General features: G+C 39.8%; 1 protein-coding gene across 2 annotated transcripts; it reads left to right on the forward strand.

Moving 5' to 3' along the window:
- Positions 1-27,913: 27,913 nt before the first annotated feature.
- SPOPL (speckle type BTB/POZ protein like) lies at positions 27,914-57,942 on the forward strand. 2 transcript variants are annotated; one of them, XM_065413614.1, is made up of 10 exons: positions 27,914-27,991; positions 28,181-28,302; positions 28,572-28,723; positions 36,604-36,731; positions 48,004-48,181; positions 48,283-48,338; positions 51,366-51,488; positions 55,599-55,741; positions 55,843-55,896; positions 57,338-57,942. In XM_065413614.1, the coding sequence occupies exons 1-10, from the start codon at positions 27,914-27,916 to the stop codon at positions 57,480-57,482; spliced, it is 1,179 nt and encodes a 392-aa protein (XP_065269686.1). In that variant the 3' UTR covers positions 57,483-57,942. The 2 variants fall into 2 exon arrangements, with proteins under 2 accessions (XP_065269686.1, XP_065269687.1); XM_065413615.1 differs by lacking the exon at positions 55,843-55,896.
- Positions 57,943-72,089: the final 14,147 nt, after the last annotated feature.

Below are 72,089 nucleotides of genomic sequence, written 5' to 3' on the forward strand. Positions count from 1 at the left end.
GCATTGGCCACTGTTGGAATACAGGATACTGGGCTAGATGGACCTTTGGTCTGACCCAGTATGGCTGTTCGTGTTCTAATAACCTATGATAAATGTTGAAAGGAAAAGGTAAAAAAGGGAGGAGACAGACTGAATTAGTACAAGTGAAAAGGCCTACTGATATAATTCAAGGACTGTGTTAAGATAATGGCTGGTAAACAAGAAAAGTGGGGACTGGAAATCCATGAACCAAAATTGGTATGTTGGAAATTAGGCCTTATTGGTGGCTGAAATAATTAAGGATGTTCCACCCATCACTCCCTTTTGAGATCCTTAAGGGGGGAATTTTTTGGGCACAGATGTGAATTCTGGATGACTGAAAAACAAGAGAAAGGGAAGGTGCAAGCTTCACCATTGTGGCTGCCACCCCATCCTCCTGGGCCGCCTTTGTTCTAATTCGTTCTAATTCTGAAAGATGTACTGACCAATCTGGGTCAGAGAGAGGGACCTCAATGACTTCTCCTCTGGCTCTGGCTAAATCCCAGGATGTGATACTTTGTCACAAACCTCCCTGCCCAGTGTGTGTTATTTTCCTTCCCCACCATATTTCTTTTTTCCTAGCCTTTTTTTGCCTTCTTTTTAATAAGAATCTGGCTCAAGTGGCCAAGACTATATTTTACAACACTGCAGTAAGCCTGTGACCAAAGAGACAGCTAAAAGCAATGCCCTAAACAGCCAGATACTGGTGCGAGTTTGCCTGCCTTGGGAGTGGCTGATATGTGCTGTGCTTGTGTTTTTTCAATCAACAAGGTTGCAAGTGAGAGTCAACACTAGGAGACAGAAGCTGCATTTTCTAGCTCTGCTGTTTTTTTCTTTCCCCTGTTGTGTGTTTGTCTTGTTTTGCCTTCTAGGAAACAGAATCAGACTTGAACAGCAGCAGCAAAAACGTCAGCTTCAGCCCATCTCAGCTAACTTCTTTTTGGGGAAAAGAAAAGGACAGTTATTACCATCTTTAGTACCATCTAAGAGACTGTCAGACCACAGGATTTTCTTTCTAAAAACTCTCTCCAGCTAAAGAGAAAATGAAAACCTTATTTAATATTTTTCATTTCAAATGCTTTAACTGTTTTCCTTTTTCTGTATCTTTAATAAAAGTTTAAAAAAAAATTAATGGTGTGGTTTCCATGGTTCTAAGTAGACTGATGTCTCTATATACCAAACCCTGAACCCTGGTTAAAACTGTACAGTTTCAGGGTCATGCTAACACTTTTGGCTCTTTAGGCCCATACTCTATCAGAATTAATATAACAGACCTCATCTATGTCAATTCCAGGAAGTGCTGTTGGTGATTTTTATTGTGTTGATTCTCATGGTTTTTATTTTCTTGGTGTTGATTCAGCCCTATTAGTTGTGCATAAGCCTGGAGATCATTTGTTTTATCTTGCCTATCTCTGTGGGTATGGGACATCACACTGATGTCATCTGCAAAGACGAGGTCTTCTGGCTTCTCTGTGATGAAGGTCTTGACTTAGATGACATAAGACATCTTTGTCTGTCTCTGGTGGTTACCTCTAATGGCTTAGTCAATTTGCTGTTATGTATTACTTGACGGGTCATATTTTTCATAGAAACTCTGAATGATCAGAGTCAGTCATTTCTGGAGGAATTCCATAGTGGCATAGTAACTTCCATAAGACATGTCAATCCACTGTGTCAAACAAAGGCTTTTTGGAAATCTATTAAATTCATAGAGTGTGACTGATATTTGATATGTAGGGTTACTATTTGAGCTATGCATGATTTCTCCTGTTCAGCCCTGCCTGTTGTTGTCATACCCTTGAATCTACAGCTTTCTTCGTTCTGTCTAGAATGATGCATGTAAATATTTTAATTGGGATGGGCAGCAGTTGAATGCCTCTCCAGTTTTTGCACTGACTGAGGTCCTTTTCTTTGGCAGCTTCACTGTATGACCATTGTCCCGCTTGTTTGCTATTTTTCTTCCCCAGATCTTTATAAGAGGCCTATCAAAGTGTCTTCTTTGAGTCCTCCTTAAGCACTGCTGCAATTAAAACAATCCCACCCAATGAATGATTCTGTGGCAAGTTCTTTTTGTCGGAACCTTTCACTGCTACTCCAGGAGAATCCTCTGCATGTTGGTGTGACTGGAACCTCTCTCGCCTCCTTTCCCCCGTCCTACGCCACATATCCCATTGCTAGGTTGTTTGGGTTTCCCAGAATACTTTTTCACAACAATCCATGTAAGGCACCTTACTTCCTGTGCAGTGGCTGTCCCCTTCAGCAGAGGCAGGGACACCACACTGCCGCAACTATTTGTGTACACATTGGGGCAGACATCACTGCTTTAATTTGCATTGATGCATGTTTGGAAGGTAATGTTTGCACCATAAAGGCTAGAAATTTTTTTAAATGAAAGCCTGGATTCGGTAGAAATTGTTCTTCATCCTGAGAAGATGACTACTCACTGTAGCTTAGTAGATTTTTCTAGTACTGTGTGTGCGTGCATGTGTGTATAAGCAGAGTGTGTAGCTGTGCCTATATAATGCAGTTTTAGGGACAAGGTGGGTTAGGTAACATCTTTTTTTGGACTCACTTTTGTTGGTGAGAGAGACCAGCTTTTCAAGCTCTTCAGGCTCTGTGTAAGCTTGAAAGCTTGTCTCTGTCGCCAACAGAAGCTGGTCCAATAAAAGATATTACCTCACCCACCTTGTGTCTCGAATATCCAGGGACTGACACGGCTACAATAACAGTGCAAACAACAATGGAAGGTATTATTTCTAGGGGTCATTTTCATTTGTTTGTAACATTCACAATTTTTTTAGCTGCAGTTTTGCAGGTTTATGCTCAGTTTGGGAGCAAACTTATTAAAATTTTTAACTTGGTTTGCCTATTTTTGAGAACATTTGACAGGGCAAAGGACCCTAGTTTCAGTGACCTAGTGAAAATTTTAATTTGTCAAAGAAAGAGGTCTTTTAAAAATGTACAAGATATAATGTATGTAAATTGTTATGTGATCTCTTAACTGACTGCCAGTGTTCTTTGGATTTGTGTGGGCATGTGTCGCTTAGGAAACTTAGTAGGGAGTGTAATGCATTTCTCTTTGCTGATTCAGAAACTCATTGCTACTACAGGATCTAGAAAGACTGAATCTACGAGCTTAGTGAATCAAGTTACTTATCTACATCACTAGTACAGGCTTATTTCTCTCAAAAAGTGACTTACCTCTTAGGATACGTCTATACTTACCTCCGGGTCCGGCGGTAAGCAATCGATCTTCTGGGATCGATTTATCACGTCTTGTCTAGACGCAATAAATCGATCCCGGATCGATCCCGGAAGTGCTCGCCGTCGACGCCGGTACTCCTGCTCCACGAGAGGAGTACGCGGAGTCGACGGGGGAGCCTGCATGCCGCGTCTGGACCGCGGTAAGTTCGAACTAAGGTACTTTGACTTCAGCTACGTTATTCACGTAGCTGAAGTTGCGTATCTTAGTTCGAAGTGGGGGGTTAGTGTGGACCAGGCCTTATACTTTCCTGTCAAAATGAACAGCTACCATTCTGCATTTCTGTAAAAATACTTTGTTGCAGGAGTGACTAAAGTAACATACGTGGTTTGATAATTTGACCTTTATTTTAATTTATCAATATTTCTTCCCTTCCTGTGCTGTTTTTCCAGAGGGTGAGGCAAGGCTGTGTTGATTTCAAGTGTACTCTACACAGACTGAATTCCGGTTACCTCAACAGAAGTATTGCCTCAGATACATTGAGGGTAATCCGTGTGTTCTTCCCTGTTTTTGGTGGTGGACTTCTAATGGGATTGAAGTGGGGAGTGGATAGTTCTAGGGAATGTAAATTGTGAGCTCATGAAGGGTTAGAACATGTTAAATTTTTAAAAAGCATCCTTTTTAACTGACATTGACAATGAGCTAAATATGTTTTGTTAAAACCAAGCCAAGAGTTTTGGGTTTCTGCTCTTTGTCTAGACTAGAGCACTCGATTAATTGTGCTTCAGTTGTTAGCATCATATATACTGAAGTATCAACAACTGAGTGTTTCCACCATCAATTGGTGTAACACTTGCCCTTGCGTCCATCCTTGGGTTGCCCTACACCAATGTGAGGTGTGGGTTGTCATCTGGTATACAACTTAACCCAACGTTTTTACAGAGGTAAACTCTCAGCTCAATTGACTATGCAACATGCTGACACAACTGGGGCTCTGTCAATTCTGACAGATCAGATTGCTACCTCAGTTGGCAAATTCTACACTGCAAAAAAATCCACTGCAACAGCGAGTCTCCAAGCCTGGGTCAACTGATTCAGGCTCACGCTATGGGGTGAAAAATAGCAGTGTAGGTGTTCGTGCTGGTGCTGGAGCCTGAGATCCACCCTCCTCTCGGGATTTCACAGCCCAGGCTCCAGCCTGAGCAGGAATGTCTACACTACTATTTGTAGCTCTGTAGCACAAGCCTGCATCAGTTGACCCAGGCTCTGAGACTCATTGCCACATTTGTTTTTTCCAGTGTAGATGTACCCATTGTTTACAGGCTAAGAATCCTCTCTCTGAACTACTGCCACCATATCCCCTTCCCTCTCTGCTTTTCTGCAGAGGATCTCTGGCTGAGACTGCACTGTTTACCTCTTGGTTATGCCCTCTCACGTATGTCTTCTTTCCAGAGTTAGGGTTTCAGCTGGTGAACCACCGTTAGCTGAAGATTTAGTTGGGGCATGGGAGGAGGGGAATCATGGCTAGGGAACATTTCTGGGATAATGAGGGGGGACTGAAGAGCCAGGCAAGGCAGAGAAATTGTCACTCTGTACATGGACAGCTGTCAGACCAGACAGATTGCTCATTTGACGTTGACAGTACACCAGTTGTTCCTTTTGTATTGCGATAAAGCCGAGGACCCCGTTGTGCTAGGCACTGTGCAAACATATAATAAAAAGACTGTTTCAGTCCCGAAAAGTTTAAAGGCTGTGTTCCAGTGTGGTTGCGGCTTAATGATTTAGTTTCTTAACTTTGAATGGACTAGTCATTGAACTGAAATAGTTGAGTAAACTGAAATGAAGAAAATATTCTCTGTACCTGCAGAAAAGGCTAATGGAATCTAAAACAGATTTAGCACTTCAACAAACTCTGGTTCCAGACTTAGACCTGGTCCCCACTAAGCCCCCACTAAGCCCCCACTTCGGACTAAGGTACGCAAATTCAGCTACGTTAATAACATAGCTGAATTCGAAGTACCTTAGTCCGAACTTACCGCGGGTCCAGACGCGGCAGGCAGGCTCCCCTGTCGATGCCGCGTACTCCTCTCGGCGAGCTGGAGTACCGGCATCGACGGCGAGCACTTCCGGGATCGATTTATCGCGTCTAAACCAGACACGATAAATCAATCCCAGAACATCGATTGCCTGCCGCCGGACCCTTAGTAGGGAGTGTAATGCATTTCTCTTTGCTGATTCAGAAACTCATTGCTACTACAGGATCTAGAAAGACTGAATCTACGTGTAGACGTACCCTTAGCCACTGCCTGCCAGCAGCTCAGTGGTTTGACTTCCTTTAAAACTTGACATCAAATATGTATTACTTAATTTTTTGGATTAGTTGATTTCAAATTTAATTTTCAATAAGTTTTTTTTAAAAAAAAAACAGTCTGTATTTAATTTAAACTTAAACTGATTTAAATTTTTTTTAAAAATCTGATTTTTATTTCTTTTTAAAAAAACCTCAATTTTTATCCACCCTGTTCAAAAGTTATATTTAAGTTTACATTCCATTTTTGTATTGCTTTAAAGATTTTTATAAGGGCACACTGGGTTTTTTTTTTTTTTTTTAAACAAATAAATTGTTGTGAAAAAATCTGGAGTTGGCTTGTTTGACGATTAATTGTAACCTAAAGCGATCATTTATTATTTTTCACTGTAGAAAAGCATGTATCTCTACAAAATAAAATTGCAAATTTACTATGACAATGATTTGGTTGAATCTGTCTGTGCAATTTAAGGACTCTGTGTTAGATTATGAACTCTGCATGTATCTTGACCAAGTTGCAAACTCCACTTTGAAGGTGCATACAGCCTGTTGTCTTTACAGTTGTCCTTTTACCTCCATGTTGGACTGAAATTCCAACCGGGGTACTGGCAAAGGTGTAACAGTAGAGGATTGTTAAACTTTGATGGTGTCCTGTTCAAAAAGGAAGCACTCTAGAAAAAAGGCTGACCCCCTCCCTTCACAGAGGAACTGTTATCTGGGGAGAGGTCACCTAGCAATGAAATGACCTGGGGGTTACCTGTTCTGGCTGACCAGGGAGTCACCTGCCAGAAGAGACTGACTAGAAGGTTATAAAGAGGCTACTCTGTTTATTTTCTCTTTGGCCATTTTTTTTCACCGTCTTAAGATGAGGAAACTACAGGAGCCGAGTGAGTCGACGGTGAAGGGAAGACACACTTTGTCTATTTGAGCACATATGGTCCCCCAAGCACTTCTAAGGGAAGGATGAGCTAGAGAGGGGAAATGTATGTAAAGTTTGGGGTTTTTTTCTTGTATAGATCTCTGTGATTCTCCTAGAATCATAGAATATCAGGGTTGGAAGGGACATCAGGAGGTCATCTAGTCCAACCCCCTGCTCAAAGCAGGACCAATTCCCAACTAAATCATCTCAGCCAGGGCTTTGTCAAGCCTGACCTTAAAAACCTCTAAGGAAGGAAGGTCATTATTAAAGGTCAATGGTGTATTTGAGTCCTGTGCAAACTCTGTGTGTGTTGTGTTTGTAACCTACCATGTTCCTTTTGAAGAGATAAATCAGAACACTCACATTTGGATGGAATTCTAAGAAAAGGAATATTTAAGTTATGAGGGGAGTCTGAGGAGTCCATACTGGTTCCATGGGCTAGGTGTGTGGGCCATGTGGTAACAGTTCTCAGGCGGGAGTATTAGATGAAGGGTCTCACTCTGACAGTGCATCTAGGACTCTAGAACTGAGACAGTGCCTGAGCCTGGACTCTGTGCAGACTTTGAAGTCTTAAAACACCCATGAAAGCAGAGGCTGGAATTCCTTTCGTCTGGTGGGCTGCCAGCAAGAGAAGCCCAACTAGGGCTGTGACGAATTTGGCATATAATAGTTATAACTGAAGTAGAATGGACAGAATTCAGTTTATAGAACTTGTATATCCTTCATCTTCCTGCAGAATATCTCAGAGCTGGTTCTCCTGTCTGTCTGAATGCATACATTTAACAAAACTTTTTTTCACTGATTTTTTTAAAAGAAAGTAGTAATAGTGGCAAGGGGCTGTATTTATAGTAATCAAACATATGTATGATTCATAGCTGGGAGAGACTGCAAATGCTATGGAGGTTAGAATTTAAAAACACTTTGAATAATACATTGGAGAAATGGCTGAAATTAAAAAAAAAATCAATAAAGACATTTGAAGAATCAGTCAAAGCATTGGACACTCTAAATGGCTACTAATTTCATGGACAATTACACTGCATTCTTACTAAAGACACCCCTTGCTCCTGGGGGCTGTAACTAATTGAGATGAGTTCTCTCTGCAAGAACTGCATGCATATAAGAGGTGGGAGGAAAACTACATTAGTAACACTACAGAAGAGTGTGAGTAAAGTTGATGAGTTAGCAGTATAGCTTTACAAAGAGCCAAATGTTATGTCAGGTTATGTTAATAGGATTATCATGTGACTTAAGCAAGATAACTTGTATTCTTGCTCAGTATTGGCTTGTCCTCAGTTTGGGTACTACATTACATTTTGGGCTTTGTTTTTAAAAAAATCTTTTTATTAAAGCAAAGTTGCAATAAAATGTTAACATACATCATATACAATCCTTATTTATTCAGCATTAGGATAATATTCAAAGAACCTGTCTAAAGATTAATAATAAATTGAAGCATATCATAGCAAAAATTGCAGCAAGAAACAGCCTCCCAAAATAATGAGGCACTCACTGCAGTTAACTGAATTTTGTGAGGGAACAGTTATTTCAAATAGCTGCATCATCAAATATACTTTCATCAGATACCCGATAACTGTAGTTTGGATTTATCTATAAGCATTTAGAATAATACGCTGTAATTCAGCAGTTTTTAAACTGTGGTCTGCAGAGAGCAGGATGGTCACATGATGTTGGCTCTCCTCTTGGTTTCCAACTACTAAATTACATTAAACACTTCCCTATATTTTTTTATTAAAGCAATTTGGTGTAGTTGCCACAGGGATAGTACATGATCCACAGTGGGCGGGGAGGTGTTCCGTGAGACATTCTAGGAGTGATTCATGCTGTGTGTCTTTGTCCATGCTATTGACATTCTTCTTTGTAGGGAAAGCTTGCAGATTCATTATGATGGATCTTACCCCAGCATGCAAAACCTTGGAGGCAGAACCAGACCTATCAATCAAGGCAGTAGTCACTCCTGTGAAGACCCGACCAGATCATTCTGCCTCCAACGGTTTCAGGGAGGCTTTACAAGACCTCCTGCTCAGAGCAATTAGAAAATAGGACAAAACAACCAAAAAGGGTTCCTCTTTATTTTTAGTGTTTGACTTATTTGATTATAAGCATCACTGGACTGTTGTTTAGCCTCAGTGGCTCTATAGCAAGCTTGCTGGAAACACCTCTTCTGATACTGAGGTAGCTGGCTGTAGCAGATTCTAGTGCGGTCTATCTGTGAGGGCTTCTTTGGTAAGGACATCTCTCAGACAACCAGAGAAATAAAGAAGCTGGCAGAACAGAGCACAAAAACGTCTGGGCTAACTGGATCCAACTTGCTGTGGATCAGCTACGCTACTCCTGCTGTGCTAACCAGAGCCTCAAACCATCCATTGACCATACCACCACTGCTTTCTCACTCTCCTCCAAACAGCCAGCCTTGGAGGGATGAGACGGAGAGCAGCCCACACGTGGAAGAACAAGTAGGGAGTAAGGGCCCTCATTTTTCATGCCACTCTTATGTAACTCTGCCTTGCTCATTGAGAGATACACCTCTACCCTGATATAACACTGGCCTTGGGAGCCAAAAAATCTTACCGCGTTATATCGAACTTGCTTTGATCCGCTGGAGCGTGCAGGCTCCCCCCCCCCTCCCTGGAGTGCTGCTTTACCACGTTATATCAGAATTTGTGTTATATCGGGTCGCGTTATATCGGGGTAGAGGTGTAATATGAAACAAAAGGGCTGTTTCGTGTTCCTGCCCTTCCCTTGAGCAGGAGGTTAGGGAACATATGTAAAATTCAAGGCCACTTAGGGAGTCTTCTGAAGAGTGAACCTTTCACGTGTCACACATACTTCTACAGCACAGCGACAGATGCGGTTTCCCCTTTCAATTCCTTTATCTCAGGGCATAGAGGCCATTCTCCCTCTATACTACAAAGAAGGGGTGAAAACCCTATAAAGAAAAGATACACTTAGGCCACATCTACACTATCCGCCGGATCGGCGGGTAGTAATCAATCCCCAAATCGACGCTCGTACTCCACCTCGGCAGGAGGAGTAAGCGGAGTCGACGGGGGAGCCACGGCGGTCGACTTGCCACCGTGAGGACGGCCAGGTAAGTCGAACTAAGATACTTTGACTTCAGCTACGCGAATAGCATAGCTGAAGTTGCGTATCTTAGATCGATTTCCCCCCTTTCTCCCCCCCCCCCCAGTGTAGACCAGCCCTCAGTGTTGGAATCCTGAGAGGTTAATTTCTCTCTCCGTGCGCCCCCCCTCCCCCAAATAAATCTGAGAACTTGGGAAAGAAAATCAAAGGCATCAAGGAAGGACACTACAGATTCTGACCGCAGGGGCCACTCCTCCACAGAGGAAGATTTCTAAGGCTTAATCTCCCCCCCTTCCCCGGTAAAACAAAAGTAACATAATATAAATCCTTCCAGTGTACAGGCTCTAAGAGGGACAAGAAAGGGCCCAGGAAGCACAAAGAATGTTTTTCATATTCATCTTCCTGGGACCAAAGACAGTTCTTTTGGACTTGGAGCCAGAGCTCATGGACGAGGAGGAACCTTAGAAACTATTTTTATTTTATTTTATTTTTTATTTTATTTTTTTAGGCAGGTTGTTTTGAAACCATTCTCAGGACTACTTTGCAGACTCTGTATTCCTCCAGAGGAGCCCTTGAAAAGGAGTTAGTCCACCCACAAGTAAACTTGTCCTGATTGATACTCCCAAAAGTCTCATTTAAAATAATAACAATAAAGAAAAAGAAAATGAAGCTACATCAGCAGCCTTTAGTAGACATGCTGCCTGTATGTCTGGTGCTAGCGCCATGCGCGCATGGTCAGACTCCTTAGTGCCCACTTAGTGCCATTCAAAATCAAAAAAGATCCTCTGGACTAGCAGACATTTTTTTAAAGCAAGATTTTCATAACTGGCTGTTGTGGGAGATGCTCCAACCCCAACAAGCCTGAGATTTACAGTATGAGTAGTGTGTAATACTTAATTCTGTGCGACAACACCAACTCCACCTGCCTAAGGCCATGGAAAGCCAATCCATAGGCAATCAGATACTAGGTACCTCTAAATATCCTGTCAGGTAGGCTCTCTTGTGAGTCTGTCGATAGCACTGTCATAAAAACCACTTTTAAATTAAGCAAATAAAAAAAATCAAAGGATACCTTGGAGTACAAAAGGAAATATAGACCCTACTATAGGTCTTGGCACACATACCAAATAAACCACTTGGCATAAGGAAGAAAGGAGATGTTTTCGGAAAGCCCTCTATATCAGGCAAGCATGACTACAGGATGACTCTCTGATGTGGTGCTCCCCAAATAGGGGTCAAGTAGCAGGGAATCTCAAAGTGTCAGATCAGTACTACATTGGAAAAATGGATCTTAGCAGAAATATCCAGACTCACTTGCACATACACTTAAATTCAAAGCCAACATCAAGACTGGCATCCCCTTTTTTTGCTAACCAATTGAAAAAAACAGAGTATGAAGACTGAAATATATCATCTTCCAAGTGGGGAAACTTATTTTCCAGCAAACAAGAAGGCTTAGTACTCTAGTCCATCTGCTTCCAAGTACCTAAGTGTTCCAAAAACAGAGGAGTGCTCAACCTGAAGTTTTTGGAAAGATTAGTCCAGAAGCCACAAATCAGGATGGAGAATCTAAATTCTACCATTGTAGGAATTTTAAAAGGGGTATATTTTTTTCTTTTTTTGTCAGGTGTTCTTCAGATCCATTATATGAACCCCAATAGGTGGTATCTCAGCTACAAATAAAATGGACAATGTACAGTATGCTACTTTACTTTTTAACCTACCTGCTTCTCTAAGGGTTCTTTCTATGAGCAGAGAAGGGGTCACGTATACCCATTGTAAAATGTCTTGCTTATTGGAGCAGTCTTCCTCGAAAAGGTCTACAAAGCAGCAGTCACATAACCCAGATGCTATTCTGCAATAATTCGGATTTGTCAATACAACCAAGAGCCAAATGATTCTATGCAATCTGTTATTTATGGGAGTTGTCATAGAAAAACTTCTGTAGGGATTGATATCTGTCGGAGGACAGGATTCAGAAACTAGTGGCCACAAGGCAGAATGATGTTCCTTCTCCAGCCATGTTGATCGGGGCTCTGATGTCTTAGATCAGAACAATGCTGAGTGAGGTTTCACATGGGTCCTCTCCGAAGTTTCCTAATTTCTTGAGCCTATAGGACTCCTGTCAGGATGATTTTGATCCCTTACCAAAGGCTATGTTAGAACTGGAAGGGGTTGGTGGGGAGAATCCATGCAGGGTTCAAGAGAGGGAAGCTCATTCAAGGAACAGCTTCATCCAGGATTAACGGAAGAACAGACCTCAACAACGTATTACTTGGATCAAGCTGAGAACAATCAGTTATAACCTAAGAGCCATAACACTAGTCCTGATCAGCCAAGATGGCAGTGTTTCTTCAACAAAAGGAGGTACCAGATCCTCAACCTGGCTCTGGGTATCTTAATCTTTTCTTTTCCCGAGTGACCACAATAGTTCCCAGCCTAGGAAAATTCTACTTGCTTGGATAATTCACCACTCCACCCCACCCGACGTGGCAAACAGTGGGCAAATAAATTTGTGCACGTAAACTGGTGTATTTTCATGACAGTTTTGCAAAGTTGATTTAACCTATAGTTGAATCTGTGTCCAGTTCATAATTAACTTCTCTGCCGAGACAGCCAACAAAAGTACCTCTCAGTGCCAAATGTGGTGATTGACACTTATACACTAGAAAGCTGAGACGAAACCCCACAGGTTATATCCTGGTTCCAGAAATCATGTTTTTATACAAAGCAGCAGAGCATGGTAGAACACCATTCACTGCCAGCACCACCAAAGGATAATGTCAAAACAAGTTACACTGCTTACCTACGGCAGTTTTAGCTCAAATAAGGTTAGTTTCTTGGCCAAACAGGTATAAAGCACATTTCATCTTCAAAGCACTTAAGCCTCAACACCAAAACCTGTGAGTTATGATCCCTCTTCCAGATAGGGAAAATGAGACAGAGGTATGGTTCCCAAGACCACAGAACAAGTCTGTGTTAGAGACTAGATTGGCATTCAGCGGTTTGTCCTATACTTGGGTCAGAGATAAGACATAATTTGTTGTTGTGTTGTGCTGTTAAACATCTGCTGCACTTCAACTCTGTGATCTTGCAGATGTCATAATGTAGTCCTTCCCCCTTCTACTCATGTTTGCATATAAATTTGTAAACATTTCAGATACGGGAGCTACATAAATATGATTTTATTACATTTTGTACAGATTATTGCAGGAGTAGTCACTAACAAGATAACTCTGTGAACTTTATGATCTATTAATATAATGAGGCTGTGGAATGTTCCCTACCTCTCTCTCGCCTCCTACTGCACCAGAGAAGAAAGGAGCGGAGGCAAAGCTGCACATTATTGATAAACCACAGAGTTTTCAGTTTGCAGTGTGATAGAGTAACTAATATCTGTTTGGTTAATAGTGTTTGGTTCTACACTGAAACATGTCAATATGGCCACTTGCAAAATACCACCCCTAGTGAATGGGATTAATTTTGCTTTTGTAAGATATGCTTGTAAATTATGCTTTACGCTGTTTCATTGTCTCTTCCCTTGAACAACTGCTATACATCTGAACTACATATATTTTATAATATTTTAAAAAAGGAAATGAGTCCTGTTAGAACAAGGTCAAACCCTCTTTCTAAATATGGAATACGAAAACAATTCTAATCTGTTTATTAATGTTCCAGGACTGCCTGTGTGTCACTCTGAAGCCTAGAATGTCTGAGTCAGTGTGAAGTGATGGAAACAGCTACAAACATGGTTTCTTTTTGTTCAGAATATCACCAGGTTCAATTATCACTGGGATTTGTGGTCAGTTATTGTCCAATTTTAAGTTCTCAGCCATTTTGACTTTATGAATTACACCCCTGCAATAGTAAGACATGTATCTATTTCATTGAGATATCAGAGGTAACTTAATCAGTCACCATCCTTACTGTACAGCTAATTTGCCTACAACAGTTTCATTGATTGTATGAGGGAGACTAGACAGATGGTGAATTACTTGGCCCAACTGCTGCCATTCTTCAAAACCACCCACACAACATAGGCAGCACACATAGGAAACCCAATTACATGTAGCCCCTCACCGCAGCGCACACACCCCTCCTTTGCCACAGAAATTCTCTTAAACTCCCAGCACAACACGCACACATGCTCACTCTCACACATGCTTACTGTCAAACCATGCACATGAGCATCAGAGCCGCAGGTCATCACTAATACATGTGAAGAAAACAAAGATACCAAAAGATCTTTCTACAAAGGGATCACATTGGTACTGCTGAATCACAAATAGCTGTAAAAGATAGAAAAGTCCTAAGGGCACTTCTGACCGAAGGATCAACAGGATGCTTAGTCAAGGTGTTTAGTTCAAGAACTAGGCCCTCAGAGGGAGTTCTTCGCAACCCCACATGAATGAAAAGGTAGGCAGCTATAAGAAATCTTATGTCTAGGTAAGAGGACAATCCTGCGCCTACTTGTTGTCTAGTGAGCTGGAAATGTCCATTGCTTGAATTTTAGAGTGTTGGGTTTGGGGCCAATATTGAGACTTTACTGTAAGAACTTTTATCTCCCCACCCCTCTGGGTGGGGGGAAAAAAGCTGCCTTACCTTCACCAAATCTATCCATGCTAGGGACTAAAGGTTTGTCTACACTACAGTGGCATAGCTACAGTGCTGTTGAGGGAAGGGGCTTTTCTGTTGATGTAGCTAATCTACCTCTCTGAGAGTCAGTAATTAGGCTGACGGAAGAATTCTTCCATCAACCAAGCTGCATCTACAGTGGGGGATCGGTTGACCTAACTATGGCACACAGGGCATGAAATTTTTCACAGCCATGAGCGCTGGAGCTAGGTTGATCTAATTTTTAGGTGTAGACCAGGCCTTTAGGCACTATACACCAGGCCTCTGGAGATGCCCAGTTTGTGGGATATTTTCTCAAGGTGTTACCTGCACAAAATTCTCTGTTGCTCGCACACTCTAGGGGCACCCACCTTTACCCTTGCATGGGCTCAAGGCGTAACCCTGTTAATTTATGTACCCATACTTACCCAATTTCTAGGGCTCAGGGCGTACTCTTTGTGGGTTTGCAGGACCTTTTACCAGTGAAAGAGCCTTACACAGTAATATCCCTATCCTCTATTTATTAACAATTACAAAGCAAAATACACAAGCTAAGCATACAATGCTATGCTCACCAATCCTGATCATGCAGGCGGACTTTCCTGTTAGCCAGGCAAGGTCAGTCTCGTCTGGATGCTGGATTCATGGTCGTGCAGAGGATTCTTAGCAGCTCTGATCTTAGGCTGTGTCTTAGAGGTGAGTTCTTCTTCTTCCAGGTCTTTCCTTCTTCTTATTCTTCTGTTCCTTCTGCTGGTCTCCTTCTTGGACCCCAGTTTATATAGTGAAACTTGAGTCCTGCTTAGCTATACCTTAACCAGTCATTTAACTAAAATATTAGTAAACAATTCTCTAACCAATTCTAACATATTGTAAAACAATTCTTTAACCAATCATACCCCACCGCATTAATTAATTTTGCTAGGTATAAATTCATTAAACAGAAACCATACAGATAATAGAGAAATGGAGACCGTAAAGACAAAACAGTAAAGAAGCAGGGATTTCACAACCACAACTTGTTAAGTGATTGCTTGCCAGACAGAATGCCATCAAACAAAGTTTTCTTTAACCATCTTAAGATCTGTTTCTTTATCTGGTGATGGTGGGTACTATTAGGACAGGATCGCCTTCTTAACAGCCTGATATTACATTGTTTTTATATAATTTAGATGGAATGTGAGGATGTGACTTTCTGCCTCTTGGCTAATGGCTGCTGCTCTCCTAATATGGCTGCAGACAAAGGCCTTAGGCCTTACAATATGGCTACAGGAAAAGGCCTTATCCTTACAAAGGCTGACAGTGCAATATAAACACATCTGAATAACTAAGATTGTTAGTTGTGATCTTTGGTTCAAAAGTTGCGGCCACAGTTTGTTACAGTTGTGACTCAAGGCATGCAGCCTGCTTTCCAAAACAGAGCAGCGGGACAGGAGAGACGCTATGTAACCTGCTTGGCTCCCAAAGACAAGCATGACAGGAGGTGTAGCTGGGCCATATTTGAGTAGCATTGTGTCCCTGTGCAACAGGCTGCAATGACAGAGGAGTGGCCAGGCCAAATTTGAATGAGCAGTGTTGCTACTTGGCACATAGGGTCTCAAAGCCACTCAAATTTGCAGCAGCTATAAAGAGTTGCGGTGTGTTAAAAGTTTTCTGCAACAAACTTAGGGCCCACGATTTTCTTACAGCCTTATGAATAACTATTTTAATTGATGCCTCTTAAATATTTTGTAGCTAGTTTAATTATTCTGGGCTTGGTTGTATAATTTAGACCTTGGGAGCAGATATTTCCTGGTGAGGCATAACTGAGTGGTGGGTGCCTTCTGAAATGGATACAAAAACTAGAACCTCCTTGGGCAACATAAGGCCACCAGGCTCACTTCTGACTCTCTCCCTCTCTATTTCGTAGCTTAAAACAAAACAAAACACCCTGTTATCGAGAACATTATGAACAGGAGAAGACAGTCATGCTTTTGGCAATGGGAAACAGCGCATGATAGTAACTACAGCCTATTAATCTCTTCTTCTGATATAAGTTTGCAGTACCTTTGCTGGATCCTGGATGCAAATAGGTCCATTATTGGGGACAGGGTGAGTGATCCAGGGTTTAGCTCTCCACTTGACATCCCAAACTTGACGGGTGGTGCTGGCAGTGAATGCTGTTCCATCATGATCTGCTACTTTGTGTTTGTATAAACCTGATTTCTGGAACCAGGATGTTACCTCTGAGGGGTTTCTCTCAATTTCCTAGGGTATAAGGGAAAGTCACATTTGGCACTGAGAGGTACTCTTGTTGGCTGTCTCGGCAGAGAAGCTAATTATAGAACTGGCATAGATTCAACTATAGGTTAAATCAGCCTTGCAAAATTGTTGTGAAAATGTACCAGCCTAAGTGCACAAATTTATTTGCTCACTGTTTGCCGTATTGTTTGATATTGAGGGGAGGAAAAATACATTAACCAAGTTAGTAGAATTTTCCTAGGCTGGCACAAACTATTGGCCAATGAGGTTAGATGGTACCATTTCATGTGAACTCTCAGAGTTGCGAAACATTGGTAGGACAGCATGATGAAGATTATGCTAGCACTGCCTGTTGTATCTTTTCTGTGGCAAAATAGGACTACTGTCTCCAGAGAGGACAATCCAGTGCGGTTCCCAAACCTACAAATTAAGGTTACTCTTTTTGTAAGTTTGCTAAAGAAATAGTTTCTGCATCCATGTAACAATTGTAAAAAAACTTTCAGCTTGTTCAGACTTGGTTTTTTTTATACACAAAATGTCATTGTTTGAAAAGAGATTTTGTTCATTTAATGTAGTTTCACATGCTAACAATTTGTGTAAGGAGGAGAGTAATGTGGAGAAACTAAGCAGGGGAAGGAACATTTTGGTTGTATACCAGGAAAAATCCTAATGGCAATAAACTATTAGAATGGGATACTCTTCCAAGAGGAATAGAGGTCACTTGGGTCACAAAAAAACAAGACTGGGTAATGCAAAAGAAATATACTGTAAGAAACAATCTTGCTTTTGATCCCCACGGAAATGGACTAATGTCTCCTGGGGAAAATGGGCTAGATGACCTAATCAGTATTTTCAGCAGTTTCCTATAATATTATGCAGGATAGATTCATTTAAATCAAAACAATTTAAATCACTGATTTTTAATTATGATTTAAGTCCGCAAGCAGGAATTTAAGTTGATTTAAGAAACTGATTTTAACTGTTTTGCATTTGTATTTTGTAGTTTTATTTAAGCTGATTTGGTTGGTTTCATTTGGTTGGTAACCATTAAAATACATTAATTTGCAACTACATATAGCCTTTTACACTAAATTTGAAGCTCCTTTTGGTTAACCAGAAAGGTACATTATATCTCTACACATTTATTTAAACAATTATGTGCTTTAATTACATTTATTTAAATTATTTTCTTTATTATGTTAGAAAATGGTGAATGATTAATTTTATTTACTAGATTAATTTCTTGTGATTCAAAATGCACAAAAACAGTATTTTAGTTTTATTAAATACTACTCTTCAATGTGATGGATACATAGAAGAAAAGTTTATCAGAACATGTTCTGCATTTAAAACTAAGTAACTTATTAAACAAATGAAATACCTAATTAGCATATTGAATTAGTTGTTTCTGATCATCATTCCTTGAGGATTTTAGAACTGGTAGACCTCATCCTCTCACAGTTCACACCTAGTTTTATTTATAGTTTGGAAGAGGAAAACAAACTTTTCTGCTTTTTCAACTCCAGTTGGTTTCTTAATTGTGAATGAACTAGCCATTGAACTGAACTAGTTGAATAAACTGAACTGAAGATGATGATGATGATGATGATTATTATTATTATTATTATTATTATTATTCTCTCTGCACTTGCAGAAGACACTACTGCAGTCAGAAGCTGGTTTAGCACTTCAGCAAACTCTGGTTCCCAGTGCATAGCCACTGACTTCCACCTGTTCAATGACTTTCTTTAAAAATTGGCAGCGAACATGTACTGCTTCATATTTTTTTGTATTTCATTTAAATGATTATAATAAGCTTAGACCTTAACATAGGCTGTCAATTTCAAATTTAATTTTAAATTGATGTATTTTTCTATATTGAATTTAAATGAAACTGATTTTTAATCAAATTTTTATCCATTGTGTTATGAAATAATCGATGCAAGGATAATTCTGAGTTTTGCTAATAGGAATATATGTGAACCAAGAAAGGATACTACTATACTTTTTGCAGCGACTGAGGGAAATTCACTAAGTACAGCATCTAGTTTTGAGCACCTCAAAAATTAGAGAAAAGTCAGAGGAGAGCACAAATGATGATTGGAAAATAAGAACTGATAAGATGGGTTAAGATAACTAGGATATTGGGTTTCCAGTCTTTACATGAAATACATACATGGTTGGAGGAAAGTGGTAATGTTTCCCTGTCCTCTGGCAATCCCTCAGTATAGCTATAGTATAATTTTTATCTGGCTCCTCCCCACCTTTCATTGTCATTGACTTCAGTGGATAGATGACCTCATTCTCCAATGCATATTATGGAGCATAAAACTGAGTTATTGTGAGTTTAAACCCTCCCAAAATGTAAGTTCATGTTTGTTTTACTAGTAGCATCAAAGAGAGACATGGAGAAGATGACATTTTATAAAATGGGAAACTTATGATCAGCCAGTTGTAATGAACTACATCTCTATTAACAGTTCTGTTGTTTATAATCTAACTTCATATTAAGGCTAGAAATATACTGGATTAGAAATGGAATATTAGAGTTATTACTGTAAACTCACATGCTTAAAGCTTCTTGTATTAATGGGTATAATACACATCCAGTGTCACTAAAATAATGACTGTTAACTGTTGGTTGGAAAGGGAGGGTAAATGTAATTGTGGGGTGGTTTTAAAACTCCTATATGTATTTCTGATTCCAGTGGGAAGAATCTTTAGATGAATATGCCCCACTCAGTTTCTGGTAACCCTTTTGATTAACTAAATGTCCAGAAATGGCAGTTTTCCAAAGATACAAAAACTTGACGTGAACTTTCTTGCTTTCCCCTACTTGTACTACCCTTGGTGTAGTCGGACTTGAAAAAATGCTATTTCTGGGACAAGAGGCAGCTAGGATAGGTGACTTAGATGAAGAGTCATATTGCCTGTAAGACCAACAAATTGAAAATCAGGCTGTTGTACATTTTTGCTGGATAACCTGGGTCTTGACTAAAGCAGTTTTACAGTTAAAGTGCATAGAAATTTAACAAAACTCATGCTCTGCTGCTTTGATTTTAGAGCAGAAGTGAAAGTGAACCATCTTGTCAATTTCTTGCTGCTTCAGTGGGTGCTCTGATCAGGATCTGGGTCATTGGACACATCTGGGTGTTCAGTGTGGTATGGAGTATGTAGCTCTAAATCTGCCAAAAAAGAAACTACAGTGATGGAAAGGAGGCAAAGGTAGGTAAGAGAGAGAGAGTGGGACTCGAGTGATGTAGAAACAGAGACTAGAAAATTGTCCTTGTCAGCATCTGTTTTAAAGCACTTGAGAGAATCTCCTTTTAAGAAGTTGACACTCTTGCTCCTCATACAAGTTATCCAACAAGTCCTCCAAAAAATAAAGCAAGTCTTTATATTTTGTGACAGACCCAGACCAGTGGGGTACAGGAGTCTGGTAGAGGGCAAATATACTGGTCACTGGATGAGTAGTTTTCTGTTCCCTGAGTGACCAGAGCAGGGGCTGCACTAGAGTAATCAGGAACCTGCTAGAACCAGTTAAGGCAGGCAGGCTAATTAGGACACCTGGAGCCAATTAAGAAGAAGCTGCTAGAATCAATTAAGGCAGGCTAATCATGGCACCTGGGTTTTAAAAAGGAGCTCACTTCAGTTTGTGGTGCGAGTGTGAGGAGCTGGGAGCAAGAGGCGCAAGGAGCTGAGAGTGAGAGGGTGTGCTGCTGGAGGACTGAGGAGCACAAGCGTTATCAGACACCAGGAGGAAGGTCCTGTGGTGAGAATAAGGAAGGTGTTTGGAGGAGGCCATGGGGAAGTAGCCCAGGGAGTTGTAGCTGTCATGCAGCAGTTACAGGAGGCACTACAGACAGCTGCAGTCCACAGGGCCCTGGGCTGGAACCCGGAGTAGAGGGCGGGCCCGGGTTCCCCCCAAACCTCCCAATTGACCTGGACTGTGGGTTTTTCCAGAGGGGAAGGTCTCTGGGCTGTTCCCCAACCCACATGGTGAATCTCTGAGGCAGGAAAATCTGCCAATAAGCGCAGGACCCACCAAGATAGAGGAGGAACTTTGTCACAATTTCTAATATTTCTAAGGTATAAACATCTAATTTAAAGATATACTTGGCCACAGAATATTTCTAACTGCATGTAAAAGTAACATATCTAACAAAAAATGTTTAGTAGTTGAAGTACAGTAATTGAATTAGCGTATATTAGGTGCTTAGATACCAGTGCCAGAGTAGTTGGTGTGATAAGAATTAGTAAATATTAGGTAAATACTATTTTGTATGCGCTTTTTAGAATCACCTGTTACTTTCAACATCCTCTTCTAAGGAACAAATGAACAGATTGGCAAATTGCATAGCCATTACTTTGCAAATACATATTGAGTAAATGCTGTGCATCTTCCAGCAGGAAATTAGTCTAGCATAGTTTGGTATACAGGGAATGCAGTTTGACATTTGGAACAAAAGTGTACTTAATCTTTGTAATTAGACGTAATGATTATATTATTTGTATCATGAGGTGTAGTTATTTACAGACAGACAGAAGTCCGGATAAGGGTAACAGATTGGTCCTTTAAATTAGCTTTTTGACTGTCTTGTCCTCAAATTAAGATTTTCTTTCCAATAAAATTTTATTAATTATTTTAAAGAACAAAATGGTCAGTTTACGAGACTAATATTTCGACAGAACAACTTTGTAAATAAGACTTCTCATGACTGAGGATTTTTTTTTTTTAAGTATCTGTAGGATTTGGGAAGGAAGAAGATTGCCCTGGTAAAGTGACGCTAAACCTATCTTAACCAGACATAGGTATATTGCCCTAGTGTAAGAGACCTAAATCTATTGACAGCTGGTACACTGCTCCTGCATGCATGCTGCTGTGCTTAAGGGAAAGAGGACATTTAAGACAGAGAGAGATCACTTGATCATTGCCTGTTGGTACACTCCCTCTGGGGCACCTGGCATTGGCCACTGTCGGTAGACAGGATAGTGGGCTAGATGGACCTTTGGTCTGACCCAGTACGGGTCTTATGTTCTTATGACAGTTTTGCATGCCCCATATTCTGGGTTTGCTATGCGCTGGTTTGATACTGTGATACATCCTTCATCCTGAGTTGGGTTTTTGCACTGTGCTTTAACCTAGGATTGGGAGCCAATGAGATTTTAAATGATCAGGTATTTGAAAACTTAATCTTTCCTTCTCCCACATTGTAAATGACAAAGTATTATATTGATTCCAATCACAGGAAACCTTAATAAATTAAAATCCAACGGAACTGCTTTGGTTATGGGGGTTGGAATGGTATCACTGGAGCTAGACCATGTTAATTTGAATCAGCTTGCAAACTCACTTTATTGTTTGGGAGGGGATTGTATTGACTTCCAAATTAACAAATCAAATGTTCATCCATGTAAACATGCACACTGGAGTCTTTATCTGCTTTATATCTGCTTTCTAAATTTAGATATTTAATAAATGAAAGCAGGAATTACTGGAGTTGATTCATATACACTAGCTGACCTTTGAGAAGTAGTCTGCATTTTTAAAATTTCCGTCAAAGACAAAATTTGAGTAGCTCTAAACTACAAAAGATTACCTTGCTTGTCAACTTCTTTAGGATGATAGTTGAAGCATGTTCAGTGCATCTAAATGCAGAAAAATATTATGACAACTGAAACAGATTGTAAAATACACAGTTAGATCTGTTGCCAATACTTTCTTTTTATTAGTCTTTTCCTTAATATTTTCTTAGTAACATTACTACTAGTTGCAGTAAGATCTAAAGACTCTTATCTTGGAGGATCAGTTGACTAAAAACAATATTGCATATTACAGTATTATTTTAGGTAATTTCTCTCACCAAGTTACTGCTGCTGTTGTATTTCGGTAGGCTTCCAGGCTAAAGTAAAGAAGAATCACTCTGGTTATTCGTTGATGGTTGTCTATGTATTCAAATCAGCGTGGATAAAAATCAGTTTTTTAAATAAAAAAATTATTTGTTTGCTTAAGTTGAATATTTTTGATTTAAACTAAAACCAGATTCATTTAAAAAAAAAAAACTACTTAAAATTAAATTTGAAAAAGCTGACCTATGTTAAGGCCGTAATGTATTATCTATTAGACATTTAAATTAAATTAAAAAAAATATTAAGCAGTACATGTTTACTGCCAAGTTTCAAAGAAAGTCAAACCACTGAACTGGTGGAAGTCTGGAGCTTAAGCACCTGAAAGTGGAGTTCTTTGAACTGCTAAACCAGATTTTGATTGCATTAGCTCCTTCTGCAGGTACAGAAGAGAATATTTTCTTCATTTCTGTTATTTTATTACTTCATTTCATTCAAAATTAAGAAACCAATTAGTAGCTGAAAAAGCAGGAAAGTTTGTTTTCGTCTTCCAATCTGAAAAAAACTAGGTGCAAGAGGATGAGATGTACTTGTTCCAAAATCTTGAGGGAATAATGATCAGAAACAATCAGTTCAATTAACTAATTATAAACTTCCTTTGTTTAATAAATTATTTCATTTTAAATGCAAAACATGTTTTGATAAACTTTTCTTCTTCCGTATCTAGCACATTTATTTAATAAAAAGAATTGTGCATTTTTAATTGTATTTGAATTTCCATCCAAACAGAGCTTGACACTAATCAGAAGTAAAAAATAATAATTGCCATCTAGTAAATAGTTAAGCTATATAATTGCTTAAAGAAATGTGTATTCATATGGTATATGCTCCTGGTTAGCAAGAAGAAGCATCAGATTTAGTGTTAAGGCAGTGTATGTGCAAATCGGATATTTTAATGCTTACCAACCAATGAGAATATACCTTTTTTAGGAAAATAACTAAAAAATACAAATGCAAAACTCAATTAAAATCAAAGATTAAAATCATGCTTTCCTGCTTGCTACTTTTAATCATAATTAAAATTGGTGATTTCAATAGCTTTGATTTAAATGCACAGTCTTTCTAAGTGTCTGGAAAAATGGCATTGTTTCCTTTGGCTAAATATTTATCTAATCTTTTCTGTATTGGTTTTTCTAGATTAAAAAAAGGAGATTTATTCTCACTGTACTATTCCTACAGCTAAAGTTTGAAAGCACTATACTTAAGGACAATATTAATAGCCAAAAGAAATTAAAATATTAGTTGAATTGATAGGTGAGAGAGATACCCCAGTGGTTTCAGACCAGAAGCTCTTAAGAATCATAGAATATCAGGGTTGGAAGGGACCTCAGGAGGTCATCTAGTCCAACCCCCGTGCTCAAAGCAGGACCAATCCCCAGATAGATTTTTGACCCAGATCCCTAAATGGCCCCCTCAAGGATTGAGCTCACAACCCTGGGTTTAACAGGCCAATGCTCAAACCACTGAGCTATCCCTTCTCCCTCTTTATAACCTATAACACAGATATGTGTTCCACAGTCTGTTCATTCATTTACTATAGAAGACATGTAAGAATTTCCAGTAGTACAGTTTTAATTGTATGGTGGTGGAATGGGAGAACACGGAAGTTTGCAGGCCACTAAAGAAACTTAGGTGGGGAAAAGGCTATCAAAGATAGTGAAGTGAGCATTAGCAATCTATGTTGCAAAATGGTGCTATGAGTATAAGTGTATTTTCTTTAACTGAAGTATTTTTCTTTAAGATGGAATGGTCAGATACGAACTGCTTCAAAATCTGTTTAGAATAGAGCAAGTTTTCATTGACTGTATACATTATTTTGCACTGAGTGTCTGTTGGAACAGATCTTACAGGATAACAGATGTGGGTAAATTGAAACACTGGTCCTCAACAGGCTTTCTAAATCATTCTTCACTGCTTAACTTTTGGAGAGGAAAATGTAAGTAAACTTCAAATCATAGGTATTCAGTAAGCTTTATTCTGTGCTTAGGAGTGGAGTATGATCTGAATAGTTAAAGGATAAATTATTGGAGGACCATTATTTAAATAGGTATCCATACATCTAATTTAAAATGTTATATTATTGCAATACAACTTTAGAAGGTCTAGCATGTAATCCCATTTAGAACGATGTATAATAAAACTCTTTTCCATAAAGATTTCACGTGTGCTGTGGCTCATTTTAAGGTACTTAACATCTGATACTTTAGGTTTTAGACTCTTATAAATGCTAACTAGACTTGTTTTGAGAGTTAAAAAGTATCTAAAATGAGTGACAGACATAGATGATCCTCTGATAGCTGAACTACAATCAGCAGCAAATTAATACCCAAGTAAAAATGTACTGCAATAAAATTGAGATTGTATGCTGCATGTACAACTTTATCTCATTAACATGTTGATTTGGAAAAAGCTAACTGAAAGTCTGGCTTTGTGATAGGGAGGTGAAGATTATGCTGCTGCAGGAAAGCATGGCAGCATTTACTTTTTGCTGCTTTTGAGGTAAAAACTGTTGAGCCAAGACTGATGCAGGGAGGAAGCTAGTTACTTTGGATCAAAGAATATGGATGTGATGCACTTTCTGACTTTCCTCTCTTGGTGGTAGCATGTTTCCTGGAATCTTAAATTCCAGGAGTGTTTGTGGAAGATACCCTCCCCCCCCCCCCCCATTATACTGGGGCTCCAGTTTCCTATTGAGGATTACATAGGGAAGCTGCATTGTCTCTCCTGCAAAGGATTATGGGGGGTGGGATGAAATGGGGGGCTTCTGTTGATGGCACTGCTGGCCAAGAAAATTAAACCAAGGCCAGGGGTTTTAGGGGAATGTGAAAGGGATGAAGATTCTACCACCACTTGTCCTGTGTGGGGAAGGAAAAATTTCTGGCTACTAGAAGCAGAATAACTATTTGACCAGAATTTGGCAGTGAGCACAGCTAAGGAAAATTGCTGAGGCTGAGAAGAAGGAAATATCTTCGTCGTTCAAAGGTCCACAGATCTGTTACAATGGGTGCATCAGCTTGATTTCAGCTTGAGGACAGAGACAAATGTATCTGCCGCTGGCGGGAAGAGAATGTCCTGTTCCCTGAATTCCCTCCAGGCTTACCTGCCTACCGTGGTGATCTAGCCAGACCTTGCTGCTGCAGAATTTTTGAGAGGAAATTCCAAACTTTGTTCAAATTTCTAACAATTTGGGACAACATTTGTCATCTAATTCCTAGCTGTGCCCAACGATAGCATTTGTGTTTAAGGAAGATTGTCTCCTCAGCACTGCTTCCCCTTTTCAGGCATTTCCAGCAGCTGGTGCCCCTTCAGGGAACGAGCTAGGCTGGAAAAGGCCAGAGGCAAAAAGAAATCTCTCTCTCCTGGAGCTCAGCCTGCTCTATGGACAGCACATAGTTCCCCCTCACAGCCTAGTCTGAGTTGGGTCACCCAATTCTTTGCTCTTGGGCAGGATTGGGGAAAACTGGCTCCAGAGGCAAGCAGCTCCTTCTCATCACCATGAAGGGAGTGCTGCCAGTGTGCCTATGGGAGGATCATGCTTATAATAAGTCCATAAAGCCTCCAACAGCAGCCATGCTCTTGACTGGTCAGTCGCTGCCTCCCCTCAGGCTGCCAATGGAAGACAGTAGATACAGCATGGATAACTGCCACCACCGTAGAATGTGATAAGGGGCCTTTTAGCCCAGCTCCCTCCCCCTAATCCATCTCTGTAAGAGACCTGCTGGGGTTCTCTGTGATATCCCAGGCTAGGTCTTGCTGGAGAAATGCAGAGCCCTCTGGCTTTTGTGGCTCCCATGTAGTAGAGAGGGGTTCAGTTTCTGCAGACTTCATTCTGAATTCCAGACCAGTAACTTCTTTGAGAAATCAGTGAGTAGATACAGTAAGCCCAGTATCTTTGTGGCTTGGGGGAGAACATTCAAGCTTAGTTGTAGGAAGACAGCTGTAGGAAGAAGAAAGAGAAGGGAACAGACCTGGGAGAGGGAGGAAGAAGGGGGGGGGGGGGCGGAACTCTTTTGGTATTTTTAACCAAATGGCACAACTAATCAAATTTGTGTTTTTAATTTGGTTGAAAGGATTGACAATACTAAAACTTAGTAGGGAAGCAGGCAGAACTATGTTGGTGGTGGTTTTTTCACTTAGAGAAAATTTCATGCATTTTTTTCCTGTTTCAGTACCATCTGCAAGACTGTGCTTTCTCCTTATTCAGTGCAATAATTGTCAATATAGGTGTGTTTAGTTACTTGTTAGACTCAAACGTGAGTAAAATAAGATTTCAGAACTTAATCTGGATTGTAGTCAGTCATTACCATTTTAATACAAATATGTATGCTTTTTCTGTTAAGAGTTAGCCATGTTGCTTTATATATAAACCATACTGAAACAATTTTAAAAAATTGATTTTGGGACAAAATTGAGAAGATATACTTGAAGTTAGGCAAAAATCCATATTTATCATGATTCCTAAAATACTGGGGAAAATATGGTAAACTTATTTAAGTCCCTTTTATCAGAAAATGTGAAGTCTCTTATATATTAAATGTTTGTGGTATTTAGTTAAATAATTTTGGTATTTAGAGAAACAAAACTGCCTGTGGTTATCACACCTGTAGTATGGTGGTCACGTTCTAGTTTCAGTGATAGTTAGGGACTTGGTTAAAAGAGGCTTCACATACTGAGAAAAATTTTCTAAAATATTTTTATTGTAGGAACATGCTTTACAAAACTCCAGTTTGTCTCTACTTCTAGTATGTTGGAGAGAGCATGATACTGAGATGTAAGAGTAAATTACAGTAAGAACATTTTAGGCTATGCCTTGGAGGCACTTAAATGAGCTCCCAACTACATAATAATTGTGGCAGTTGCATACAGATGTACTCATGGCTTATTGCCAGTAATATGGCTACTTCGTTTAGAAAAAATTGAGTTTATGCCTTGTCCTTAAATACTACTCTTTAAAATAGCATACTTTTTCTTCTAAGGATCCCTGTACCATTTGACTCTCTTGTGGCCCCAGATGACGAGCATCCCTTTCAGCCACAATTTGTGGCCCCACAGGCATTTTCAATTCACTTTATCATTATTAATGTATTGCATACAACATGCAAGGCGCTTTACAAACAAAAAGACCCAGTCCACCAGGCTTATAATGTGACTAGGGGGGTCAAGGTGGTAATGGCGATGGTAATGTTCGAATAGCACAATTATTTTTGATGTACGATATATAGGTTGTCTGTACTGTTCTAAAACTAAATATCACATTGGGATCCAGCTTGCAGATCTTTGGGTAAAATGTGCTTCTCAATGAGTGTATGGGACCTAGCTAGTGTAAATTTAGACACAAACTATTGCCTTCTCTGCTAGATGTTGCTTTTGATATTTTCATTAATTTACCTTAATGGAATTTCAAAATTACACAGTTAAAACAATAGCCGGGGTACCAAAATGTAGTAATAGACTTATTCTCTTCCTCCCCCCCCCCCCCCAATTAAACTATTATTTGGTCACTCTATTTTATTAAATATAGTAATCTTATTTTTTGGTAGGAAAATTGCTGAAGTGTGGACTGCTGCCTTGATACTGTAAATCTGCAATAAAGGTGGCAATGTCGAGAGTCCCCACCCCTCCACCACCTGGAGAGATGTCCAGTGGACCTGTGGCCGAAAGCTGGTGTTACACACAGGTAACTTATACAAACTTCAGTGATTGGGTTTTTCTTTTCACAAGATCAGTCTAGACAAATGTTTTTCTTATAACAATTTGAACAGTGCTGACAATTCAACTAGTTCTCATTGGTTGCAGTTACCTATATGACAAGTGAGTTAAAAACTGAAGTATCAAATTGAAGTAATTTTCTACATCTTTTGTTCAGGTTAAAGTAGTAAAATTTTCCTACATGTGGACCATTAATAACTTCAGTTTTTGCCGAGAAGAAATGGGTGAAGTTTTAAAGAGTTCTACATTTTCATCAGGGCCAAATGACAAAATGAAGTGGTAAGATCTTATTTTTGTCAATTGCTTGTGGTCTCTTTAACTTAAGGGGTTGAAAAGTTAAGTAACATAATCAAGAGAAGTTTCTGAAAGGCTTATAATACTGAGTATCTAGTGTTTTTCAGATAAGTCATGGTTACAGCAATCATAAAGGGGGAGGGAAATACAAGGGCAACATTAACTTGTTGGTGTATATCATCATGATGTATTATCAAAATGTTTCTAAATTTGTTCTGTCCAATTTAAAATTTAGTCCTTTACATTTGTTTCAGGTGCCTGAGAGTAAACCCAAAGGGTTTAGATGATGAAAGCAAAGACTACCTGTCATTATATTTGCTTTTAGTCAGTTGTCCAAAAAGTGAAGTCAGAGCAAAATTCAAATTTTCTCTTCTGAATGCTAAAAGAGAAGAAACAAAAGCAATGGGTAAGTGGAATTACAAATGGTGTAATGCAGGCTTTTAAGGAAATCCCCATGAAATTAAACTCTGAAATGAACTTACTTTTACTTTTAAAATAGAGAATTTAACACTGAGGCAAACTTTAAAGTATCTAATGTTTAAGATCCTCATATGATCTTCATTCAATATAAAAAAAAAATCTTATTTCATATTTTGTACCTCTATGAACATTGAGCTAATCTCGTAAATTATAATAGATTGCTAACCACAGTCATTTCAGATTCAATCTTTATTCTGTTTTCTGGCTCTTGTAGTGGGTTCTGTTTTATGTTACCCTAATTTTGTTTCTTTTTATAGAGGATTTATTTACTTATTGTTGATCATACGCTGACACTTGCTGATTGATTTCCATATTAATTACGTTGAAATACTTTTTATTGGCATCTCTTTACACGCGTGTAGAAAACTCTAAACTTTGGTCTACTTCTTCCCAGTTGCAGTATAGTCAGTCCCAAGCTTTCAGAAATCATGAGCCAGGTCCCCAAAAGATCATGAGATTAAAAAAGAAAAAAAAATGGGGTTCTTTGTATATATGCCTTCTTGCTTTTGAGCCTTTGGTTTCATGTTTTCAAATTTTTCTCTCACAGGATGAGGTCTAGAAACTTTTTTTTACATGAAAGTTCAGATTCTCCTGTAACTACATGATTCAAGGAGCTGGAGTGCTTAAGAAAAACACCAAATATGATGAGACTGTGCAGCAATGCAGTTAGTTAACTGTTTAAATGTTCACACACTCAAAATGATGTCTGCACAGGTTAGCAGATCTCTGGATGGGAAATTCAGAGCACACCAGAACCACTGGGCTTACTTGAATTTTTGGGTCTTTATTGTTTTCTATCTCAGGATAACCCAGACTCCTCAGGCTATACCTCCTGTAATTTCTCCCCTTACATAACTACACCTGTGTGCATTACTTAAATAATTTCCAAAAACAGAACACAGGCCCCAAATAATACAACATAGAACCCTGTACAGATGTGCCTTGGGGTAACATTATATGCAAATTATATGCCTGCCAGAGCTAGTTCTTCCTCTCCTGTCTACCATAGGCGGAAACAACATATTCCATCCCTTTAAGTCTTCTAGTTTACTCCTGTATGTGTTGACAGGATAACATTCTTTATTTAGTTTAATACAATCTCCCTATCCATTCATGCAATTAATTAAAGGTGTAGTTCATGATGTCTAAAAGATATATCCATTTCAAATAAGAAGTGAAGAGGGATCATATGTTGTGAGAGAGCTATTACTTTTCACTCACTTTTTATTTTAAACACTGACAAGCAAGAAATGCTGAAACCAGTGTTTTGGGTTTTTTACTCTAGTTTGAAAATCAGAAATAAGCAAACTTCCCACCCCTTGCAGTTTTTGTAGTGGCAACTCTTAAGTTTAGAGTCCACAGCTGACACACTTTTGGACCCTATGGTCGAATACCTGTACTCTTGAATCTTGTTTTCATTGCCTTTCTAATTATTTTATTTAGGTTCCTATTGGCTCCTGAATCTGGAGCTGCTTTATTTTTATTTAGACTTAGCCATCCTTTTGTGTTGTATTGATCCAAGCTCTAGGCATCCATTATGTTGACTAAAGATGCAGAGCCCTGTCCACAATTCTCCTTGACATGAAGGGAATTGTGTGTGGAATGGATAAAGAACTGATCCTTTAATTTTTTAAATTCTAGTGTAGTAACTATTTTCATGTTGCTTTACTTCGTTAAAAAGCAACAAAGAGTCCTGTGGCACCTTATAGACTAACAGACGAATTGGAGCATAAGCTTTCGTGGGTGAATACCCACTTCGTCAGATGCATGTGGTGGAAATTTCCAGAGGCAGGTATAAATATGCAGGCCAGAATCAGTCTGGAGATAACAAGGTCAGTTCAATCAGGGAGGATGAGGCCCTCTTCTAGCAGTTGAGGTGTGAAAACCAAGGGGGGAGAGGTGCCACAGGACTTTTTACTTGCTTTTTACTGATCCAGACTAACACGGCTACCCCTCTGATACTTTACTTCTCCGGTATTGTAAACCCTTAACAAACTGCTGTGTTTTCAGTTTAATTTTGGTTGCTGATTTTATGTAGATAGCTTTCTAATTTTAACTTATGAAGTTGGAGGTTATTGCTAGGCTGATTCTAGAGATATTTAATTTGAACACCCTTTGTTTTGTTTTCCTCTTTCTGGAAGTTATTTTGTGATTGAAGTTTTACAATGTTATGAGTTTTGAGATGTTGGTCAAGAAGAATCAAAAACATGCCCCAAGGTGCCTTAAAGTTGAGAGGATTGACTCTAATCAAAGCAATATAACATCATTGATTTAAATTGTTTAAATCAGCGAGCAGGAAACCTTGATTTAAATGACTTTAATCTTATTTTTCATCTATACTTTTTTGTATTTCCCGGAAGAGAGGGTGAGTTTCATTGGTTGATATCCATTAAAACATGGTTGACTTACAACTAAATATAGCCATTACACTAAACTTGGTACTTTTTGCTATCCAGGAGGATATGCTATTTATACCAACTTTGTGAGGCGACTTTATAGCTTGACATACACTCATTTAGATTCTTGATATTTACATTTTTTTATTTATGGTGAATGGTGAGTGGTGCAAGCTCTCTTTGGATGAAAATTCATTGAAATGCACAAAAACAGCATTTTAAAATCTTTTAGTTAAATAAAACTATTTTAAATGTGCTGGATAGACAAGAAAAAGGTTTATTAAAATACATTTTGCATTTAAAACTAACTAATTTATTAAACAAAGGGAGTATTTTCTGTAGTTACTGAATTGAACTCCTAGACTGTAAGGCCAGAAGGGACAAATGTGATCTGATTGTTCTGGTCACCGTGTCTAGAACTAGTAGATCTCTTCCTCAGACCTAGTTTTTTATTCATAGATTGGAAGAGGAAAACAAGCTTTTTTGACTTTCAACTCTCAATCAGTTCCTCAACCTTGCATGTACTAATCATTGAACTGAACTACTTGAATAAGCTGAAATGAAGAAAATATTCTCTCTGCACCTACTGTAGAGGCTACTGCTGTCAAAGGCTAGTTTTTACTCTGGTTCCAGGTGCTTAGTCACTGCCTTCCACCAGTTCCATGGTTTGATTTTCTTTAAAACTCGACTACAAACATGTATTGCTTCATATTATTTTTGTATTTAATTTAAATCATGACAATAAGCTTAGGGCTAACATAGGTTCTCATAATTTCAAATTTAATTTAAAGAGGTTTCTTTTAAAAATATAATTTACAATTAAATATATTTTAAACTACTTTTATCCGCTCTGTTTAACAATATATTATTAAATGGCTAAGAAGGAGGACAACATCTTGCTGCCTGGCAAATCAAAAGGTCTGCAGGCGATCTTCCACTATTCTCTTGCCTCTTGAGGCCCAGATTAACATTATACCAGTTGAATTTGCCTCTGCTTCTGTACTCTATGATAGTGGCTGCTTGACTAGATTTTATAGAGTCATACCATAGTTTCCCAGTCCATTATATCATGCAATCAAATCTATTGCAGTTTTCAATTTTTTCCCATCCAGTGTTGCCACAAAAATAAAATTAACTGCAGAAGAAAGAAATTAGACATTCCTATAACTTTATATTTGAGCTTATTTGTATTCATTAAATTATTTTGACTGACAGTGCTACAGTTTTTTTACCTTACCATATTATAAAAGTTACTGAGCTGTCAAATGAAGATAGCTGAAGTAGGAATTGGGCACTCCTTTGTTATAGATGGATTTATTTTGAAAAAAATTCACTAACGATTTCATGTCGGCACAGTCCTGAGAAGGCTTCTCCACATACAAACTATAAAAGTTTCCGTAGGAGGTAATTCTTGAAGTATTTTTCAGAATTCCCAGGCATCTCAAAGCTGTTAATTTTTACCTTCTTTGGATAAAAAGAAACATTTTTCTGTACTATTGGGTTGGTTTTTGAGTTGAGAGGCAAGTTGTTTTTAAAACAAATCTTGATATTCTGAAACTGGCTGAGGACCTGCATATGACAAAATGTAACCAAATAAATTGCCAGTTTTGATTATTCTGTATGTCAAGCCTTCTACATCATAATGACCAGACTATTAGTGTTGGGAAATCAGCATGACCAGAATAAAAGAGGGGGGGGGAACGAGAGGAGGAGGTGGATGAGGCATTTCTAGAATAAATAACAGAAAGTGCCAAAGCACAAGACCTGGTAGTAATGGGGGACTTGAACTACTTAGACATGTGTTGGGAAAGTAATACAGCAAAACATAAAATGTCCTGTAAATTCTTAGATTGTATTGGGACAACTTCCTGTTTCAAGAAGGTGGTAGCAGGTATCTGGAAGACAACCATATTATCCTTGATTCTGACTAACAGGATGGAATTGGTTGCAAATCTGAAGGGTGACGGCAATTTGGGTGAAAGTGATCATGAACTAATAGATTTCATGATTCTGAGAAAAGGTAGACAGGAGAACATCAGAATAAGGACAATGTTTTAAAAAAAAAAAAATCAGAGTAGTAGTGAGTAAAGTCCCAGGGGAAGGAAATCTAGGGATAAAAGGGAGCAGTGTCTCAAGAAGACAACATTAAGGTGCAATGGGAAACTATCCCTATTCTTCCTGTCTTTCCTTTCAATAGGAAGAGGCTAATATGGTTCCACCAGGAGCTCTTTATTTACCTGAAAATCAGAAAGGAATTCTATATAAATAGGAAACCTGGACAAATTGCTATGGATGAGTAGAAAAGAATAGCACAAGCAAGTAGGTAGAAAATCAGAAAGGCGAAGGCACAAAATGAGTTACACCTAGCAAGGGACGTAAAAGGCACTAAGAGGACGTTCTATAAATCTATTAGGAGCAAAAGAAAGATGAAGAAAAGCATAGGTTCTCTTCTTAGTGTGCAAGGAGAGCTAACAATGAGCGACATCAAAAAGGCTGAGGTATTTAATGCCTATTTTGCTTCAGTCTTCACTAAACTGGTAAATTGTGATCAGGTACTTTAACACAATTAATATTAACAACAAGGAGCGCAAGCCAAAATAGGGACGTAACAGATTAAAGAATATTTAGATAAGTTAGATGTATTCAAATTGACAGGATTCACCATAGGGTACTTAGAAAAACTTAAGAAATCTTGGTAATGTTAGCAGTTATATTTGAGTTCTCCTGGAGGACGGGAGAAGTCCAAGAGGATAGAAGAAAGGCAAACATATAGTACCTATCTTTAAAAAAGGAAACAAAGAGGAACCAAAGAATTGTAGACCCAGTCAGCCTAACTTTGATACCTGGAAAGATACAGGAACAAATTATTGAACAATCAATTTGAAAGCATCTAGAGGATAATAGAGTGATAAATATTAGCCAACTTGGCATGATTTGTTCTTGACAATTCCAAACCAACCTAATTTTTTTCTTTTTGTTTTCTTTTTTTGACAGGGTTACTGGCCTAGTGGAAGGGGAGTGGGGTGGGGCGGGGGGGAAAGGTATAGACGTGCTGTATCTTGATTTCAATAAGGCTTTTGACACAGCCCATCTTAACTTCATAAGCAAACTGGAGAAATGTAATCACAATTAAATTACTGTAAGGTGGTTGTGAAACAGATTGAAAGACAGTACTCGAAGTACTGTCTTTCAGCTTGCATCTGAAGAAGTGAGGTTCTTACCCACGAAAGCTTATGCTCCCAATACTTCTGTTAGTCTTAAAGGTGCCACAGGACCCTCTGTTGCTTTTTACTCGAAGTAGTTATCGATGGTTTGCTATTAAACTGAGAGGACATATCTAGTGGGGTCCCACAGGGGTCTGTCCTGGGTTTGGTACTAGTCCATATTTTCCTTAATGTATTAGATAATGAGATAGAGAATATGCTTATAAAATTGGTGGAGAACACCAAGCTGAGGGAGGTTGCACACACTTTGGAGGACAGGTTTAGAGTTCAAAACTACCTTGAAAATTGGAGAATTGGTCAGATATCAACAAGATGAAATTGAAGTGTAAAGTATTATGCATAGGAAGTAAAAATTTCCAGTGCACAGCTACAAAATGGGGAATCACTAGCTAAGAAGTAGTACTGCTGAAAAAGGTCTGGGGTTATAGTGGATCACATATTGAATAAGTCAAAAATGTGATGCAGTTGCAAAAAAGGCGAGTATAATTCTGTGTTGTATGTAAGACGTAGAAGGTAATTGTTATGCTGCATTCAGCACTGCTGAGGCCAATTCTGGGTGCCATACTTCTAGGAAAAATGTGGACAAATTGGAAAGAGTCCAGAGGAGAGGTTGCATGAGTATGTTGTTGGGGTTCAAGAAATGGTGAATTCTAGTCCTTGTTCTATTGCTGATTCACTATATAGCCTCTGGCAAGTCACTTGGTTTGTCTGTTTCCCCATATCTGAAATGGGGATTCTAGAGAAAATGTGAAGATGAATAAATGTTTGAGAGACTTTCAGATGCTACAGTGATGAGGACACTAGAAAAGACCATGAAGAAATGAATAACTTTGTATTCAGTGCAGGATTTCAATATTGTTGCAGTAAACAAGGCATTGGGCAACGAGGAAAGAAATATTGAAAAACTGCCTTATGCACTGAATGGGACAGGGTCTTGTGGGGGGGAATAGTATGTGATTATGGAATTAAAAACTGTATAATAATGCCCAAGAGGGGAGAATTCAGGTTGTCCATGGAGCCTTATTTATGGCATTTCCTCACTTTCAAGTGCCTGGCTTTGCAATCTAAATAATTTAGGGTGTTTTGGTATGTAATTTTACATACCAAAGATTTGATTACTAAAACATTTAGGATGTCTGATACCTAAATAAGATCCAGGTAAGCCTTTTTGGCCATAATGTTTACCAAAGTGAATAACATTGGCTTGCATGTACACTGATCTTCAGCGTGTTCAGAATGATAACTAATACCAGTTATTAGGGGTAGAGGTTTCCATGTTTGTGTCTGACTTCAGATCATATGATCATTTTTCAAGTAAAAGATTGCTTTTCAAAGTGCCAGTCCTATAAACTCAATATAGTTATTGAGAGGCAAACAAAGTTCTCTTGTTCATTATTCCCAGTAATAAAGGTTCTGCACACCATATTGTGCCTTCATTAACTCATTTACACCTGTGCAATCTTTGACATCAATAGATTTATAATTAAGATTAAAGCTTGCATTACTGTTTTCAAGATTTTGAAAAATTTTCCTGACCCAAAAGGGAGAGAGTTGAAATCTTGAAAATTCATGAACCAAAATCTAAAAAATTCAAATTCTCAGTTGAGACCTCAAAATCAAAACAACTGCTTTTATTGTTTTATATTTTATCATAAAATAATTTTAAAATATCTAAATGAAAGGTCATTTTGACCTGAAAAACAGGACTTTTTTGTTTTTGTCAAAACAAATTGACAATTTCAAAACTTTTTAAAAAAAATTCATCAAAACCAACCCTTTCTCACAAACAATTTTGCTTTTGAATAATCAGAGTTGTCTGATTGAAATTTTTTTCCCAACCAGCTTGGGTGACTACACAAATTAGCTAGTAGCTAGAGAGGAAATATCTAAATGAATAGTCCTTGATTTAGTACAAATAAGATTATTCTAGACAATTCTAGGCAACAATATAGCAAAAATTATTCTGGACAAATTTTAAAAACAAAGTAAATATTGTTTAGGATTTTCTAACAAATGACACAATACATGAACTACGTTAAACTGACTTTAGTTAAATCAATTTAACTCTTAAGCTTTCTCAGTATTGATTTTTTTTTTTTTTTTTTTAAGCTCAGTTACCCCTTATATTTCTGTTTAACAAATTGTTTTGCTTGAGCATACCTGTTCTGTTTCTTTTCTTTTACCAGAAAGCCAAAGAGCATATCGATTTGTGCAAGGCAAGGATTGGGGTTTTAAAAAATTTATCCGAAGAGATTTTTTACTTGATGAAGCTAATGGTTTGTTACCAGATGACAAGCTTACATTATTTTGTGAGGTATGGGTTTTTAATTAATTAAGATAGCTTTTAAAAATCTAAGCAAAAAGATTCTATTTAATAAAATTATGCAGTTTCTTGTAGATATGGTAAATCAGCAAGTTTAAAACCATAAATGTGAATATGGTGTGTTGAGTATTTTCTTCTTTGATATATATGTACTAAATACCAAAACGGGTGTGATCTTATTACAGTGAACCTATTGGACTTCTCTGAGTGACTAGGGAATGAGCTGTAGAGCGTCTTATACAAAAGGAGGTTGATGCATCCCATAGATGGAAACTCAATCAGACTCTTCTCCACTAGCTTAGGAATATATTTGGATCCTAGATTGTTATTACAAAACAAGCTGAACGTCAAGAGGAAACAGTACTACATTCGTAATGAATATATTTTAGCAAGTTTCTCAAGTAGAATGGACATCAGTTCTTTAATGAATAGCTGTCTTAATTTTTCACCCAGTGGCAAGGTTCCTACAGCAACTTCTGCTCATGAGAGGGAATTTAAAAACTGATATATTTAAATTCTTAAAATCGAACTACTGTAGGTATACTGATCTGACTTATATTTTGGATTTTAGCCTGAAGGTTAGTTGCGTAACTTATTACCTTTATAACATTACAGTGTGAACAAATGTGCAGGTTACTTAAAGCAGAACAGAATAAATACCTGTATACTTAGTGCATATCATGGAGTTAATTTTAGCCTTATGGAGAAACATATGAGGAAATAAAATGTAAATCATAATAAATTATGCCAGTAACCTAAATGGTCTTACTAAAATCCAGTAAGACAGTGTGACAGTGTACCCCATAAGGCTTTATGGGGAGGGGGTGCTTATAAATGTATGTATGACATAACTGGAATATGTTTTGTGCTGCCTGTGCCAGGTAACATATCTCCGTAAAGGTTATGGTCTACTATATCTATTCATCCTATTTGTACATATATATATATCATTTTCTACTTGAGGTTAAGAATATGGGCTGTATGCCTGCTTGGTTTCTAAGTAAGCTTCGGGAGGCATTTGGCCAGCTTCATTTGGCCAGCTTCGTTAGGAAGGAATTCGCCAGGTTAAGTACCTAATCAGGAAACACTTGGGGAACAATGCATCTTGGAATGCTCCAATCCACATAAGAAGTCTTCCTGGAGACATGCAAGATACCATGTGGACAATGGCTTCAGCCTGTAAAGACTGAGTCATGCAGGGACATGTGACTTGTCCAGGTGACTCCAGAACTCCATCTTGGAGCTGGACTTTGCATAGGAGGGAGGAGGGGGGTCTCCTCCCACAAGAGAGAGTCTATTTAAGCCTGGGGGAGACCCCTCCATCTTGTCTTCAGCTGGCTAAAGAAGGAGCCTCTCCACCCCCCCAGGATACTTGAAAGAAACTGAAACAAAAGACAGACTACAGGGGTTGTGAGAGATTGCTGGACCCAGGCTAAAGGGAGAGTAGCCTGTAAAAGGGAGCATTCTGGAACTGGTGAGGAACTTATCTGTATTTAGTTTGATTAGGCATAGATTTGCGCATTTTATTTTATTTTGCTTGTGACTTACTTTGTTCTGTCTGTTACTACTTTGAACCACTTAAATCCTACTGTCTGTATTTAATAAAATCACTTTTTATTTAGTAATTTACTCAGAGTATGTATTAATACCTGGGGGAGCAAACAACTGTGCATATCTCTCTATCAGTGTTATAGAGGGCGAACAATTTATGAGTTTGCCCTGCATAAACTTTATGCAGGGTAAAACGGATTTATCTGGGTTTAGACCCCATTGGGAGTTGGGCATCTGAGTGCTAAAGACAAGCACACTCCTGTGAGCTGGTTTTCAGGTAAACTTGCAGCTTTGGGACAAGCGATCCAGACCCTGAGTCTTTGTTAGAGCAGACTGGAGTGTCTGGCTCAGCAAGACAGGGTGCTGGAATCCTGAGCTGGCAGGGAAAACAGAAGCAGGGGTAGTCTTTGCACATTGGGTGGCAGCTCCCAAGGGGGTTTCTGTGATCCAACCCGTCACAGACAGCTTATGACTTTTTAAAAATGGAACCCAGAGAAAACGGTTGTGATCTTAGTGCATCTGGTATTATAACCTGCCAATGTATATATCACTGCTGCCATGGACTGATTAGTGGCTTAGGGGGATGATAGATGCTTTAACTGCTAATAAGTTTGCTTTGATCTGCGTATTTACAGGAAATGTGTAAAATTGTCTTGGCAAGATTACAACTTAATTATATGTCATTATGCTGTGTAGGAAGAATAATTGAAATGTGGCCCCTGAGACTAGATGGTGCAAATATAGTGCATCTTATTTTCACTTAGACAGACAAGTGAAATTAGTTGCATGATGAATTTATTCTGAATACAATTATTTGGTTGATAAAAGCAAATGTAGCAAATACTTGATGGTTATGCAAGGATCCTCATGAGCTCTTTTTAAAACCTGCCCAGTATCAAATAATTTACACTGAACTTTACCTGATAGCGTTTATATTTGAAAATGACTTGCACTACATAATTTTAAAGATAAAATACATATATAATTTTGAACATAGGAGACTTATCTGTTCTATTAAGAAATAGGTATTCCTAACAATAAATTCAAACATATTATTTAATCTCAAAACAAATATTTCTTCCCGTATTTTCAAAATATCATTGGCTAATATTAAGTGTTAGAGATATTCTGCCTCTAAAGGCAGAAAGAAGCATCATATTTAGTAGTTTACAATAAATTTGTTAAAATAACTTCTGGCTTAACACTCAAGCAAAGGCTATGTAATTAAGGTTGAAATCCTGCTTAAACTGCACTTATTCCACTATTCAGCTATTTTAGGCTGCTATGTGAAAGACTTTACACTGTTTTGAAGCACTATGACAAAGGAACCCACCTACAAATGACAATTTTTTTGCAACTTTAATTCTGAATCCCTGTTTTTACATCACTTATACACAGGCCTGGAGACAGTTCCTTTTTTGGGAAGGAAGCCCCTGGCCGCAGGTAGATTAGCAGGGCTGCAGTCAAGGAAAGAAGTGCTTGGCACATCCCAGTGCTTCCTTCCCTGGCTGCAGCCCCGCACACCTGCCTCTACCTGGTGACCATACAGGAAGTAAGGGGCTGGGTAGCCCGCATCCCCTGCTGGAGTCGTGGTGCTGTGGCTGGGTGGGGAGGCTGTGGGCAGAGCAGCATTGGGGAGGGAGGCTGCAGTGCAGGTACTAAGGCTTTCCTCAGGAAGACAAGGGTGTTTTGGGGACTGCAGAGCTGCATGGTTTCTCTCCCCACTGTTGCCCTCCCCACAGCCTCCACTCAAGCTCACAGGGACAAGACTATTGCATGGCTCAATGGGCCCTCATGCTCCCCTGTTGCTGCCTCCCACAACCTCCCCTCCCACCGCACAGGGAGAGGTGACAAATATGAGGAACTGTCCCAGTTTGAGATGTCAATAGAATGGATTTTGGAACAAATTGATAAATTAAACAGTTAAGTCACGAGGTATTCCCACAAGAGTTCTGAAGGAGCTCAAATATGAAACTGCAGAACTGCTAAGTGTGGTATGTAACCTATCAGTTAAATCAGCCTCTGTACCAAATTACTGGATGATAGCTAATGTAATTTCGATTTTTTTTTTTTAAAGGCTCTAGAGGCGATCCTGGCAATTACAGGACAGTAAACATAACTTCAGTATCTGGCAAATTGGTTGGAACTATAGTAAAGAACAGAATTATCAGACACCTAGATAAACACAATATGTTGGGGAAGTGTCAACATGGCTTTGGTGAAGCATGATTTCCCTTTGCACATCTGCAGCCAGAGAAGACATGTTCCCAGCACTTCCTTCCCTGGACCCCACAAACCTGTCTGCTTCTTATTAACTCCTGGATAATGACAACTTTTTTGCTGGCAACAAAGAGGTTACTAATACAGTAACTCCTCACTTAACGTTAAGTATCAGAGGGGTAGCCATGTTAGTCTGGATCTGTAAAAAGTGACTGTGGTACCTTATAGACTAACAGACGTAATGGAGCATAAGCTTTCGTGGGTGAATACCCATGCATCCGACAAAGTGGGTATTCACCCACGAAAGCTTATGCTCCAATACGTCTGTTAGTCTATAAGATGCCACAGGACTCTTTGTCACTTACGTTGTAGTTATGTTCCTGAAAAATGCGACTTTATGCAAAACGATGTTAAGCGAATCCAGTTTCCCCATAAGAATTAATGTAAATAGTGGGGCTTAGGTTCCAGGGAAATTTTTTTTGCCAGACAAAAGACATATACATATACAGTATAAGTTTTTTAAACAATTTTAAACAAACAGTTTAATATTGTACACAGCAATGAATGATTGTGAAGCTTGGTTGAGGTGGTGGAGTCAGAGGGTGGAATATTTCCCAGGGAATGCCTTGCTGCTAAATGATGAACTAGCACTCAGCTGAGCTCTCAAGGGTTAATATGCTGTTGTTAATGTAGCCTCACACTCTACAAGGCAGCATGGACTGAAGCAGGAGGGTGAAAACACAATAGATGCAGGGCAGTAGCTGCAAACATTTCCCTGCAAAAACTGAACATGAAGATGAGCCAATGCTATCCAGCTAGAGCACACCACTCCCTCCTCCTGACAGCACATGCACGACTGCACAGGTGCTGACTTTCCAAAGTGCTGGGGGTTGGGGGGAGAATGCATGAGTGAGAGAGAGAGAGACATGCATTGCCCCTTTAAGTACGCTGACCGCACTTCAAGTACATTGCCCTTTTAAGCAGATTAGCCAGTTCAGACAGGAAGTAACAGCTTCCAGCAAGCTCCCTCCTTTCTGTCCCTGAGCCCTGTCCCCCTCCTCTGCTTTGTGGAGAGGGGTTACGGAGCGGGGGGGCAGGAGCAGGGGGACATCCTGACATCAGCACCTCTCTTACCCCCACCCCCCACCCCCATCCCAGCAAGCAGGAAGCTCCTGGCAGCAGCTCCAAGGCAGAGGGCAGGCGAGGAGCAGCACAGCAGTGAGGGAGGGACAGCTGAACTGCCGCTGGGCAGCTGCTGAGCCATATACCTTACTGGGAATTTAGGGGAGCTGATTGGGTGGGGAGGGGACTGCCAGTCCCCCCGGTTCTAATCCCCATGAGGAGGGGCTGTTCTTCCAGAGAATCCTGCAAGCAGTGGACAAAGCAGGCAGCTGCCAAACGATGTTACAAGGGAGCATTGCACAACTTTAAATGAGCATGTTCCCTAATTGATCAGCGACGTAACAACGAAACAACGTTAACCGGGACGACTTTAAGTGAGGAGTTACTGTAAGTGAATCTACTGTATGCACAGTTTGGAAAAAAAATGAGTAGATACACCTAGCCCTGGTTTTCAGGGGGAATCACTGCACGGGGTTCCAGAACGCCAAGTCAGGGAGGGAGAACTTCACATACTTCTTCCTTCCCTGCAGGCTGAAGGGGAATTACTCAGTCTGCCTCAGATTTAATGTAGAGTGCTGCACACAGGACTGTCTTTTGTAATATGCTGCCTAGTGTTCCTGTGACCAGCAGGATATGGTGATATGGTTATGATTTCAGTGACAGCAAAGACTGGAGTGCCAAACAACCAAGCGGAGTTATGCTCGGCTGCTTAACAAGCTGAGTCACCACTGACAAGTAGCAGGATGGATAAAGAGCATGATTTTTAATCAATTTTCAATTTCAATTTATTTTTTAAGTTTAACCTTTTTTATTTACATGTTGCTAGTTCTTTACTTTTTTCCCATTTTATACTCTTAAAGTACTAATGTAGATGTATTTATTTCTTTATTATTTATAGAATTTTTAATTTTGTATAGATTTCTTTTCTCCTGAGAAGTTTAGAATTTTAATTGTGACTCTCTTGTGAAAGAGGCAAGTCCGGGGCCCCATTAACATCCTACTGTGAGAACAGCAAAAACTCAAACAAAACAAATAGCCTGTGCTATATGTGCAACCAACGCCATCCTCTGACACATTGACTCTCGCAAGTCAAGAAACTGAATTGCTTCATTGGGCCACACTCCTCTGTCAGGATTGTAGTTTGAAGACAGTGGGACTTGTGCCAGTGAGTCATGTAGGTGCTTTTGAAAATCTTAGTCTGGGGTGCCTAAATACAGGTTTAGGAGAGATAGAATCTTAAAACAACTAAATAAATAAAATCCTGGCCTGTACATCTAAAAAAGGTCATAGTGACTTTGTTTACATATTGAAAGTCTAAATAACTTTTCATTGTTAACATTGGAGCAACTTTGTTTTGAAATGACACAGATTTTATCATTGAGTTCAATAAAAATGCAAATATTTGTGTATTCTTAATTGTAAACCAGCGTAGGCCCACTGAAGTCAATGGGATTATTCCTGTGAGTAATTTTATGTACCTTTTGAAGCGTTTACAGGATTATGGCCTTAATTTTCAATATTACAGGATATTCTACCAGAAATAGAAAATATTCGGTTCAGGATATTTTCAGTATTTTGTTTTTTGCCTATGCCAGTTTTGCAAAATTTAAATAGGAAATTCTACCTTCAGTGGCATTGAAAAAAAAAAAAGTTTAATTCATATAAATTTATGGTTACTAATAATAAAGTTGGGAGGTATTGCCAAAATGGAGGAGGACCGGAATATCATACAGGAAGATCTGGATGACCTTGAAAAGTGGAGTGATAGAAATGGGATGAGATTGAATAGTGCAAAGTGCAAGGTCATGCACTTAGGAACTAACAACAAGAATTTTTACTATAAGCTGGGGATTTATCAGTTGGAAGCGGCAGAGGAGAAATACCTAGGTATATTGGTTGATTACAGGATAACTGAGCCACCAATGCGATGCAGCCGTGAAAAATCCTAATGCAATCTTAGGATGCATCCGGCGAGGTATTTCCAGTAGAGAGAGAGAGGTGTTAGTACCATTATACAAGGCACTGGTAACACCTCATCTGGAATAATGTGTGCAATTCTGGTCTCCCATGTTACAAGATTGGCAGAGATCCTAGGGTTATTTTTGCCTTCCTCTACAGCAGTGTTTCTCAACCTGGGGGGGTCACAGGATGGGTTTAGGGGGTCACAAGTGCAGGGCTGGCATTAGGGGGTGGCAAGCAGGGATCCACGCCACAGGGGGCCCCTTGAAACTAAGTCACATGCTTCAGCCCCAGACGGTGAGGCTCAAGTCAAAGCCTGAGCCGGGGCCCAAGCCCAAGCCCTGCAGCCCGGGGCTGAGGCATGTAACTTAGCTTCGGAGGGCCTGCTTTGGCCTGGGCAATTGACCTGCTTGCCACCCTCTCATGCCAGTCCTGAGTATTATTCATAATTTACTTAATGATATTTAGGGTAGGGGGTTGCAATTTTTTCAAGCGTTAGTGTGGGATGGAGGTGGCACAATTTTTTGTCCAAAGGGGGTCGCCAGCACAAAAAGTTTGAGAAACACTGCTCTGTAGCATAGGAAATGGATCACTTGCAGGTTTAAACTACAGTAGAACCTCAGCATTACAAACACCAGTTACCGAACTGACCGGTCAACCACACACCTCATTTGGAACTGGAAGTACGCAATCAGACAGCAACAGAGCTGCTCCCCGGCCCCCCAACACACACACACACACACACACACACACACACACACACACACACACACACACACACACACACACACACACACGCAAATGCAGTATAGTACTGTGTTTAAAAGTAAACCACTTTTAAAAAAAAAAAAGGGGGGGGGGAAGTTTAATAAAAAAAGATTTGACAAGATAAGGAAACTGTTTCTGTGCTTGTTTCATTTAAATTAAGATATTTCTTCTGCATAATAGTTTCAAAGCTGTATTAAGTCGGTGTTCAGTTGGAAACTTTTGAAAGAACAACCATAACGTTTTGTTCAGAGTTATGAACATTTCAGAGTTATGAACAGCTTCCATTCCCTACATGTTCAAAACTCTGAGGTTCTACTGTAGTGTAAAATGGTTGAATCTCTGTAACTTGAACTCTTTAAATCATGATTTGAGGATTTCAGTAATTCAGTCAGAGGTTATGGGTCTGTGACAGGAATGGGTGGGTGAGTTCTGTGGCCTCAATGTGCAGGAGGTCAGACTAGATGATCATGATGATACCCTCTGGCCTTAAACTTTTTCCATTCTTATAGACTCATAAAGAAGGGACTAAGGAAAAGGGGACTGGAGGATGGAAGAGTGGGAGAAGACCAAGATAAACCTCACATAAGAAATGAGTCGCGTAGTGGGGATGGTGTGATTGTCGGTGAAAGGGAGAAAGGCTAGGAAATAGATGAAAGACTGCTTGGGATTATGTGGACTGTTACCAGATTGCACCATGTATGTGCAGATTAGCTATGGCCGTCCACTTTGTTGCATGTTGCCATTGGTGGTCTTTTCAGTACTACTAAAGCTCCATGTGCTGTGTTTTCACTAGGAAAATATGTGTGTGTGGAAAATTTCTGCCCTGAGAAGTTTTTAATGGTTGAGTCATAAACTCGTGATAATAAGGATTTATATGGGGGTGGGGAAAGAAACATAGTTCAGGGTTGTTTTAAAACAGCCATAGAAAAAATGCCTATGTAACAGGCATCCAAAAACTGATACTAATCATTATGGCTATAGCAGAGATTATGAAATTTAGCTTTTGGAGTCCGTATGTAATATTTAAGTAGCTAATTCATTATCCCTTACTGTAATAAAATGTGTAGCCTAACATGTTAAAATCGTGTAGATGAAAAAATTATATAATATCCTGTTAACTTAAGCTAACATCATAGACTTTTTCTGGATCGTGATCTATATCACCTAGGTACTTGTATGGCCTTTCTTATCATAATATCAGAGTATCACCATCTTTAATGTTTTTATCATCTCAACATCTCTGTGAGATAGGAAAGTACTATTGTACCCCATTTTACAGAGGGGGAAATGACGCAGAAGGACATGCTTAGGTCTTGAATACCTACAGAGCCATGGCTGGCATGCCTGTATGGACAGAAATAACAGGAGTACTTGTGGCACCTTAGAGACTAACAAATTTATTAGAGCATAAGCTTTCGTGGGCTACAACCCACTTCTTCGGATGCATCCGAAGAAGTGGGTTGTAGCCCACGAAAGCTTATGCTCTAATAAATTTGTTAGTCTCTAAGGTGCCACAAGTACTCCTGTTATTTTTGCGGATACAGACTAACACGGCTGCTACTCTGAAACCTGTATGGACAGAGCCCCCTTGTGTAGATACAGTGTAAGCCAGCAGAAAGAGTTCTGCTAGCATAGCTACATCACCTTCCTGAATGACATTAGCTATGCCAACAGAAACACACTTCTGCTAGTATAGTTGCATCTACAGTGAGGGTGGCCAGAATAACCCTATCAGGGTGTGTGAGGTGTGCCCCCCCCGCACTGTAGCCTGACAACTAAACTGGCAGCATTTTTGTAATATAGACCCAGGCCTCGGGGAATTGCCCAAAGTCACACATGAAGTCTGTGACGAAGTAGGGAATTGAACCCAAGTTCTGCATTAGTGTTTTAACCACTGGACCATCCTTCCTTTCCTTATCTGACATTTGGACTGCTCAGATGAAGTTTAGATTGTTCAACTCAGACATGTCCATGGGGCTTGGCCACATCCATCTGCCTTTGAACCATATTCTATGGCTCTAGAGATCCAAACAGAGCAGTCAGTTGAGTGCTCTCACCTTATCTATTCCACTTCTAAATTTCTATAGCTTAGTTTGGAGAATCACTGATCAAGATTCTTTAGCTCAATGTTTCTCAACCTTTTTGATACCAGGGACCAGCGTGCTGCCTTCTTAAACTGTGTCAAGGAGATCTCAGGGACCGGCACCAGTCCAGTGTTTCTCAGCACTGCTTTGGCTCACTCTCTGCTCTCCTTTAGGGAGCTTAATTTCCAGGCATTTGTCACCAGATCAGACCCCATGCTGAGCTGTTTCTCATTTGTTCCCCATCACCATAGAGCAAAAAGATGGTGTTCAGTCTGTGAGCAGACTCTCAAGGTATGTCTACACTTCAGTTAAAAACTTGTGGCTGGTTCATGCCCGCTGGCTCAGGCTTGGGCTAAGGGACTGTTTCATTGTGGTGTAGACGTTGGGGCTTGGGCCGCAGCCTGTGTTCTAGGACTCTCCCACCTCACAGGGTCCTTAGAGCCTGGGCTGCGGCCCGACCCCCAGTGTCTGCTCTGGAATTAAACAGCCCCTATAGCCTGATCCCTGCGAGCCTGAGTCAGCTGACATGGGCCAGCCGCAGTTTTTTAGTTGCAGTGTAGACATACCCTGAAAACACATCAGAAGAACTCCACTACCATCTTCCCATTCCTTCCCAAAGACGACAAAAACCAGCAAAATACAGGGAGAAAAGTCAAGAACCACTTCAGATGCACATCTTTCACAATCTTCTTGGTTTAATTTAATTTAAAACCAAATTTCATATTTTAGACACAAACATTTGAGTTTACATGGTGCCTCGATGCTACATTATAGACTCATTTTTTTCTAGAAGAACCACTTTTAAACTCTTTAAGAGGAAAGTGTCCACATTTAATTTGTGCCCCAGCGGGGCAAAGGCAAAGTGAATAATGAAGGGGCTTTATTTTACTGGTACCTAGTTCATTTGCTTTATCAGTCTACCATTTTAAATAAAGTTGTCTAAGTTCATTTTGACTAATTGGGGTAATTTACTGATAAGAACTACCCACGATCACTTTTATGAAACTCTGCTTTTTCTCTGCTCACATAATCAGTTTGGATTCAGTAAAGGGAGAGCCTTTAAGTGTTGTTGGTTTACGAATATGTGTTCTGTTTCTCAGGTGTGTGAAGGGTCTTATATTTTGTTGATTTGTTTCTGAAATAGCAATAATTTTTAATTAGAGATTCCATTTCTCTCCCAAGCATAGTGCCTGCCTTTGATTTAATCTCTGGCCTTTTTATAATGCTGTTTGTAGCATCATGCTCTTGATTTTTGTCTTGGTCAGATAACTATGCTAAATGAACCAATGTTTGTATCATTGAAAAGAAAAAGCTTATTTCTCTTACACTTCTTAAAAGGGTTGTTTCTTTGGCTCTAGTATTGTTTCATAAAACCTAGACACTCTGAAATGTAGTCTTTCCCACCATTGCATTTTGGCTGGTTTAGGGTTGTGGGTGAGAGACAGAAGCACCAAACATATTTTTGCTTTGTCTAAGAATTACTCAAGTTCTAGTGTAGGTGCTATAATTTAATGATTCAGTTATGAAGGAGTTTCTGTCTTACTGTGATTTTCTGTTAGGTAAGCGTGGTCCAAGACTCAGTAAATATATCGGGACAGTCTAATACAAACACTTTGAAGGTACCTGAATGTCGACTAGCAGAAGATTTAGGGAATCTCTGGGAAACCACAAGATTTACAGATTGCAGTTTTTATGTAGGAGGACAAGAATTCAAAGCTCATAAGTCTGTCCTTGCAGGTACTTTTTTACTTTTGTATTGTAACATTTTTGTTTTATTAAATAAAAATGTTAAAATCCGGCTATTTAACTGTATTTAATGCTTAATTCTTTTGCTACAGCTCGTTCACCAGTTTTTAATGCAATGTTTGAACATGAAATGGAGGAAAGCAAAAAGGTAAGCGTGACTGAAAGTTTAAGGTGCTACTCTCGTTCTGATTCCAAAGAAAAGGAAAAACTTATAGAAAACTCAATTGTACTTCATTGATTGATAAAGATAAAAGTGAGTGCTTAACATGGAAAAGTTATGTCAATCAGATTAATATCTCAAGGTATCATTGAATTGACACCACCCTATGTCAGTAACTCAAACTATCTTGAGCCACATTACGAAATTACACTTGAGCGGCTCTGTCCATGCTGGTGCTGCACTCATCTTTGTGTGACCCTAAGACTTTTGGGGCGTATCCCCTGGTTCTTTGTGCTGCAGTAAGATGAGCCACTCAGATTTTCACAATTCATTGGGAAAACTCAGTCTGTCGTTTGAGCACAAAAGGAGAATTGTGGTAAGATACTGCAGAACTAGTAGCATTCAAGTGGAGCTACACCACGTCCACACTAGCGTAGTTGGGCGTGCAACTTGCCAGCTGCTAATACATCAGCTGTAGCCTATACCACTTATGAGCCAGCCAACTAGAGTTAAAAGCTCCACCGCACTTGAGATAAGGGATTTTATGTGTACATGACTAGAGTTAGGGTTAGAGTTGTAACTCAAATTAACTTCGCAGTGAAGCCTTGAGAGAGACTGAGATCCTTCTCTTCAACCACAGATTCCACAAACACTTCACGCATACAACTGGTCTACAGGGATAGTAGTTTAATCAGTCCAGACTGCTTCGTGCTCTTTATATCTCCTGTAGTGAGGAGCCATCTACCTATATAGTGGAAAAGAATACTTCAAATTCTAGCAATTTCTCCAGTACCATAGAATTGGGGAGCTAGTGCAGAATAGGTAACTGTACTGCTTGCTCTGACTGGGTTTGAACTAGCTTTGCAAGCACCGGTTCTAAAAGCATTGAGGTAAATCAGTGCCACTTCATGCAAACTGGACCCGTTCTCATCTTGGTTAGTGAAAGCTAGCTGTCAGTGGTTGGGACCACTGCGTGAATGTCATCATCTCCTTAAGAGAGATAGGGCAACCTAACAAATTTTGAAAATCTAGGAAGGACATACATTCTCAAGAAACAATCACATGCTAGTTATCCCAAAATCTCTTAATCTCTCCTCCTTGGGCACGGTGATCATGTAGATAATGGCTAAACTATTCCAGTTGTACCTTAGCTGTAACATCATCTTGGAGCCCTTCTAGTCCCTATTAGATCTGGAGATGACACTCATCTGAATTGTTCTAGACCTGACCCTGTGTATTCCATAGTTCTGCAGCTATAGAACTTGCCATGGATTTCAGCCCTTGGTTCTCTTTCTAGCCTTTATAACATTGAAAATATGAACAAAGCATAAAACGATGCAGTATTTTCTTCCTGGGTTTGCAGACTACCCTTCATCACAATTAGTGACCTATGAACTCAATAATTTCATGGCCCAAAATTTTGTATCTTTCCAAGATGACATGGAATTCCACATTTTGCTGCATTCAGGTGCCTGAAAGGCTTTTTTTTCTGTCTCTCTGTTGGGACTTCCTGCAGCTCTCCAGTTTTCACCATGGGAGGGTGTTAATTGGATTACAGGGCATGCTCTCTAGCCTGTTCCATGTAGCTAGGCAGCAGCAAGATAGACTCCAGCTTGCAGCCAAGGAGCATAGGGAACCATAAATGTAGGCTGGGCAGCTGGACTGTCTGGCGAACACCACAGCAGCTCAAGCCTGTGGAGTTCAGAAACCGAGCTGGTGTAGTTGGTTGCAAGCTTCCTTCTTCCTTAGCATACATGGGAAGTAAGATTTTGAGGCAGGCCACCTGGATAACAAAGTGAAAGCCCCTGGATCTGGATCACATGCAGAACCTAGCAAAAAAATAAAAATAAAACCATAGTTGAATATCACTGACTAATTTTAATGTTCATGAGGATTTTCAACTAAACGATCATTGGGTGTGTTTGGGGAGTGAGAAATGGAATATGAAGTGCATTTTATGAAGATACGAGTTACATTCTGTGGCAATATTAGGGTGGCTTGCAAAAGAATTTTGTCCCATTGAGCCTTGGTGAACATGAGTCTGTGATTATAGGGCTATGCACAGCTCAAACATATATGCGTATATATTAACTCTGTTCTTAACAGTGTGCTGCTAAGAGCTTGCATGGTGCAGCAGCAGTAGGTGGAATTTCATTAATGTGGATTCATGCTTTGCTCTTGGTTAGATCCCAAAGGATTTTTAATGGGCAGTTCTCACTTTCATTGAAGGTTCTCACCTGGAGTCCTGCAGGGTACAATGATGTTTCCTCTTGTAAGTGAATCCCACATGTGAGGAGGACCCTGTACTAAAAACTACAGCTGCTTCAAAATGCATAATGGCCTTTCCAATTCTGTATCCATTTCAAGATCCTGGTCCTTGTCTTTTTACAGCCTGTGTCTCAATACCCTATGCTACTGCAACAGCTGTATTTAGGGATGCTGATGAAATTCAGGTTCTAACTTGCAAAGACCAGGGCCAGGCGTTTCTTAATGGAGGGCCCTAAACTGTGGGATTCAGGTGAGGTACAAATACAATCTTTGCCACGCCTCCTTTAAAAATCACTTTCAGAACAAATTGGCCCTATTAAACGGAACAAATTAAGGCTCACTCTCCTCTTTGCTGCTGGCCAACTTTTTGCTCTCTCCAATACTTGTAATCTCTGCTGTTCAAAGGAATGTTGATGGATTTAAATCCAGGCCAGGATGTATTTTTAAAAACTCCATAGACCATATTTAGGATTCTCTGTATATACTTTTGCACTGCAGATTCCATACAAATCCAGCCACATCTAAAAGGTTCTATGATGTCCGTCTGACTAACTGATAAAGCTGCTGGCAAAAGAGGAGCTTGACTATAGGTCTATAGTTGAATCTAGAAGTGCCAACTTAACCTTGTAAGGTTCTATATGATGGATATGAAATAAAAACTTGTAATACACAAACCAGGTGATCTTAAATTTTTACTCCAAAATTTATAGATGTTATGGTTTTCCTTTTTTTGTTTTTATTCAACAGAATCGTGTAGAAATAAATGATGTAGACCCTGAGGTTTTTAAAGAAATGATGAGATTCATTTACACAGGGAAAGCACCAAACCTTGACAAAATGGCTGACAACTTGTTGGCAGCTGCAGACAAAGTAAGTAATTAGCTGTTAAAGTCCTCAGAATTGTTGTTTTAGAAATCCCTGTTCTAAACATGTATATTTTGAGTTGTTTAAATACTACCACAATTGATGTCTAAGAAAAATAAACAGACCAACAGATATAAGAAATAGATTGGCTTGGAGGGAGACAGATTTTTGAATGGTGGGAAGATTAGAAATATATAAAACCTTCCATGGCTGCTAGGAGTATGTACTACCAAGATTTTTCCCAAGAAATTGGGGGAGCATTAAATATCCTTAGAAAATCAGTATTGACAAAAGTGTGTCCTTGATCTTTGTATTATGAGCCAGGATAAATAACAGGGCTTTAATGACCACCTTCTCTAAACCATTACTACTTCCTTAACTTTGTCATCTTTCTGTCTTATTACCCTAAATAATTCTAATCTGTCCTTGTACTTAATTCTTGCCTTTAAATATTTACCCTTTAAGCCTTTATTTTCACTGTTCCTCTGAAATGTTCCTTTTTCTGTTCTGCCCTTCTTGAAATGGGGGACTTAAACAATAACACAGTATTCAAGGTGTTGGCATACCATTTCATATTTTAACATACTATTCCAAAATCTTTTTAAAATACTGTACGAATGTAATATCTTCTTTGCTCTTTCCACTGCTGTTGCACATTGAGCTGAAATGTCATCTAGCTGTCCACTATGAAGTCTTAGTTGTTTTCTTCTAAGTGGATATAGCTAATTTAAAAGCCAGCCATATGTGAACTGTTCGCTTTGTTCCTTTCAAGGTGCATTACCTTCGACTTCTTTACATTTTATCTGTTGTCATACCCAATAATGTAGCTCTGTTACCAGGTCCTTCACCAACTGTTTGGTTGACTTTGCATAAAGACTCCTACTAGGTTAGAGAAGCAGATTTTTTCTTATATGGAAGCTGTACTGGTTTGTTTATTATATTATACTAACCTGAAATTATATCTTGAAGTAATTTTCCTAGTACTGAAGTAAGGTTTGTGGCTCCCATGATCAACCCTAGCACCTTCTTTAACATACATACAGCACTGACTTGGCTAAATTTGTCAAAAACTTAATTCTTAAATTCCTTCTGAACTATTGGATTAGTGCTATCCAGGCTTTGATGATGTAGTAGTTTAGGTCTCTTCTCATACCTCTCTCTGACAGTGCCTCATCTTCAAGATCTCATTGAGTTTGAGACAGATGTTAAAGGCACTCAAGAGTGGAGAGAACTGGAAAAGTAGTGTTTCTGTATGAATGAAGACTTTTATCGAAGGCATGATTGCTAAATACAGAGAATGTAATAACTAGAAACTGCCAAAGGCTGCTTGCTCTGCCTTTCTCATGAATGAAAAATAATAGTCTGAAAAAATAGTTCTGCAATGTTACAAAAGCAACTCTATTAAACTTCTATCTTGTCTGCTAGGGATGGCTTTATCATAACTGGTTTTTATTTATATAATCCAAATAGAGGCACCCTAGAGAACAGTACAACAATACATCTAAAATAAAAATAATGTGGTCTGAGAATAGAAAAATTTGGCTAAGAAATAAAGCAGTGGAGTTTTCCTTTGTCTTGTGCAGATAAATATTAATATAAATAAAATGCAAATAAAAAGTAACAAATACATGTGGCAGCGTCAATATTTTGTGCAGCGATTGTTTATAAATTTGTCATGGAGACTTTGGAATTACTTATACAAATGATGGATTCTAAAGTAAGTAACTATACAGAAAAAAGATCTGGGCGGTGTTATGTACAGTTTAATGAACACCTGCTCAGTGTGCAGCAGTGGTCAAAAAGTAAACTGTTAAGATGTATACGATACCAAAGAGAATACACAAAATGATTCCTTTACATATCAATAGCATACCTTTACCTAGATTGCTGGGTTCAGTTCTGGTCACCCTATCTCAAGAATATAGCAGATATGTGAGAGGTACAGAAATGGGAAAACTAAATGATGTGAGGCGTGGAAAAAATTCTGTATTATGCGACTCAAGTTAAGGGCAGATTGTGATACTTTATTTGCATAGTACCTATAACAATTTCTCCCTGAAAGAAATGGTTGGGGTTATTATAAAGGTATACAAAAAAGAAAGCTTTCGATAGGGAAATTAGGTACTCCTTATTCGCCCTTTACTTTGTACAAGAATTATTGAACATTTAATGAAATACAACAAATTTATAACTGACCAGGGCTTTTTTTGGACTCATGTATACCTTTGGAACTCATTGCCACAGTATACCATTGAGGTAAGAGGTTAGGAGGAGTTTAAAAGATGTATATGTCTAATAATGCAATTATGGATGTTCTCTCTAGGGAATAAGCAAATCACTGGCAGGGATTAGGAAGAACCTTCCCCTCCAGTGGAATTTTACATAATTTTCCTCTGAAGTTTCTTGCACTTTAATCTGAAATTTCTGGGACTGGACACTGTCAAATATTTTACTGGATTTTTGAGCCAGTGGTCTGATCTGATATTCCAGTTCCTATAATCTTAATATTTAAATAATAATAATAATATTTATGGCTTCTCTTCAGCTTTTCTTCATGTTAGTACAGTGGGAAGGATGGAGTAAATGAATTTTAAGTTAGCAGTTAATAATTCTCCTGTGAGGTTTCAGAGTAGCAGCCGTGTTAGTCTGTATCAGCAAAAAGAATGTTTTTGAAGCTTTTCTGTTGCAAAATTGCCACCTTAACGTATGTCAGTGAGCGATTAGAGAGGTTGAAGTGTTCTCCTACTGGTTTTTGAATGTTATGATTCCTGATGTCAGATTTGTGTCCATTTATTCTTTTGCGTAGAGACTGTCCGGTTTGGCCGATGTACACGATCCATTGTCTACAGCCAAGCTCTAAGATACAACCGCATTTGTTCCAATCCCTCAAACAGAGACAAACACCTACAAGGTCTCTATCAAGCATTCTTAAAACTACAGTACCCACCTGCTGAAGTGAAAAAACAGATTGTCCGAGCCAGAAGAGTACCCAGAAGTCAGCTACTACAGGACAGGTCCAACAAAGAAATAACAGAACGCCGCTAGCCGTCACTTTCAGCCCCCAACTAAAACCTCTCCAGCGCATCATCAAAGATATACAACCTATCCTGAAAGATGATCCCTCACTCTCACAGATCTTGGGAGACAGACCTGTCCTCGTTTACAGACAGCCCCCCAACCTGAAGCAAATACTCACTAGCAACCACACACCATACAACAAAAACACTAACCCAGGAACCTATCCTTGCAACAAACCCCGCTGCCAACTCTGTCCACATATCTATTCAAGTGACACCATCATAGGACCTAATCACATCAGCCACGCCGTCAGGGGCTCGTTCACCTGCACATCTACCGATGTGATATATACCATCATGTGCCAGCAATGCCCCTCTGCCATGTACATTGGCCAAACCGGACAGTCTCTACGCAAAAGAATAAACAGACACAAATCGGACATAAGGAATCATAACATTCAAAAACCAATAGGAGAACACTTCAACCTCTCTAATCACTCAGTGACAGACGTTAAGGTGGCAATTTTGCAACAGAAAAGCTTCAAAAACAGACTCCAACGAGAAGCTGCTGAACTTGAATTAATATGCAAACTAGATACCATTAACTTAGGTTTGAACAGAGACTGGGAATGGCTCGGTCATTACACTAATTGAATCTATTTCCCCATGTTAAAGTATCCTCACACCTTTGTGTCAACTGTCCGAAATGGGCCATCTTGATTATCACTTCAAAAGTTTTTCTCCCCTGCTGATAATAGCTTCTCTTAATTAATTAGCCTCTTACAGTTGGTATGGGTACTTCCACCTTTTCATGTTCTCTGTATGTGTAAATATCGTCTTACTGTCTGTTCCATTCTATGCATCCGATGAAGTGGGCTGTAGCCCACGAAAGCTTATGCTCAAATAAATTTGTTCGTCTCTAAGGTGCCACAAGAACTCCTGTTCTTTCTCCTGTGAGGGACACTAGTCAATCATCAGGAATGGTGCTAAGCACTTCACAGGATTGGGGCAAATTGTTTTTTAGATTTGTTATACTTTACAGATTACAGCAGAAAGAATAAGTGTGAAGAATGATTAGTATAGTTTTTTCTTTCATTAGTATGCACTGGAACGGCTGAAGGTCATGTGTGAGGAGGCACTCTGTAGTAACCTCTCAGTAGAAAACGTTGCTGACATTCTTATCCTCGCAGATTTGCACAGCGCAGAACAGTTGAAAGCACAAGCAATAGATTTTATTAACAGGCAAGTAATGTTCCTTTATTACACTTGAAATAATGCCTAAAATATCTGTACTTAAATATCCCTTCCTTCTAAATGTTTTTGTATAACTTCCCCTGTCATAGGTGCAGTGTTCTTAGACAACTTGGGTGTAAAGATGGGAAAAACTGGAATAGCAAGTAAGTAAAATGATTCACAGAGTTTAACGTTACCTTTTCCTACACAGGAGTACATCCCAAATTACCCACTAGTACAAGAGAGCCAGACTCTGCTTTGACTGCCAGAGGAGTAAAGACGAACCCGCTATAGTCTGTTCAGCAGTGGAGGGCGTCCTTTGTAAACATCAATGCCACCTTCATTCTCACATGATTGAGATAATTGCTGATTGCAAGTGAAGTAAAGCTGCTGCAACAGCAGCCTTGCTTTCTGGGAGATACTTCCCCACAGTTCTTCCCCCACTTTACTTTCCCTTCCACAAAGGAAAAGAGGTGAGGCTAGTCTGTCCTCTGCCAGGAGATGACAACAGCAGCCAACATTAGCTTTTACTCACTCACTTCGGTTCAGTTTGCTGCTGTGGGGAGCAATGAGAGAGCAGCAGCAAACTGTGCAAACGCATCTTTTCCTCCCTTTATATATAGGCCTGCCAAGTTTCTCTTTGTGCCCATGGAGGCTGCAGCAAAGTAAGAGGCCCTAGGTGAGGGGAGTGGGGCTGCTATTTTGTATTATGACAGTGTACAAAGGCCCTAGCCAGGATCAGGACTCTCTTGTATTAGGCACTCTGCAAATACACAGGCAGACATAAAGAGTTCTCATTCTAATATGAAAGAAGAGGCAACAAATACGTGAGATAAGCAGGAGGGGGAGGGAGAAATAAGGTGACAAACATATTTCCAGTGCTGGGCATCCGTATAAGAACCTAGATGGATAAGATCACACAGTTAACTAGGTTAGCTGGTACATAGTTTGACTGTTCCAAATCATTTAGAAAGGTAACTTTAAAAACAAAGATATAAAAATCAGCTATCCTCTGCTGCTGTACAACCTAGCTCTCTATGGTTGCCTGCTTTCCTGTAAGTATTGTAACTGAAGTGGGTCTTGAGGAGGGAGTTGGCCTGGCCTGTCAATTCTTGCCTTCTCCCAAAGCGTGCACAGGGGAGCTGGACCTTCTGAACAGTTTCTAAGGTTACCTTTCCTTTACTCGCCTGCAACAAAAGGTTTTTATATCCATATGTCCCTCAGGATACAGAGTGTACTGCCACAGTGTCAGTGAGCTCAGTAGTGAGGAATTATAACTGGCATATAGAACATGATACTCTTCTTAAATATTACCACACAATTGGTGTATAGTCTCGGCTGAAGGCATGGCATAGATCATTTCATTCTGGGGAAAATTCCAATTGCAGAACAATGCTAAATATATTTCTTCCAGTTAATCTGTAATTTCACTGAAGTATAAGCGAATACAGTGTTGGTTATAAATAACATACAACTATAGTCAATTACAGTATTCCACATGTCAAATCATTCTAAGTATTTTCCTGATTCCGCTTTTATAGGATTCAGCATTATATGGACATAATACATTTTAACTGAGATTATTCTTAAACCTTTTGTTTTCAGCCAAGCAACAGACATAATGGAAACAGCAGGCTGGAAGTCCATGATCCACTCTCATCCTCACTTAGTGGCAGAGGCCTTTCGAGCGTTAGCATCTGCACAGTGTCCACAGTTTGGCATTCCACGCAAACGGCTAAAGCAGTCATGAAATCTTCCATGAACTTTAGAGAAACTGAAATGACTCTACTCCTCCATGTCCAGAGGTGTTTTCACAAACCATAACAAGAATTTTTGTTATCCTTGTCCACAGAACAGAAGCTGAAAAAGTCTATTATTTGCTTTTCAGTTGGATAATTTATGGTTTAATCCTCAGCTTTAAATTAGACTGATTACTCTCTAATTCACTGAAAGGCCTTAAATTATCTTCAATGACTCTCTAGTCCATATAGTCTAATGTATCTTGATTTTTTTTTTTATCGTGCCTTGTCTTTTTGACTAGGCTATGCAGGATTGCACTAGCTCCATAATGCAGTAAAGTTGATAACTGAAGATTAACTTTTGAAAGGGATCTTCCATTATTTAAAAAAAAAAAAAAAAAGAAGATTATAGTTTGGTTCTGTGCTAACTGGAAGGTTTCAACTAGACTCTCATTAAAAGCACTTGAACTGAAGGCACATAACGTGCCCCCAGTCCAAGTACAATGCATAGGGAGAACCAGTTTACTTACAGAGGATGCCAACAGGCTGTTAATGGCAATATACTGCTTTGAACATAATTTATTTTTCATTGTGGGGGCAAATATGCAATGGTTTGGCCCAAAAATGTATTTTCAATATAGTTTGTAATGCCTATTGTGTGTATGTCAAAGCTGTCCAACAAGCGTTTAAAAAGAAACACATAATAAACCTTTTGCCTGTGTTTCTTTATGGTCCATCGCTAGTTTACATTTAATGGAGAATAGGGTGAGAGGTAAAGATTTTTCTGTGAAGAGAGAATAGTATTGTATTTGAAAAAAAATTATTTATATCCCACATGTATGGTTACATAGAAAAGTAAAGGATGCATAGAATGACCAAATGTAAATTTAAGAAATGGGCCAAATGGATTCTGAATATGCACTTTTAATGCGTAACTTTTGTATGTTGTGTGGTACATATATATTTTGCTTTTGATGAATTAATGAGGTACAGGTAATTGTGGCGTAACTTTTTAAATACATTTTAAGATGCCCACAGCCACATGGGATTTAGTTTTGTTATTATGAACAAGAAAAGCATGTCTTTGAAGACTTAATTGAACGTGAATATTGTAAACTCTCATGTTCTATGTTGTTGAATATTTTCACATTTTTGAGAAAGGCATGTGAATGACCAAACAAAACTTTGGAAAGAGGGTCTGTTCTCCACTCAACATGTGTGCACAATTTCCATTCACACCAGTGGAAGTAACAGATAGTAGGAAGGAATAGGTCCCTGAAATGTCAGATAGTATTTGCAAGCATAGACTTGCTTTTTTCTAGCATTTCAGTTATTGTACTAGCATTGTGGATGGTATTGAAATTCTGCATAATGTGAAAAGGATGAAACATTTGTAAACTGCTTATCATGGGCCAGTTCTTTATTATATGAACCTTAGCTTTAATACCAACATTTTCAGTGTTTGATAGCTTTGTTTACAACTGGGGGGGAAAGCTGCAGTAGTGCACATTCTAAATGTTTCCTGAGTTATAACATTGAATTTACTGTAAGGGTAATAATATGCTATATTTGTTGTTTGGCAAGATTGCATTTAACAGTGGGAAATGGGAGGAGATCTCACTGTAATTTATAAACATATTATTAAGATAAAGACTTCAGTTTGCCTGTAGACTTACATGAAAAATGAAATTTAAGATTTACCTTCTGAAAAGATATCTCCTTCCTAATTTCTTTAAGATTTCTTTGAATTAATCCTAATGACGTTTTAGGAGGGTAAAGTATATATGCTTTTATATTTTGTTACCAAGTAAACCTTTAGCATAGACCAACCAGAAATAAGTGCCCAGTCCAGTTTTTAAAAAAACAAACCTCCAAATGCTTGCACACACTGTGTTTGAACTAAATCTTTATGTGGCTTAAATATAAAATCAGAAGCATTCTTAGACAAGTGTCTGAACGGTACAGGGGGCATCTTACCGGACTCTATTTATGGAGCAATTTATCATTTATCAATTTTTCTTTAAATATTTACCTAAATTAAGATTTTGTAAGCATTCTTCATGATAGGGTTTATAAGGATCCTTGGTCCTTCCAAAATAGTGACATTTTTGTTGCAGTGTGTATAACAAATTAGAACTAATATATTCGTACTCATCATGAACAAGCTTCCTGTTGAAACTTGCAGCTCTAATATACAAAGTGACTTGAATATTTAATACTGTAATTATGATTGTCCAGTTCAGCTTGTTCTAAATTACAACATACAGCTATCTAATGCGAAGCTTAAGGATTTTGTTCTGAAGATTTTTTTAAAAGCATAATAGCACACTTTGTACCAAAAAATGTCAAACACTGTGCTGTAAGAATATCTACATTTGTGGAAATGTCCATTTTTCCAGTAAGGCAGAGCACACCATACATTACAGTAATGGAAAATCATGACAATTGGTCTGCTTATATTTGGTTTAATTTATGTATAATTTTAAGTTTTGTCAGCTCTTAAGAAAAAGGTAAAACAATTGCTGTATTCTTAAGTGTGCACTAATTATTCACCTCATTCTTGGTTGAACCACATGCAGTGTTCTCACTGGACCCAAATAAATAGCTGGTAAGAACAACTTTCTCCTTTAGATTCAGCCCCTTGTTTTTATTCCCCACATCTCAAGAGTGTGTCTTTTAAAAACACAGTGACCAGTTTTAAGTCCAACAGATGTAAAACTCTAGTATAAAAGTACTGTTTTTTGGGCCAACGTACAGAAATCCTGAAAATGTATTTAGTACGTTTAAAGGATTTGGAGCACAAAGTGTGACGGTATCTTGTTTTGGCTTTCTATCACTACTCTCTTAAATAGACAATAGCTACCACTTTCAAACTTTTCTAGGGAGAACCCTGCATGTTTTGTGTGTGTGTGTGTGTGTGTGTATGTATATATATATCTGCGATTTTGTGTGGTAATCTTTTTTTTTTTTTTTTAAACGACTTTCTAAAAATAAGCACTCAATTCACTGTTGGAATGATGGTAGAGCTGATTACATCATTTTTCCATTTGGACTTTTTCTGGGGAGGTGTTTTGAATGGATGAAGTTTAAAAAAAATCCTTGTTTTATAGTCCATTTACTGCATTCTGAAGTATGAACACAGAGTGCCTTTTCTAGGATACCTTTGCAATGAATACAAGATTAATAGGATATTAAATCTTTAAAAAAGGTATTTTACAAGTTCTTAAGGAGAATGCTGTTTGGTACAAAAATTAGAGTTGAGGTAGATTCAAGTTATGGAATACTGATTTGAACGCCACCATGTTTTGCTTGGTTCTTATTTGGTTCTTAAATTCAGATTACTGTCTGGATAATAAATACTATAACTTTTAGCAAGGTTTACAGACTTGTGTATTAGATAATGGTCTCCTGCAAAAAAATAATACTGGTTGTATGATTACAGTCTGATTTTTTTTGTTCTGTGATTTCTTAAATGTGGAAATTGCAAACACAAAGGAAGGTTTAAGTTATCTGGGGTGATTTGGGTCTTACACTTCAAGTATTTGATTCTCATAGTGATTTAAATATTTAGAGTGAAACTCACCACTGAGTGTAGAGACAGCGTAAGGCCTATGTACTGCTTACCCTCATAGAACAAGACTGTTGTTATAGAAGATACCAGAATGCAAACTGAGATAGAACTAATAGCTATCAGAACTAACGTTAAAATCTACACTTTACCCAAATTAAATATTCTTAATTTTAATTGACACTAAAATTGACTCTTAACTTTTTTCTTAACTGGCATTGATCTCATGGTAGGTGTGTAGTTCATATTCTATCTTAATTAGTCTCACAATTTGGCTTTTGTTTGCAATAAATGGACTTAGTTTGGAAAGGGAATTCATTTTTTTAAGAGTTTGCATTGGTAGGCTTCATCACTCTCTGTAACCTAGCTAATCCTGGGTTTTGAGACTTCAAAAAGAAGGCTTAAAATAAATGCGTCCTATTTTAGAAATGAAACTAATGAAATGATGTAGACCTGTTTTGAGGTGGAAATGATTAAGAGAATTCAGATATGTGAACACTTGCATCAAACCATCCAGCATTTTTATCATGATGTTAATGGTGAAATACTTTTTGTATCTTGTTGCTGAAAATATTTTTTGCATTTCAGCACATCAAGTTACAATAAAGTTGTTACTTATACAGACTTCTTCTGTGCAACTTGTATTTTCTTTTGGATTTGAACTCACTGTAGTTACCTATGCCTCTTCTCTTGAGATAAGAGTATATTAATACACAAATATACATAAGACAATTCAGAAATTTAAAATGGTGTAGAATGTTGTTGCCCCCATAAGTGGTAGCTCTTCCAGTAGAGAGCATATCGCAACCTTGTTCCACAATCTTCACTGGCTTTTGGTTAGTCCTCAGGCTGACGTTTAAATGTTTTGACCTATAAAACTCTAAATATTTTGCGACCTTCATACCTGAGAGACCAACTTCTCCCCATGCAATACCACCAAAGTGGTGATCACTGGGGGAGGTATCCAAGCTAAAATCCTTTGGTATAAAAATGAGGGGGTAGTGAAGGCAATATAAAATATCCTTGTGTGTCTTCCATTTCCACCACATTCCCACAGAATCAAGACCTTAAAAGGATCATACAAGACTCACTGAAAGCCCAAGAAAATGAGTGGACATAGGTATATGAGGTATAGATGTGCTGGTGACATTATAAACATTTGTTTCAAGAAAATGTTTGGGTTTGACCTGTATTGATAGCTCACTTATTTAATGTATTGTAGATATTTTGTATCCTGATTTTTTTTTTAAATATTTGCAAAAATGCATAGAACTGTTTGCATTGCTGATTTAAAGAAAATAAATCACATTGGATTTGGAGGAAAACCTAAAACTTTAAGAAAGATAGATTTTCAGAAATGGACACTATCAAGGTAAGTTACTACATCAATTAATAGCGACCAAAAGATAATCTTGACTGTAACAAAAGGAAATACCTGCGCAGCAATGCCCAGGCAACTTAAACTTCAACTGTTTTCCTGACACTGGTCAGCACCGACGGCCCTTTTCACTCCCTTTCCCTATGGCTAGGATCTTAAGCAGTTACCTCACTTCGGAGTCAGCCTAGTGAACTCAATTAACTTACTTCTTTCTGAGGTCCATGCCAACAGTTAATAACAATGTCCCCACCCAGTTAAGTTTAAAGCAACCCTTATTGATCTAGCACAGAAAACAAACCTACTATGAAATTTAGCTTATATTATGCAGGTCATTACAAAATAATTCTTTAACTAGGCACTACATTTTAGTTGATGTTAAAGAAAACTCTTTCTTCTGGTTAAGTCCTCCAACTCTGCCTGCTTGAGACGTACTGTATTTTTATCAAGGAGCACCTTATAAGTCATCTTTCCTTCTGTGGAGATGAGGCATTTACTTTGTCATCTCACAATAATTCCTTGCTTTGTGCGGCTTACTAGATTTAAATTTAGCATTGAGACAAAATTGTTTTCTTCCTGTGCTAAAGTCTAGTGAGTTGCTTCCTGTTTTCATATTGGGAAACTGATGGGCATGTAAGAAAGCTTTTCCTCACCGAATACTTTAGATCATAAATATTCTACAGTAAAAATATAAGAGGATCTTATCTCAGCTCAAGTCTCATTAGCAACATTTATTGTCTTCAGCAACTTTTGGAGGATAGTTTACTTGTTTCAACATGTATATTTCAACTGTATATTTTAAGAGAGAAAATTGAGTAGCAAATCTTGATGGTGCTGGTCGGATAAGTCATGGAAATAAAAGGCATTTTCCCTACTACACAGAATGCCAAGCATGCAACAGTCTAGACAATTGGTTAGATGAGGGAAGTGCCAGTTCATACAGTGTATATCTTGGTGCTACTCCCTTGAATTTTACTTGCTCTTGTAGTTATTTAATAGTCAAGATAACATACACTGGTTTTAAAAGCTTAATTTAACTATCTAAAATGTTGATTTGTTTTTAGATCGTAATGTAACTTCTTGTAGCCTTTATTTTAAACCAAGTATACAATGCACTCAGTTATGCTCTTTATTGAAAATATTTAATTTTGAGGTTTTCTATCTGTCAGTCTGAACTTCCATTACAAATGATGGAGTTGTTTGCAGTGCATGTCACAAGGTTATTGGACAATTAAATTCCAATACAAATATTACTGGATGAGTTTATTTTTAACAGATTGTATTAAAGATAAAACTGACTATGTGCATCATACAGAAATGACTTTGCATTTAAAATTATGATTGCTCAAATTGTACCAGATTTCTTAGACTGCTTATCTTGCTGTAGGCTCTTTCGTAGTTTTCCACTGTCTACCTTGAGTAGCTTATTTTATTGTTGCATCATCTATTTTGAAGATTCATTCTTCTGCTAGAGAAAGCTGGAAGAAATACAAGCACAGAAATGGAATAAAGCACTTCAGCTCTGTGATGCAAGGGACTTCCTTTTCTACTACTACCACAAAAGACAGATTCTGCTGACAATATTCATGAGTGTTCTGGAAAAGAGGAGATGGCATTGCAACTACAGGCAAACAAGTTATTTCAATCCAATATTTTACATTGACAGTTTTATGTGAAGCCATGTTTTCAGTTATGTACAATTAGGCTTGCCAGTTTTGGTTGGACATACTCTGGAGGTTTCCTCGCATGACATAATTAATCTTTAATTCCTGGAGACTCCAGGACAATCCTGGAGGGTTGACAACCCAATGCACAATGTGCCACTGAATTTTTCATTGTTTCAATATTGTAAATGACAGACGAGCTACTTTGCAATTTGGAACTCCTGGGAGGGAAAAACAAGACTGCAGAATTTCTGTTTGGCATGACTTTATCGAAATAGTAGAAAGGCTTTTTGGTTTTGAGTCAGTACGAAAGCTTATGCCCAAAAAAATCTGTTAGTCTTTAGGGTGCCACCGGACTCCTTGTTGTTTTTGTGGATACAGACTAACACTGCTACCCCTTGATATATGCACGTGCTTAACTTTATGCACCGAGAGCAGTCCCAGGGAAGTTAATATGACTACTCACAGTTCATAAAGTTAAGCAAATACACCTCTACCCCAATATAATGTGACCCAATATAACACGAATTCAGATATAACACGGTAAAGCAGTGCTCCGGGGAGGTGGGGCTGCGCACTCCGGCAGATCAAAGCAAGTTCGATTTCACCAATAACGCGGTGAGATTTTCTGGCTCCCGAGGACAGCATTATATCGGGGTAGAGGTGTATGTAACTCTGGAGAATATGGGCCTATACAATTTTTAGTCATTCTTCAAAGAGTAACTATAGTGTAAGATGAGTTTAAAATTATCAGTTATTTTGCTGTCTGCCATGACATCATTGTTCAGTTATTTTTAAATTTCAATTGTTGAATAATTTTTAGGCTCGCAAAAACACATAGTTGATAGTTCTGTCTAGACCGCAATAGGATAGGCAGATACTGTGCAAGTTTCCATGCAAAATCTTTTATCCTGATCTATCTAAAAGCTTTCCCAAGGTCACATAGTAAGTCAGTGGCAGAGCTGGGAGTAGCACCCCGTGTCCCAGTGCAGTACACTGTGGCCTGGAACTTGAAGTTCTTTCCTTGTGTGTATTTACATATATGAATATTCTGTAACTTCATTGCTAAATGTTTTGCAATACCGTATCACTCACTGTAGCTAACTGATTACTATTAACAGCTAAAAGCACATTTTAGAAGTATTTGCAAAGACTGGTATGTTGAAAATGCCAAACTGCCTTGACAAATAAAAGTTATTGGGAGCCAGGATATTTTGACCTTTTTCCCTAGTAAATCATTTTGACTTTTAAAATGGTAACTCTGAAAGGTTTAAGGTTAATTTGTATGTATTAGGTGCACATAATTTTCCAACCGAGTTCAGTTATATTTATCGGGCCTTGAAATTCAAAAACAAATTACCTGCTACTGAAGCATGCAGTTTAAGTGCCCGCCCACAGCAGGCAACAAGAACTAGTCTGTAGCAGCATTGTGCCACTACCACCCTACCCCTACCAAATTAAGACCCGAGTGATGTTTCTAGACACACCATGCAATGCATTGTAGAAAGTAAGATGCACATTAAATGTTGCTAATCTCATGCTGCTATGTTGTCTGTATGTCTTCAGACACAAAATAAAAGCCTGAAGGAAATAACCTGTGAGGAAAGATGGAAAATACTGAGGCTCAATTTTCTCCTGCCTTTGGCCTGATATGCATTATGCTGGCTCATAGTGGCCCATAAAACCAGGATAGCCAACCAGGATCACCCAAGTGTAGGGGGCTTCTTCCAGTGGCATATGCCTGGAGTTGTGGCTCCTCTTATTCCTTTGCCTACAACTGGCATAAGGGCCCACAGCTGGGAGAAAGAGGGAACATGACCAGGGTGTGTCTACACTTCAGCAGTGCCTGGCTGCCATAACTGCTCCTAGTAGCCATCGCTTGAGTTGTTGTGTGTTTCTTGGCTGCAGCCAGTGATCTGCACATAAATGTGTGTAGAGCTTGGCTAAGCTATCATGGGAGGATAGGGAGAAGATACAAATGCCAGAAAAGTGTGGGGAGAGCTTTGGGTGGTACAAGCATGTGTAACTAAGGCCTGGTCTACACTAGGATTTTATGTCGAATTTAGCACCGTTACATCGAATTAACTCTGCACCCGTCCACACCACGAAGCTATTTAGTTCGACATAGAGGTCTCTTAAATTCGACTTCTGTACTCCTCCCCAACGAGGGGAGTATCGCTAAATTCGACATGGCCATGTTGAATTAGGCTAGGTGTGGATGGAAATCGACGCTAATAGCTCCGGGAGCTATCCCACAGTGCACCACTCTGTTGACGCTCTGGACAGCAGTCCGAGCTCGGATGCTCTGACCAGCCACACAGGAAAAGCCCTGGGAAAATTTGAATTCCTTTTCCTGTCTGGGCAGTTTGAATCTCATTTCCTGTTTGGACATCGTGGCGAGCTCAGCAGCACTGGCAACGATGCAGAGCTCTCCAGCAGAGATGGCCGTGCAATCTCAGAATAGAAAGAGGGCCCCAGCATGGACTGATCGGGAAGTCTTGGATCTGATCGCTGTGTGGGGCGATGAGTCCGTGCTTTCCGAGCTGCGCTCCAAAAGACGGAATGCAAAGATCTACGAGAAGATCTCTAAAGCCATGGCAGAGAGAGGATACAGCCGGGATGCAACGCAGTGCCGCGTGAAAATCAAGGAGCTGAGACAAGGCTACCAGAAGACCAAAGAGGCAAACGGACGCTCCGGATCCCAGCCCCAGACATCCCGTTTCTACGAGGCACTGCATTCCATCCTAGGTGCGGCCGCCACCACTACCCCACCACTGACCGTGGACTCTGAGGATGGGATATTGTCAACGGCCGGTTCCTCGGACATGTTAGCGGACGGGGAAGATGAGGAAGGAGATGAGGAGGACGAGGCAGTCGACAGCGCTTACAATGCTGATTTCCCCGACAGCCAGGATCTCTTCATCACCCTTACAGAGATCCCCTTCCAACCGTCCCCAGGCGTTAACCCGGACACGGAATCAGGGGAAGGATCAGCCAGTAAGTGTTTTAAACATCTAAACATTTATTTTTAACAGAACAGGAATATTAACAATAACAACAATGGGTTTCTCATGATTAGTTTGCCCTAGGCGCTTAACGTTTCTGTCCTGGGCAGTGCAACTATTGAAAAAAAAAATCTAACAATGTCTGGTTTAGCATGATTGTTTTGCCCAAGCCGCTCTACTGTTTAGTCCCTGCCAGTGCAGCTACAGTAAAATGTGGTCTATATGTCCGGGGATAGAGCTGAAATCCTCAATGGACATCTCCACGAAGCTCTCCTGGAGGTAATTGGAAAGCCTTTGCATCAGGTTCCTGGGGAGAGCGGCCTTATTGGGTCCTCCGTAATAGCAGACATTTCCGCGCCAGAAGACAAGCAAGTACTCCGGGATCATTGCCCTGCAGAGGATGGCGGCATACGGCCCTGGTCTTTGCAGGCTTTCCCGAAGCATTCTTTCTTTTTCCGTGTCTGAGATCCTCATCAGGGTGATGTCGCTCATGGTGACCTGCTTTGAATTAGGTAGGGGAATGTTAGTATTGGGACTGCTTGCACGTTCCTTTACAGAACTGTAACCGGCGGTTTACAGCCACACGGTGGAGGCGGGAGAGGGGCAGCATACAGGGATCTTTCCCTGGGACAGCCGCGAGGGGGTGGGACAGGGGCAGAGTTCATGCTTGCCGGATTGCTGGCAGCAGGGACTGGCATTGCTTTCAATGTGAAAGGAGGCCAGTGCAACTATTAAAGTTTGAAACAGCCACAAGTCTACGGCTTACCATGTCGGCCTGCTACACAAATTCCGGTGTCCTGCCCTGCTTCTCTGATCTGCCCTGCAAGACCCCAGGCACTGAATGCGAAGGCCGAAAATTCGACCTTGTCCTGAGTGCACATGTGATAGGTGCTGTGCATGGTCTTGTTCACAGAGAAAGACTATGTTCTTTGTTCACAACTAAATTTATCTTTCTGAGGAATTCACTCCCTTTTCCCCATTCTCACAGCTGCGACTGTCTCCCAACGTAGCCTGGCATCACACTCCCAGAGGCGAGCGCAGATTAGGCGTAGGAAGAAGAGGACATGGGAGGACATGTTCTCGGAACTTATGGGCTGCTCCCGAGCCCAGGCAGCACAGCAGACCCAGTGGAGGGAGAACTTGTCCCAAATGCACCGTTCACACATGGAACGGGAGGAGAGGTGGCGGCAGGAAGACCAGCAGGCGACTCAAACGCTGCTTGGACTTATGAGGGAGCAAACGGACATGCTCCGGCGCCTTGTGGATGTTCTGCAGGACCGGAGGCAGGAGGACAGAGCCCCGCTGCAGTCTATCTGTAACCGCCCTCCCCTGCCACCAAGTCCCATACCCCCCTCACCCAAAGTCCAAAGAAGGAGGGGCGGCAGAGTCCATGAAAACTCTCACTCCACCCCTGCAGACTGCTCTACTACTAGAAGGCTCTCATTCCCCAAAATTTGACAAGTCCTTTCCTTCCCGCCTCACCCAAGCCCCCGTCCAAGTTTCACCCCCCAGTTTCATGTGTAGTTGCTAATAAAAAATACGTTTCTGTTAATTACTGTTTCCATCATGTTCTTTAGAGGAGAGTCTGTCTGAAGGGGGGGAAGGGGGTTGGTAATTGGACAGGACAGTCACCTTTACCAGGGTACAGAGGCGGGGGCAGGTTCAGCAGCAGGGCACACACACATTGCAGTCACTAGTTACCCTCGTCAGTCTGGGAGGTGGTTTTAGTGTTCTGTGGGGGGTGGGGGGTGCTCTGTGACTTTGTCGCGGGGGAGGGCAGTTACAGATCTTATGCGGCGGTCCTTATCCTGGATCACAGAGCCACGCAGCAGGGGATCTGTAACCATCCTCCCCCTGCCACAAAGTCACATAGCCCCCCCACACACAGAGTCCCGAACAGGAGGGGTGGCAGGGTCCGTTGAAACCACCAGTCCACCACTGCGGAGCCTGTCATTCCTGGAGTTTGGAAGCGTCATTTGCATCACTACACTACACCCGCTTCCCACCACAGTCTGGGTCCCAGGTTCAACACTTTCCCACAAAAACAGTAATAAAGAAAACTGTGTTCATTAACAAAATTCAAGTGATTTTATTTTTAAACGTGTGTTGGAAGGGGGGGAATGGGGTATGTAACTGGAGAGGATACTGAACATTTAGTGGGTAAAGAAACGGGGGCAGGTTCAGCTTCTCTGTACACAAACTGAAAAGTCACTGGTTACCCTGCTCACTCAGGAACCTAGCTTTCAAAGCCTCCCGGATGCACAGCGCATCCCGCTGGGCTCTTCTAATCGCCCGGCTGTCTGGCTGTGTGTAATCAGAAGCCAGGCTACTTGCCTCAACCTCCCACCCCGCCATAAAGGTCTCCCCCTTGCTCTCACAGAGATTGTGGAGCACATAGCAAGCTGCAATAACAATGGGGATATTGGTTTCGCTGAGATCACAGCGAGTCAGTAAGCTTCTCCATCTCCCCTTGAGATGGCCAAAAGCACACTCCACCACCATTCTGCACTTGCTCAGCCGGTAGTTGAAGAGTTATTTTTCAGTGTCCAGGGCGCCAGTATAGGGCTTCATGAGCCAGGGCATTAGCGGGTAGGCTGGGTCCCCAAGGATGACTATAGGCATCTCCACATCCCCAAGAGTTATTTTGTGGTCCGGGAAGTAAATACCTTCCTGCAGCCGTCTAAACAGACCTGAGTTCCTGAAAACACGAGCGTCATGAACCTTGCCCGGCCATCCGACGTTGATGTTTGTAAAACGTCCCCTATGGTCCACCAGTGCTTGCAGCACCATTGAAAAGTAGCCCTTTTGGTTGATGTACTGGCTGGCCTGGTGGTCCGGTCCCAGGATAGGGATGTGAGTTCCATCTATAGCCCCACCGCAGTTTGGGAATCCCATCGCGGCGAAGCCATCTATGATGGCCTGCGCGTTTCCCAGGGTCACTACCTTTGAGAGCAGTACCTCAACGATTGCGTTGGCTACTTGCATCACAACAACCCCTACGGTAGATTTGCCCACGCCAAAGTGGTTCGCGACTGACCAGTAGCTGTCTGGCGTTGCAAGCTTCCAGAGGGCTATGGCCACTCGCTTCTGGACAGTCAGGGCTGCTCGCATCCGGGTGTCATTGCGCTTCAGGGCAGGGGACAGCAACTCACAAAATTCAAGGAAAGTCCCCTTCCGCATGCGAAAGTTTCGCAGCCACTGGGATTCATCCCAGACCTGCAGCACTATGCGGTCCCACCAGTCCGTGCTTGTTTCCCGGGCCCAGAATTGCCGTTCCACAACATCCACATGACCCATTGCCACCGTGATGTCCTCGGCACTGGGTCCCGTGCTTTCTGACAGGTCTGTGCTACTCTCAGACTTCAGGCCCTCACCGCGGTGCCGTAGCCTCCTCGCCTGATTTATCTGTATCTGCCTCTGGGAAAGGTGGATGATAAGCTGCGAGGCGTTGACAACGGCCACAACTGCAGCGATGGTCGCAGTGGGATCCATGCTCGCAGTGCTGTGGCGTCCGCGCTGTCACTGACCAGAAAAGTGCGCGAACTGATTTCCCGCCGGCGCTTTCAGGGAGGGAGGGCGGGAGTGACGGTTGGATGACGACAGTTACCCAAAACCACCCTCGACACATTTTTTTCCCCAGAAGGCATTGGGGGCTCGACCCAGAATTCCAATGGGCAGCGGGGACTGCGGGAACTGTGGGATAGCTGCCCACAGTGCACCGCTTCCAATGTCGACACTTGCCCCGTTAGTGTGGACTCACAAAGTCGAATTACTGTCCTTAGTGTGGACACACACGTTCGACTTTGCAATATCGATTCCACATATTCGATTTAAGTAAAATCGAACTACTCTCGTAGTGTAGACATACCCTAAGAGAATTGGAATGAAAGTACAAAATTAAATTCTAGCCTCAACATGAACAAGTATTACCGGTCTGTGAACTGCTGTGAAGGGATAGTATAGACTAGATCTAAAAATTCTACTCTCCCCTCCTGCAAGTCCTCTATTATAGAAAAGCTTTCATAACATCACCTCTACCCTTACACTATAGGAGGACTAATGGATGAGACTCCCATCAGATCAGTCACCAATCCTTAATCATTATTTAATAAGACAGTCGGATCCCATACCAGGAAATAAGTATGCTGCCTTTGCAGATTACAGCCCCTGCCAATTCAGGCAAAAGGCTGAGACCACAGCTCTAAAAGACCATTAATGATTCTTGGTTTAAATTGCCAAATGAGCTGCTTCAAGGATTATGTCCTTGGGTTCCATTTAGGTGGTGGTGTGTAATATTTGCTGACCTAAGGGGCAGCTTTAGTTGGTGGTGCTGATTTTGAAGTCCTATATTGAGAAGTTATCAGAACTGTTTTAATTATATTCAGGGACAGGCTTCTAAACTAATTTTTTTTACTGTAATTTTAAATATTGACGTGATGTTATCCAAATTCTCCTTAGATGTTTGAGTAAATGATATTTGGAAGGTGTTGCATATTCACAGACTTCTCTATTTAAGGTGAATTGGTGCAGGGTGTAGATATAGAGCAACATAAATGCTTTGTTTTGGACCTTATGGGTAAATTCATTCCAATTGCATATCTGGCATATTTATATGATGGCACCTTCCAAGTCAATTGTGACAATACAGGATACTTCATCTAGCAAACTCGATAACTAATATGTAGTGTTTGTAGCAGCATCGGTCCTAGGATATTAGAGAGGCAAAGTAGGTGAGGCAATATCTTTTATTAGACCAACTTCTGTTGGTGAGAGAGAGCTTGAAAGCTTGTCTCACTCACCAATAAAGATATCACTCACCTTGTCCCTCTAAGCTCTCTAATAGTGAGAATCACACCTAATTAAGTTTCTTAAAAACAATGCTTTACAAGCCTTTCTGTTAATCTTGTTTGTAATATTGCCCATTAAATAGAAAATGTACCATGCCAGATCTGGTTAATTTCAAAGCAAATTATAAGGAGAGCTAAATGGTACACCAGTTTTTTGGG

Source organism: Emys orbicularis, chromosome 11 (assembly GCF_028017835.1).
Source record: "Emys orbicularis isolate rEmyOrb1 chromosome 11, rEmyOrb1.hap1, whole genome shotgun sequence".
In the NCBI taxonomy this organism is placed as follows: Eukaryota; Metazoa; Chordata; order Testudines; family Emydidae; genus Emys; species Emys orbicularis.

What these genes read in the sequence shown, in the direction of transcription:
- SPOPL (XM_065413614.1), top strand. Translation starts at nt 27,914, where the DNA reads ATGTCGAGAGTCCCCACCCCTCCACCACCTGGAGAGATGTCCAGTGGA. An exon ending in AGAAGAAACAAAAGCAATGG is followed by an intron (nt 28,724 to 36,603) that starts GTAAGTGGAATT and finishes TTCTTTTACCAG; the next exon opens with AAAGCCAAAGAGCATATCGA. An exon ending in AGCTTACATTATTTTGTGAG is followed by an intron (nt 36,732 to 48,003) that starts GTATGGGTTTTT and finishes ATTTTCTGTTAG; the next exon opens with GTAAGCGTGGTCCAAGACTC.